Below are 67,071 nucleotides of genomic sequence, written 5' to 3' on the forward strand. Positions count from 1 at the left end.
ACATTGTTGTACCGACGCATCTCTTTTCCCTCTTCATTCACAGAGCCAAGAACAAACCAACCCCACTCCCCAAAGACCGGCACCTCCGTGCTGCGTGGTTGGCGTAGCAGTTACCGCAACACCTTTACAGCGCTGGCCAAGTAAACAGTGCTTTTCTCCAACAGCCTTCAGGCTCTTAAATGTCCCTGAACCACCCTATCCATAAACTACACTGGGACCATCAAAAGTTAGAAGTAGACAAAACAGCACAGCGCAGGTCCTTCAGCTCATGAAGTGCTGCTGACCTAAATAAACCTATGCAACTAACTAAACCATCCCTACCCCACACCCATAACCCTCTATTTTTCATGCATCCATGTCTTTTAAATGTCCGCTATTATTCCAGCACCCATGGCCATGCATTCCAGGCACCCACCCCTCTGTGTAAAAAAAAACACACACACCCCTGACGTCTTCCCTAAACTTTCCTCCCTCGCCTTGTGCAGTCGTCCCTGGTGTTTGCTACTCCCACCCAGGGGAAAAGGGCGCTGGCTGTCCACCTTATCTATGCCTCTCATAATCTTGTCAACCGCTATTGTCACCTCTCATCCTTCACTCCAAAGAAAAAAACCTTAAGTCTGCTTGCCTTGCCTCATGACATGTTCTCGAATCCAAGCACAAGAGAGTCTCCCCAGAGTCATGGATTCGCCTCCAGTGCTCCCGCAGCCACACAGAGTCCGGTCCAAACCACTGGCAGCCCGAGCTCCAGATCCGAACCTCCAGCACAGTCAGGAACTCTTCAGTGCTCTTGGCACCTCCTCGCATCTTGGTTCCGGTACCTGGTCCCCCTCCAGCCAGTTCTCCTCATAACCTTTGATACCCTGACTATTCCAATACAGTGAAACCTCGTTAGAATGCGATTCGTTAATCTGCGGAATCACTTATAGCGCGGGTGTCTGTGGACCTCAAACATTGATTTTAGGAGCCAGGCTAACAGAGGCTAACAGCCACAAACTCAAAAAATTGATTCTTACGACTCATTTACAAGATGTGTATGTTAATATGTGGAGTTTAAAGGTCTTATTATAGGGTTTGAGTCACAGCTTTCTGTTTTCCTGCTTCCTGTATCATGACATATATGCATCTGTTCCACGACTCGGCGGTAACGTGGTATGAAATCTTGGACCCCAACCACCGCGTTCTAACGAGGTTTTACTATAATTATCAATCTCTGCCTTAAATACACCCAAAGATCTGACCTCCACAGCCGCACGTGGTAGCAAATTCCAGAGATTCACCACTCTGGCCAAGGAAATTCTCCTGTTTTAAGTGGGCGCCCTTCAAACCTGACACTGTGTGCCCTGTTGTCCTTGACTCCCCTACCATGGGAAACAACTTTTCTACGTTTACTACATTTACTGTGTCTGGCCTTTCAGCATCTATGAGGTCTCCACTCTTTAATTCTTTTCAAGAGGTGCAGTCCAAGAGCCATCAAACATTCATCATATGCTAATCCCTTCAATCCAGGAAGCACCTTCTGAGGCCTCCCCAATGCCAATACATCCTTTCTTAAATAAGGAGGCCAAAACTGTGTCCGTCTCCCCCACACCCCCCCCCCCCCCCCCCCCCCCCCCCCCCGTCCTCCATGTGGTCTCATCAGGAGCGTATGTAGCTGCAGCAAGTAAGAATCCCGGTGCATCTGTATGTTGTACTTGCATATGTGGCAATTGCCCCTCAGCTAACACTTGAAATGCGAGCTAAACAGGAAAGCCTGTAGGCGCTGTGATTGTAGTGCAGTGTGCAAACATGCTGGAGAAACAGGCCTCCACTTTCTAAAGATTCTGAGGAGGTTTGGCATGTTGTCAAATATTCTATCAAACTACAGGAGCACTGTGGAAAATTTATTGCCTGGTTGCATCGCAGCGCAAGTGTCCCTAGAACATGGCAGACTCCAGAACGGAGAAAATATAGCCAGGTTCCTCACTCACGCTCTCTCCCTCTGTCTCCATTCCCCCAGCTCTGCATTCACAGAGCCAAACCACAACCCTCCCTTTCCCAATCAATTCTCACCTTTCTTCTCTCCTGTCTATTACCTAATTAACATTTTGGTCTGTTCTTCTCCTTGCCTTTTTAATCCAGGCACCTGACTACTTTTTACTCATACTTTTAGGAAGGGCTCAGCCCCGAAACATGGACGCTGGGTGACCTGCTGAGATCCTCCAGCATCTCTTGTATTTTGACTACAATCACAGTGTCTTCTGACTTTCAAGTTTCACTGCTCACAGGCTCCGACTTCCCATCCACTGCAACGAAACACGCTGTGATTGTGGTCAAAACACAGTAAGTGCTGGTGGAACTCAGGCAGTCTCTAATCATCCACAGACTGACGTTTCAGGCCTGTGCCCTTATGGTGTGAGTTGGGGAAAATAAAAGCATGCGTCTGATTTAAAGGCTGGGAGAGAGAGGGGAAAGAACAGTGGGGGGGGGGGGGGGAGAGAGGGGTCCAGACCAACAGACACAAAGTGTTAATTGGATAAGATGAGAGGAAAAGTGGGACATTATTTTGGGTCCGTGAAAAGAGATGAGGGAAAAGGGGGGAGAGAGAGAGAGAGAGACTGAGTTAGGAGGAAAGGTGATGGGGTGGGAGGGGGCTAACAGAAATCAGAGAAGCTGATGTTAATGCCATCCAGTTGAAGGTGCTGTTTCTCCAATTGGCGACAGGTGCCCACAAATTGCTGCCTCTACTGCAAACATCTCTGTGAGGCGATGCCCCAAGAAGGCAGCCAACATCACCGCCCTGGTCACGATTACTTCTCGCTGCTCCCATTGGGCAGAAGGTACAGAAGCCTGAAGACCCGTGCGTCCAGGTTCACGAAGAATTTCCAATGGCTGTCAGACTCTTGAACCTCCCCTTGGTACCATAATGGCGACTGCCTGCATTATTGCAGGTCACTTTTTTGGACTAAGATGGCTGTGAATATTATCTAGGTATCTGGCATTTATTGTCTCCTAATTTAATTAGTTTACTATTATTGATATTTCTTCTTACCTGTTCGGCTGTAACAAGAAAGAATTTTGTGCCATGCTCAAGGCTCCCTGGAGCCCAACAATTCACGGTTTATATAGGTTGGCACAGCATCATGGGCTGAAGGGCCTGTGCACCTCGGGAATGTTCTATGATTTATGTCACATGGCATCTATAGGAAGTAAAGGGTAACTAGCGACTGGTTCATTGCGTTCATTTAACGGATGGCCTATCCTCGACCCCCAACACCTAGTCGTGAGTCAGGAAGGCGCAGCAGTCTCTACGCTTCCTAAGTAAGTTGAGGAGGGCAAGGACACCGGCCGCCATCCTAACCACATTCTACTGAAGCACATTACAGAGCATGCTGCCTGGCTCCACCATAGTGGTGGCTGCAAAGCATCAGTACGCAGGATGAGTAAAACTGCTGAGAAGGTCCCAGGGGTCTCCCCTCCTTCTATCAATGATATCTACAGGGAGCAGTGCTTAAAGAGGTCTCAGAGAATCATCGAGGACCCGCACAATCCAGCCCGCAGCATCTTTGAGACACTACCTTCAAGTAAGAGGTACAGGAGCATAAAAACCAGGACAGCTCTGCTGAAAAACAGCTTCATTCCGCAGGTGAGACAGTTGAACAATCCGAGAAACCTGTAAATTATTTTTAAATATACTTATTTTGGATCGCTATGTGTGTAGGGTGGTGTGTGTGTGGGGGTGCTATGTGTCCGCACTATGGTGTGGAGATATGTAACAACCAACTGAAAAACCTCACAAAGATAAGCATATACAGAGCCGTTGTCATACCCACACTCCTGTTCAGCTCCAAATCATGGGCCCTCTACCGGCATCACCTACGGCTCCTAGAACGCTTCCACCAGCGTTGTCTCCGTTCCATCCTCAACATTCATTGGAGCAACTTCATCCCTAACATCGAAGTACTCGAGATGGCAGAGGCCGACAGCATCGAGTCCACGCTGCTGAAGATCCAGCTGCGCTGGTGGGTCACGTCTCCAGAATGGAGGACCATCGCCTTCCCAAGATCGTGTTCTATGGCGAGCTCTCCACTGGCCACTGGTGCACCAAAGAAGAGGTACAAGGACTGCCTAAAGAAATCTCTTGGTGCCTGCCACATTGACCACCGCCAGTGGCTGATATCGCCTCAAACCGTACATCTTGGTGCCTCACAGTTCGGCGGGCAGCAACCTCCTTTGAAGAAGACCGCAGAGCCCACCTCACTGACAAAAGACAAAGGAGGAAAAACCCAACACCCAACCCCAACCAACAAATTTTCCCCTGCAACCGCTACAACCGTGTCTGCCTGTCCTGCATCGGACTTGTCAGCCAGCAAACGAGCCTGCAGCTGACGTGGACATTTACCCCCTCCATAAATCTTCATCTGCGAAGCCAAGCCAAAGATACTGTATGTGCTCATGTAAAAGTCTAATTTTGAGGACCATGTTTTAACGTTAAATTTATAGTGTCGATGTTCATATCAATACTACCTTAGACCACAGTATGTATCTGCGCTGTCAGGGGTGTCAGGAGCTCCGATGGGCGGGTGACCAGGATCGGGTGGGAAGTCCGTGGTGGAGGGATCGAGAACTCCGATGGGGGGGCAGCTGGGCCAAGGCGTGAGTCCACATTGGAGGCGTTAAAAACTCTGATGATCGGGTGGCCTGGGCCGAGGTGAACTAGGGTCGACCCTTAAACAATATGTATGGAAAATACATGATCGGGTGGCCTGGGCCGAGGTGAACTAGGGTTGACCCTTAAACAATATGTATGGAAAATACATGATCGGGTGGCCTGGGCCGAGGTGAACTAGGGTCGACCCTTAAACAATATGTATGGAAAATACATGATTTTGGGGCCAAAAATGGGGGGGGGGGGGAGGGGGGTGTGATTAACTTTTACATGGTATTGACTTTTACACGAGTATATACGATATGTCGTGAAACACAAAAGTCTGCAGACACCATGGTTGAAGTAAAAACACAATGTTGGAGAAACTCAGCAGGTCAAACTGTGTATGTAGCAAAGATAACGATACATAACCAACATTTCAGGCTTGAGCCCTTCATCAAGGTATGGAAAAATGTTGGCTGGCAGCCGAATAAAAAGGTAATCGAGAGGAGTAAACAGGTGGTTTATGGCTCTGTGAATGGAGAGGGAAGGGGGTGGAGAGCTGGAGGATAGGATGGGGAAGGGAGGGAGAACGGGGGGTGCCATCTGGCTGGAGAGGGCCCAGCCAAAAAAATCAAGTGTTGTCCCTCCAATTTACAGGTGGTCTCAGTGGGACAGTACAGGAGGCCATAGACAGACAATTTGAGTGTGGGAGTAGGGCGCGGATTTCAAGTGGTCGTCCACTGGGAGATCCCTGCCACTAATTTAGACAGAGTGAAGGTGCTCAGCAAAGCAGTCTCCCGGTCTGTGCCCAGCCTATCCGATGTGGAGGAGGCCACAGCGGGAGCGCTGGATGCAGTGGACATCTCCTGTGCATACGCAGGTGAAGTGTTGCTTCACTTGGAAGGTCAGTTTGGGGTCCCAAGTGGTAGTGAAGGAGGAGATATAGGTGCAAGTGTGGCCTTCCCTGCAGCCACAGGGGAAGGTACCAGGGGGAGGGGGAATTGGTGGGCAGGGATGAGTGGAGGGAGCGGTTCCTATGGAAGGCAGAGAGAAGAAGATGGGATCCTGTTGTAGGTGGCAAAAGTTATGGGAGATAACCCCGGTCCGGTCACGATCCCTGGCGCTGTAAAGGCGACCGCTACGCCAACTGTGCCGGCCTTAAGGGTTCTCCATCCCTTCCCTTTCTCCTCTGTCTCCTTTCCTCCAGCTCTCCACCCCCTTCCCTCTCCATTCACAGAGCCATTTCCCACCCCCCCCACTGCTGTGTGCCCTCCTTCCCTCATCCACCTATTACCTCCTACCCATGGGACTGTGCTCCTCCCCTCCACCATTTTGTTCAGGCACCCGCCAACATTTTTCCACACCTTGATGAAGGGCTCAAGCTCGAAACGTCGGTGATGTATCTTTATCTTTATTATATAAAGGACACTGGCCTGCTGAGTTTCTCCTCAGTGTCCGCAGACTTTAGTGTTTTAACTTCTGATTTATTTTTTTGCATTGCTGCAATGCAGTCCAGATAGGAGTGCAGCAGTTGTCAGCAGTATGTCCAGGATAACCACACCAGCATCCATCCTGCCCTCATCTAAGGACCTCTTCCATCACCCTGGAGTTTGTTGCCATGGAGACTGGCTCCACTCTGCCCCTCCCCACTGCCAAACCAATGCCCAGCAGGTTTATCTTAACGTTTGGCAAATCAATCCAGTGCCGAGCATCGTGCAGCCCCTGTTGCAACCGTGGAAACCGATGCGGATCCCCAGCAAATGCAACAAGATCAAGGGTTCCCACGGTGGGGAGAAAAAAAAATCACAGCAAAAGATGCAAAAACACTGCTGGAATCGTGAGTGAACAAAGAAGGTGGGAGGGCTCAGATTTATTTCTTGTGTGCTTGTTAGCTATTTCGGCTGGTTCAGCCGGAAATACAATTCACTCCCTCCAATGGGAACAATTAAAATGAGCTCAGCATCAGAGGTAAGAAAGCTGCTTTAACATTTTACCGTCTTTATCCTTCCTACTTCCTGCAGACAAGGCATTCAGAGGAAGCCATCCTCAGAACCCCTGCTTTTTGTTTGGGTGCCTGCTGGCATTTTCCCGTGCCTTGGTGGTGGTGGGGGGGGCGGGGGGGGGGGGGGGTCGGGCCTGAAACGTTGGTTGTGTTTTTATCTCTGCTGTACGAAGCATGTTGTTTGACCTGCTGAATTTCTCCAGCATTGCGCTTTTTACTGAATTAGAAGCAGTTCATCCAATGGGTGTGACTGCTTCCTGAAAGAGATGTACCAGAATGTGGCCTGGATTAGGGGATGCAGTGTTCAGATGGGGTGCGCAGACAGCATGCTCTTCCCAGGGCAAGAATAGCAGGCACCAGAGGACATCCATGCAAGGGGAAGGGAGGAAAGTTTAGGGGAGACATCAAGGGTAAGTCTTCCCAACCGAATGGAGTGGGTGCCTGCAGTGCATAGCCAGGGTAGTACAATGGGGACATTCTAAAGACAGGCACATGGATGCAAGAGAAGTCGAGGGTTACGGGTGTGAGAAGGGAAGGTTTAGATTGCTGAGTGGGTTTACATGGGTTGGCACAACATCAAGGGCCAAAAGGCCTGTAATGTTCAGAATTTCTTGTCACGAAATTCATTGTTTTGTGGCAGCATCACAGGGCAAACCTTCATATAAACCACCTTACTACAATAAATAAACATAGTGCACGAAAAGTCAAAGTGAGTTTAGTATCTGCTTCGTAAATTCAGGAAACTGATGGCGGAGGGGAAGGAGCTGTCCTGTGCCACCGAGTGCTAGTCCTCGGGCTCCTGGACCTCCTTCTGAAGAGGGCACGTCCTGGGTGGTGAGAGGTCCTTGAGATAGAGGCGGCTTCCTTAAGACACCGCCTCATGTAGACACCCTTGAAGGAGTGAAAGTTGGTGCCCGTGATGTCGCAGGCCGAGTTAACCACCCTCTGTAGCCTTTTCCTGTCCTGAGAGTTGGTGCCTCCGAACCAGACGGTGATGCAACCAGCCAGAATGTTGTTGCTTTAACATTTTAACATCTTTATCTTTCCTATTTCCTGCTGACGATTCAGGCATTCGGAGGAAGCTATCCTCAGTGTCATCGTCAGAATTCATTGACATGACATTTGTTGTTTTGCAGTAACATTACAGTTGCAAATATTGCTATAGAATACATTTAAAAATAAATCAATGAGTGCAAAAAGAAGGGAAAGTGGCAGATGCATACATGGGCCCCTGGGGCTGTTGGACTAACCGGTATTCTAACCGACTTTGCACGTGTCCACGGGTCTGATAAGGGGCAACACGATTAGCGTAATGTTACAGAACCACTGATCGGGTCTGGGGTTCGAAACCCACGCCATCCGTAAGCAGTTCTACCCCGTGTCTGGGTGGGTCTCCTCCAGGGAACCCTTCAAAGTATATCGGGGTTATAGGTCAATTGGGCGGCACGGGCTTGTGGGCCGAAGGGGCCTGTCACCGTGCTGATTGTCTACATTTTTTTAAATTTAAAAATAAACTGCTGAATTCTGACGGATGTGTGATCTCGCGCTTATGAATCTTCTTCCTGAGGTCGTTTAATTTCGGGGTATCTGTTCACCATTGCCGATTTGGGTCTACCATTTGTGTTTTAACCCCATTAATGGGAGCCCTGTGTTGTGCTGTCTAGGACACAACAGAAGGTCTGAAAAAGCTTCAGGACTTCCTTGGAGATTTGATGACCCTGGGATCCCTCCAGGTAACGTGGCTTGGCAATCTCAATGGGCAGAAAGAACCCCTTTCTGGATTCTAGGACTCAGGACAGAGGCGAGATTTTTCCCTGGCGGTTAGAGCACCGCAGTTTCAACAACCCACATTTATTCCTGACTTGTGACACTAAGTGCACACGTTTTCCCCTCTCCCATGACCCCCCCGGGAGAATTTTCCCCAAAGTCGTGCAGGGCCAGTGGGGGGAGGGGGGAGGTGAATGGAGGCATCTGGAGAGAGTTGATGGGTGGAGACACAGAGGTCCAGCATTTGCAGATGGTCTTGCGTGCACGGAATCGGGAGGATTGGGCAAGGCTGGGGTGGCAGAGGCACAAAGGAGGGATACAAGGGGTTAACGATCAGTTCCAGAACAGTGGACAGTGACCCTTCAAATTCCTTGAATGAGCGGCCCTGTGATTCTTGAGAGGTTCAAAGTTCCTTTTATTCTCACGTAATAATACAGGTACTCCCTGACTTGTGACCTACGACTGAAAATTTGTGAAAAAAAAAAATTTACATGGTTTATGTAGTATTTGACAAACTATAACAGGGATACAGGGCATGGAAGAGCCCGCAGAGCGGCACTCCCTCATCAACGTGTGCCCCAGGTGCTCCCTCAGCTCACTGACCTGCATTTCTTGATAGGGGGCTGTCTTGAGTAAACTTATATCTCTCATTTTGTTCGTTTTAGATTGGTCACAGTGTTTGAGCTACCGAAAGAAAATAGACACACACACCGAGAGCTGTTCAGTTTATACAAATGTTTATTACAAATTCAAAAGCTGGTTTCAAACTACAATATGCAAGCCCTTCCCAATTATACTTATCAACGCCTGGTCCCAACTGCCGAAGCGAGGCAACGACTGCACACTTGTAGTAGATTGTCAGGGCGCCGGTAGCAGCTTCTCCACCTCCCCCGACTGGGACGTTGGCTGGACTCTAGAAGTTCTTCTTCTTGCTGAGAGATGTGGCCACCTCTCGGAGAGTCTCAAACTTCAGCAGCAGGACCATGGCTTATATTACCCAAAAACTGCTTACCCAAGCACCTATTCCCAGCACAGCAAGAAAGAAAAGCGAGCAAGCTAGCATGCTAGGCTTCTATCGAATAACATAATTTTTAGCTTATCACTTTGAATACAATGGTTTATTTTAGATCAAGGCTAGGCCTCGGACAGTCTGTGACCAAAACAAGCAGGAAGATTAAATGTTTTTGGTACACAGATGTCCTTTCGTCAGATAAATGCATCTCTGGCCCTCGGTGGCATTTAGCTTATGTCTGCTGATTCTAAAAAACAAGCAGGTTCTCAGCCTTGCAGAAGCAAAGGCTGCAAAAGTAAAAAACACGGTTAGAATCTTCCATTACAGGGGCATGGATCTTGACCCGCCCCCACCGCCCTGCAGGTTTGGTTCTGTGACGCAGGCAGAAACCCGCGGATCGTGAAGTGGTGGGTCGGGAAGCATCTGGGAAGCGTGACGAGTAGGGTTTGCTTTTCAGGTCGGAGATGTAGGGGAGTGGTGTATGTGTCCAGCTAATCATCCTGATTTTCTCCCTCGCCCCTCCCTCCGCCCCCATCCCCATAAGGGTTTCCGATACTTCCAGCCATGGCTCCGTGGACGTGAGGAACTGTTGCTGTCCGTGCAGAACAAGGATCTCGTGAGTGTCAAGTCAAGTTTATTGTCATCAGATTGTACAAATACAACCTGACAAAATATCAATCTCCACTCCTTGGTGCAAAACATGTAGACACTCAACCAGATATAACACACGTACAGACAAACAGTGCATGTACAGGACAAGTGTTCATCTATACAAGTTCATCTATACTCTACTATTTTATGAATAGTAGAGTTTCGGACAGTCAGTGTGAGCGGTTCCTTTGGTCGTTCAGTATTTTCACTGCCCGTGGAAAGAAGCTATTCCTCAGCTTGGTGGTGTTGGCTCTGATCCTCCTGTATCTCTTCCCCAACAGGAGCAGCTGAAAGGTGCCATGTGCAGGGTGGACAGGGTCCTCAGTGAATTTTGCACTCTCTCTTCAGACAATGATCCCGGGAGGACCCAGCCACTTAGTCCCACTCTGTCTGTAAGGAGTTTGTACATTCTCCCCCGTGTCTGCGTGGGTTTTCTCTGGGGGCTCTGGTTTCCTCCCACCATCCATAACATACCAGGGGGTGTACGTTAATGGGGTGTAAATTTGGCGGCTCGGACTCGAGGGCTGGAAGAGCCTGTGACTGTGCAGTATGTCTAAATTTAATCCTGTCCTTGCACCTTTCACCAATACGGGACATCCCAGGCAGGGTATAACATCCAACACAACCCATACAGCCCAGTAACAGGCCCAGAGGCCCGTGCCACCCAATTACACCCAACTGTCTTACAACCCCCGGTCCGTTTTTTAAATAGTGGGAGAAGCTGGAGCCCCCAGAGGAAACGTACAAACTCCTTACAGACAGCGCAGGCTTTGAACCCGGGTTTTTGGTGCTGTAGCAGAGTTGCGCTAACTGCTACTTGCCACCCAGCTATGCTAACCATGTCACCCAACACTCACCGTGACGTTACAACCCATTCAGCCCATCGTTTGCCTGCTAGCTCTTGGCCATTGCATTTTCACATTCATTTCCTCCAATGATTCATTCTCCCAACATCATTGTACCAATCGAAATTTATCAGTGCGGAGACAGGCCCTTCTGCCCAGCCAGCCTGTGCTGACCAGCATCCACCCATTTACACTGATTGCGTTTTCTTCACCCCTATTCCCATTGACTCCCCCAGATTCTTCCCCTTACCCACACACTGGGGCGGGGGGGGTGTTCTACACCGACTGATTAACCCACTGTCACCCTCTCAGATGTGCTCCCTCCTGTCCTGGATAATAGACTCACCCCACCCTGGTCTCAACCACTGAGCCGACCCTTTCAGAAGGAACCGTCCTGGCCCAATGTTTCTCCCAGAGTAACCCACAGATTCACTGCTCTCTGGCTGAACCAGTTCCTCCTCATCTCCATCTTAAACCTTGAGACTAGGTGCCTGAGTTTGTCTCATCTGTCTATGAAAACATGTCTATGTCCTTTGTTCTTCTAAATTCCAGCAAATACAGTTCAGAACAACTCAATATTTTCCCTCATCTGTGGAATCTTCTCGAAAGCCAGTCGATCCTTTCCCCAACAAGGAGACCAGAGCCACCCACAGCTCTTTGGGAGCCTATGCTAAATTCTCTTCCTTTCTTCATGGCAGGGCTGGCAATCGGCTCAGTTTCCCGGGAGTGTGATCGACTCTCCCATCGAGGGCATTGGAGACAGCAAGATGCCACCAGAGCAGCAACCTCTGCTCTTACTGCTGCGATCACAGAAGAGGTAATGCCCAGAAGGGGGGTGGGGGAGGGGGGAAGAAAGAGAGAGTGGGCAAGAGAGAATGAGAGAGAGTGGTGAGATGGAGGGAGGGAGAGAGAGAGGGAAAAAGAGAAAGGAGAGTGGGAGAATGAAGCTGGCAAGAGAGAGGGGGGATTAGGAGAGAGGGGAGAGAAAGTGGGTGGAAAGATAAAGGGAGGGGAGAGAGGGAGAGAGAAGGGATAGTGGGAGAGAAGAGCGATGAGAGAGGGAGGGAGATTGGGAGTGAGGGGAGAGAGAGGGAGGGGAATTAGGAGAGAGGGGAGACAAAGTGGGTGGGGAGACAAAGTGAGGGGAGAGAGAGTGGGGAGAGAATGGAGAGAGAGAGAGAAGGGATAGTGGGAGAGAGGAGCGATGAGAGAGGGAGGGAGATTGGGAGAGAGAAGGTGGGGCGAAAGAGGGAGGGGGATTAAGAGGGAGAGTAAATGGGTGGGGAGACAAAGGGAGGGGAGAGAGTGGGGGAGAGGATGGAGAGAGAAGGGATAGTGGGAGAGAGGGAGGGAGGGAGATTGGAGAGAGTGAGGCAGCGAGAGAAGGTGAGGGACAGCAAAGGTGGGGAGAGCTAGGTGGTGAGGGATAGAGTGGGGAGAGAGAGATGGAGGAGAGGTGGGGTTGGATGAGAAAGAGGGAGGGAGGCAATTTATTGTCATGCAGGTACAATGTACAGATGCACTGAAATTCTTGCTTGCTGCACCCACAAAGATATCAAAAATACACAAGAAAACCATAGATAAACCATACAGCCATATAACAATAACAGCATAGAAACAGGCCAACTTGACCTTTCTCGTCCATGCCAAACACTTTCTCCCACCTCACCCCACTGACATGCACTCAACCCTTAACCCTCCATTCCTTTCCCATCCACGTGCATATCCAACTTCACTTTAAGTGTTAACATTGAGCCTGCCTCCATCACTTCGTCCGGAAGCTCGTTCCGCACACCCACCACCTCTCAATGTTTCCTCTAAACTTTTGCCCCCAACTCTCAGCTCACGTCCTCTTGTTTGTAACTCCCCCTTTCTTAAAGGAAAAAGCTTCTAATCGTCCACTCTATCTCTACCCCTAATTATTTTGAATGCCTCAATCAAATCCCCTCTCAACCTTCTACGCTCCAAAGAATAAAGACTGAACTTATTTAACCTTTTCCTATAACTTATGCAACATTTCTAGTAAATCTTCTCTGCACTCTCTCCAATTTGTTGATATCTTTCCTATACTTTGGTGACCAAAACTGTACACAATACTCCAAGTTTGGCCTCACCAATGGCTTGTACAATTTTAACGTCATATCCCAGCTCCTTGACTCAATGCTCTGATCTATAAAGGTCAGTATTTCATAAGCTTTCTTCACCAATCTATCCACTTGTGACTTCACCTTCAGGGAACAATGTACCATTATTCCTAGATCCCTCTGTTCTACTGCACTCTTCAGTGCCCAACCATTCACCATCTATGTCCTATTTTGATTAGCCCTACCCAAATGTAAACACCTCACTCTTATCTCTATTAAACTCCAACTGCCATCTCTCAGCCCACTCTTCTAACTGGCCTAAATCCCTCTGCAAGCTTTGAAACCTTTCCTCACTATACACAGCTCCGCCCATCTTAGCATCATTCGCATATTTATTAATCCAATTGACCACCCCATCATCCAGATCACTAAATGTATATGACAAACAGTAATGGACCCAATACCGAACCCAGAGACTCTCCACTAGTCATTGGCTTCCAATCTGACAAACATTTACCTACTCTCTGGCATCTTCCATTCAACCATGGCTGAATCCATTTTACTCTTCCAATGTTAATACCTAATGATCGAACTTTCCCTGAAGAACCTTATCAAAGGCCTTACTAAAGTCCATATATATATATATATATATATACAACATCCACTGCCTTTTACTCTCATCAACTTTCCTAGTAACCTCCTCAAAAAATCTGATGTTGGTCAAACATGATCTTCCCCTCACAAATCCTTTGACCGTTCCTAATCAAACCCCGCAGATCCAAATATTTATATATGCCATCTCTAAGAATACTCTGTCTGTCTGTTGCTCTCTCTCCCTCTTCCCTTTTCCCTGTCTCCTTCCCCCAGCTTTGCTTCCATAGAACCTCCCACCCTTAAATCAATTCTCACCTTTCCTTTCCCGTCTTCTTGTCATATTCAATATTCAACACCTTTTGCCTTTTGCTCTGCCCTGCCTTCCCTTCTCCCCAGCCTTTTAATTCAGATGCCTGCCTGCTTTTTATTCATACCTTGAGGAAGGGCTCAGGCCCGAAAAGTTGGTACTATCGCTTTACCTCCTACGGACGCTGAGATCCTCCAGCATTTCTGTGTTTTTCTCTACAATCACAGCATCTGCAGACTTTCGTGTTTCACTTCACATGGATTTCGACACTGAACAGAAGATCAGTGCCCGTGATGGACTTGACGAAGCTCTTGTCTACGCTGAACAGGAAATCGGTGCCTGCGACGGCCTTGACGAAGTTTGCTGCTCTCGGCAGACTTCTGCCTTCCCGGGCACTCGAGATTCCAAGCCAACGTGATGTGTGAGGCGTTTCCCATGATCCCCTGCAAAGCCTTGTGCCACAAATCTGGTGGTCAGTGGTGGGCCTCAGGGATCGGTGCTGGGATCATTGTCTTTTGTCATAATGCGGTAAATTGGATCAGCAAGCTTGCAGATGGCACTAAAATTGGAGGTGTGGTGGACATCGAGGGATCAAAGGTTGAAGAGGGATCTGGACCAGCTGGAAAAATGGGCAGAAAAATGGCAGATGGAGTTTAATGCAGACAAGAGTGAAGTGTTGTATTTTGGAAGGACAAATCAAGAAGGGACATACACAGTAAATATCGGGCACTGAGGAGTGCAGTAGAACAGAGGGATCTGGGAATACAGATACACCATTCCCTGAAAGTGGTGTCATGGGTAGATAGGATCAAAAAGAGAGATTTTGGTATATTGGCCTTTATAAAGTATTGAGTATAAGAGTTGGGATGTTATGGAAAAGTTGTATAAGACATTGGTGGGGCCATATTTGGTGCATTGTGTGGAGTTTTGGTCACCGGACTACAGCAAAGATATCAATAAGATAGAAAGAGTGCAGAGAAGATTTACTGGGATGTTGCTTGGACTTCAGGAACTGAGCTACAGGGAAAGGTTAAACAGGTTAGGACTTCATTCCCTGAAGTGTAGAAGCATGAGGGGAGATTTGATCGAGGTATTTAAAATTATGAGGGGGACAGACAGAATAAATGTAGGTAGCTTTATCCACTGAGGGGCCGTGAGATACAAACTAGAGGACATGGGTGAAGGGTGAAAGGGGAAAAGTTTAGGGGAATATGAGTGGGAACTTCTTCATTCTGAGAGTGGTGAATGTGGGGTGAATGTTAACATTTAAGAGGAATTTGAACATGGTCATGGATGGGAGAGGGATGGAGGGCTATGGACTGAGTGTAGGTCACTGGGACGAGGCAGAATAATAGTTTGGCATAGACTAGAAGGGCCAAAGAGGCCTGTTTCTGTGTTGTAATGTTCTATGATTCCATGGGTCACTGGGAACGTTGGCCAAAACTGCCCAAATATGGCGGCATATCGTGCCAAAGTCTATTTAATGGATGTTTCTTGCACTCAGGATATCGGGGTGTGGACAGGGTGAAGTGCGTATCCCACCGGCCTCACCTTGCGATCGTGAGGTAGCCTTCCCTGTGAGTATCTCCTCCCCCACCACAGTCTGTCCGTGTTTAGCAGTCCCTCCCTCTGTCCCAGCATTTACCCCTTCCCTCTATCCCAGTGTTTACCACCATTGTGATCCAGTGTTCACCCCTTCCCTCTGACCCAGTGTTGACCCCCTCCCTCTGTCCCAGTGTTTACCTCCTCCCTCTGTTCCAATGATTACCCTCTTCTTCTGTCCCCTCTCCCTCTGTCCGTGTTTATCCCTTCTGTCCAAATGTTTATCACCTTCCTCTGTCCCAGTGTTTATCACAACTCTGACCCAGTGTTTACCCCTTCCCTCTGTCCCAATTTACCCCCTCCCTCTGTCCCAGTGTTTACCCTCTCCCTCTGTCCGTGTTGACCCCTTCTGTCCTAATGTTTATCACTTTCGACTGTTCCAGTGTTTACCCACACTTTGATCCAGTGTTTACCCCTTCCATCTGACCCATTGTTTACCCCTTCCCTCTGTTTACCCCTTCCCTCTGTCTGTGTTTATCCCATCCCTCCATCCCAGTATTTACCTCCTACCTCTGTTCCAATGATTACCTCTTCCTCTGTCCCAATGTTTACCCCCTTCCTCTACCCCAGTTTTTACCCCCTCCCTCTGTCCCAGTGTTTACCCCCCTCTCTGTCCCAGTGTTTAACCCCTCCCTCCATCCCAGTACTTACCCCCTCCCCCATCGACCCAGTGCCCCCTGTTTTTGGTGATAGCCACCACACCCCCTGCTTGCTTCCGCAGGGCTGGGACTGCACACTCTTTCTCCTGGCTGGATACGCCAAGTACCGGCGTCCATACGTCTGGCTCCGATCCCACCCCCGGCAGCAGCTCCGGTCCACAGCCGGGCTCTCCACCCCATCCGACTGCCCGCTGAAGCTGGTCTCCACCCAGGACCCACCTCAGGGAGGTAAGTATGCTGCCGGGACCCCTGTGCTTGCTCAGACCCCCTCACACTCATGGCCAGGATGACCTCACACTGGGACCCCTCACACTGGGACCTTTCACACAGAGACCCCCTCATACCGGGACCCCCTCATACTGGGATCCCCTCACATTAGGATCGCCTCTCTGCCCTTGTTTTACTTCATCCTTCTCTCCTGTACATTGGTGACCCCTCTCTTTTTCTCTTCACCTTCCTCTCTCACTCCCCCCATCACCCCCCCTCGCTTATCCCTCATCCCTCTCCCTTCTCTTTCCCTTCCCCCTCTCTCTCCTCTCCCTCACCTCTATCCCTCCCTCTCTCTCCATCACCCTCTCTCTGCTCCTCTCCTCCCCTCTTCTCCCCCTCCCTCCTCTGCAGCCGGACTGATCTGGGAGATCATTGCTGAGTTGGTGAACCTCTGCACCCACCCTCCGCCCCCTAACCCCTTCAGCCTGGACCTGCGCCACTTTGAGTGCCTCCCCCTGACCGAGCGGTTCCTGGCCTCGGGAGCCACAATCAGCTTCCTGCAGAAACTCCTCATCGACGGAGACCGGGAAAAGCCCTATTACAGCAAAGGTGGGTTGGGGTGGAAGCCCCTCCACACCCCTTCTCTCCCATGTGACGCCAGAACATGAGGGAGGAGGAGTCAGTTCAAATAAATCTCTCCAAACTCCAGAGTTTGTAGCGATGGCGTTCCTGTTGTGTAACATGTCGAGCCTTCCCTGTGGTTCATTCTCGCATTGTATGTGGGCTCGTGAGGTAAGATGTTGTATTTTGGAAGGACAAACCAAGAAAGGATATACATGCTGAGGTGTGCGGTAGAACAGAAGGATCTGGGAATACGGATATATAATTCCCTGAACGTGGTGTCACTGGTGGATAGGGTTGTAAAGAGATATATTGACCTTCATAAATCAAAGATTTGAGGACAGGAGTTGGAATGTTATGGTAAAGTTGTCTTAGATTTTGGTGAGGCCAAATTTGGAGCATTGTGTGCAGTTTTGGTCACCAGACTGCAGGAAAGATATCAATTAGATTGCAGAGAAGATTTACTAGGATGAGTGGCGGATTAATGACACCTAAGACCTAGACTGAGCTTTAGTAAGGGCCCCTCCCCCCCAACCTTAACTCCCTGCCCCATGGCCCCCACCCTTGTTTGAATAGAATAAAGTGAAATTGTTCAATTTATTAGCCTTTGGACGCGATGGCCTCACATATCCTAAATTTATCCGCGAGGGATGCGCTGGGAATACATCAGTTGGTGTTGGGTTGGAGGGAAAACTTCATTAAAATCAAACAAAACTTTAACTCACAGAAGCCTTGCGCTAGCCCTGAATGATTTGAAAAGTCTATAAGCTACCAAAGGATAAATAAAATCAGTTCTAAAAAAAAACAATCTCAATATAAAATAACACAGGAGAAGGGAGAATCTTTTTTAAAGAAAAATAAGCCCCCTGTAACCGACCCTCCCTGAGTCGAGCAGGAGGCAGACCTCAGATTCGCATGGGCGTACAAACGCGGGCATTTGCCGGGACCGGTGGGACCCCAAATTGATAGTCGGGACCGAGACCCCGCTGCTGACTGACGGGGAGCCTGGTACTTCCGCAAGACATGATTGACGGGCAGACCCAGGACTAACTCGAGCCCATATTGACAAGTGGTTATGTTGATGAACCAGTGGTTGTGACAGGCCCTCCTTTCCATTCCGGGCCCCTAGTCTTCAGCCTTACTCAACCTAATGGTTAATCCACCACTGACTAGAATGTGGCCCAAATTTCCGGAACTGAGTTACAGGGTAAGGTTCAACAGTGTAGAAGAACAAGGGAAGAGTGCTTCTCAACCTTCCCTTCCCTCCCACACCCTACCTTAAGCAACCCCTTACTAATCACAGAGCCATGATGGCCTTCTTCTTCTTCTTTGGCTTGGCTTCGTGGACGAAGATTTGTGGAGGGGTACGTCCACATCTGCTGCATGCTTGTTGGTGACTGACAAGTCCGATGCGGGACAGGCAGGCACGGTTGCAACGGTTGCAAGGGAAAATTGGTTGGTTGTGGTTGGATGTTGGGTTTTTCCTCCTTTGTCTTTTGTCAGTGAGGTGGGCTCTGCGGTGTTCTTCAAAGGAGGTTGCTGCCCACCGAACTGTGAGGTGCCAAGATGCACGGTTGGAGGCGATATCAGCCCACTGGCGGTGGTCAATGTGGCAGGCACCAAGAGATTTCTTTAAGCCCTGATGGCCTAGGGATGGCTTAAAGTGGGATGTGAGTGGAAAGAGAAAGGTTGAAAACCACTGTTTTAATCGTCCCTCATTGACTCGTTATGTGCACCGTTTTAGAGCTCCAAAGGAAATGGGCCAATGACGAATTTTCACAAGCAAAATAATTCAGTAACAATTGGGTCTAGAGCAGTGGTTCTCAACCTTCCCTTCCCCACTCACATCCCACCTTAAGCAACCCCTTACTAATCACAGAGCACCGATGGCCTCGGGATGACTTAAAGTGAGATGTGAGTGGAAAGAGAAAGGTTGAGAACTGCTGTGATAGATGTATTTAAAATAATAAGGGGTATAGACAGAGTTAATGTAGGTCGGCTTTTTCCACTGAGGGGAGATGAGATACAAACCAGAGGACACAGAGTCAAAGTGAAAGGGGAAAGGTTTAGGGGGAGATTCTTCACACAGAGAGTGGTGGGAGTGTGGAATGAGCTGAAGTGGGCTCAATTTAACACTTAAGAAGAATTTGGACAGGTACATGGATGGGAGTGGTATAGAATGGGTGCAGGTCAGTGGGACTCAGCAAAAGGATGGATCAGCATAGACTAGAAGGGCTGTAATGTTCTATGTTTCTTTCACGAGCAGTTTAGCAAGTCAACCCCAACATTCAAATGGCCGTGCACAGTAGAATAGGAGACTTTATCCCTAAGAGTGCAGTTGGAAAGGATGCAGAGGAGAATGACGAGGATGCTGCCAGAACTTGGGGGGCCTGAGCCACAGGGAGAGGTTGAGCAGGCTGGGGCTTTATTCCTTGAAGCACAGGAGAATGGGGAGGTGTGATTTCCTGGAGATATGAGAGGAATAGATGGGACAAACACTTTTTCCATAGTCAGGGAATCGATTAACCAGAGGACATGGGTTTAAGATGAGAGGGGAGAGATTTAACCTGAGGGGTAAAGCTTTTACCAAGACGGGTGTGTGGAACAGGCTGCCAGAGGAGGTGGTTGAGGCAGGGACTATTGCAATGTTTAAGAAGATATTGGATGGATCCGTGGATAGGACGGGTTTAGAGGGGTGTGGGGCCAAATGCAGGCAGGCAGACCAGTATGGGTGGGACATTTGGATAGATCCATGGATAAGATGGGTTTAGAAGAATGTGGGGTCAAATGCAGACAGGTGGAACCAGCGTGGGTGGGACATGTAGATGGATCCATGGATAGGACAGGTTTAGAGGAGGGATGTGGGGCCAAACACAGGCAGGTGGGACAAGGGCGGGTGGGACATTTGGATGGATCCATGGACAGGATGGGTTTAGAGGAAGGATATGTGGCCAAACGCAGGCAGATAGGGCAAGGGTGGGTGGGGCATTTTGATCAGAGGCCTGACAATGTCCCGGACGCTGCCTTTCAGTGGTGGAAGAGCTGTGGACTCTGACCAGACTGCACGTCAGGGCCCTCCTGGAGGTGCAGAAGCTGAAGCTGAGGGAGAGAGAAGAAGAGGAGCAGAGAGAGCGCGAGGACGACAGCAGTTTATCCTCAAATGAGTGAGCTGACGTTCACACCCCAAACCTCCTCCAGTCTCCTACAAAAAATGAGGAGGTCATGTTGCAGGTTTGCAAAACTGGTGAGGCCACACTTGGTATCATGTTCATTTTACTGATCGCCCCATTGTGGGAAGGATATGGAGGTTTTGCAAAGGTCGCAGAAGAGATTTACTGGGATGAACCACATGTAATGTGCGGCTCGTGGTAAAATGCTGCTTGAGATAGGAATCGTATGAGCCGGTGCTCAGAATGGTAGTTTTAGTGGACATAGCTTGCGATTGAAAATATTTGGTATGTATACTGCATATATACACGAATAATGTAAAAATCAATCCCCCAATTATTGGCTCCGGCTGCCTGCCCATCTGAGGTCCCGATTCCCCGACTGCAAACTTATCACCCGGCCGTCCAACTTAGCTCCCAACGCCACGATCGTGGACTTACCACCCAATTCCGCTGCCCACCCATCCGACGCCCCAATTGTGGGCTTACCACCTGGTTCCGCCTATCCGCCCATCTGAGCTCCTGACGCTCCGATTGATGCAGATACTTACCACGGTCAAAAGTAGAATGCGTGTAATAGTCGATCCCCTAAATTTTACCTTAAAAATTGGTCTCAAAAGTCGACTATTACGCACGTATATATAGTATGTGTACTTTTCGATTATTGAAATTAGCAGTTTAAAATCTACATACATGAAATAAAAATTATTACGTACTTGCATTTCTTTATGTGTGTGTGTATGTATGTATATATATATATATATATATGTTTTGTAACAAAAAAGAACATAGAGCAGTACAGCACAGTACAGGCCCTTCGGCCCTCGATGTTGTGCCGACCCATATATTCCTAAAAAAAGCTACACCCCCCCCCCCCCCACTGCCCCACAACCCTCCATTTTTCTCTGTCTAAGAGTCTCTTAAACACCCCCAATGTTCCAGCCTCCCCGGCAAAGCATTCAAGTCACCTTCAACTCTTTGTGTAAAAAAAAACGCCCCTAATGTCTCCCCTAAATTTCCCTCCCTTCACTTTATACAGACGTCCTCTGGTGTTTGCTGATCCAGCCCTAGGGGAGGGAAACAGGCGCTGACCATCCAACCCTGTCCATGCCTCTCAGAATCTTGTCGACCTTGATCAAGTCTCCTTTCATCCTTCTATGGCCCAAGGAGAAAAGAACCTGCTCTGCTCACCTGGCCTCGTGAGACTTACTTGTTTGAAATGTACGCGTAAGAGAAAATAGCGTGCATGCTATATTTTTGCAGCTGTCAAACATCTGAAGTTTATCGAATGTGGCTCTTGAGTTTGGCCACCCCTGAGTTAGAGGGTACGTGTCGTGGGGAGAGGTCGGGCAAACTTAGGAGTGTTGAATACTGAGGGGGAGACCTGAAAAAAGTTGATAAACTAATGATCAGCATTCAAGATTATTGTCATGCAATAAAACAGGAAATGTAATATTACACCATATTTTCTGTAGTTCCACTGTATGGGCAAAAAAAGATTTGCCATCAGCAGAAATTTCCTGGCGCCCCTTACAGCCAGATCACAAGACAAAGGAACAGAAGGTGGCCACTCGGCCCATCGAGGCTGTTCCGTAAACCTACACTAGTTCCAATTTCTGGCCTTTTCCCCCCGCATCCCTTGATGCCCTCACTAATGAGATACTTGTCTCTTTCTTGTTTGAATCTGGCCTCCACTGCTGGATCCACAGATCCGTGACCCTCTGGCTAAAGAAACAAAAGGGAGTCCGTTCATCCGCCCCCCCACCCCCCAGAGTCACTGAGTGTCTGTGGATTCACCTCTAGCACTCCCGCAGCCACACAGCCCTCCCGCAGCCACACAGCCCTCAGCCCAAACCATCAGCGGCCCGAGCTCCAGATCTGAACCTCACAAGACCAGGATCCCTTCCATGCCCTCGCATCCCAGTTTCAGTACCTTCAGCCAGTCTCCAGCAGCCCGCAGCCCGGTGTGAGCCCCTCGACTGCAGTTGCCAGCAGCCCACAGCCTGCGTGGGCTCCTCGCCTTGAGTCACCTCCTGTGTGTTCGTCAGCCGCAGAGCCCCTCTCTCACAGTCACTGTCCTGTGGGTCGTCTCTTCTGTCTCACCTCAGACTTGGGGGGGGGGGGTCCCTTGCGTCAGTCCCCTGCTTCCCCGGAGTCTGCAACCCTAAGAGGCACTGCCATCTTGTGTGGGATTTTAAAATAAGCCACTGTCACCTCCTTTAACGGGCCATTAAAGCCTGCACAGAGCCGGTGGTGGTGGGGCTAGGTGGTTGGACCCCAGCGGGGGAGCTCTATGTCCCCGGTCTCCGGGGGTCTGCACGAGCGGCAGCGCTGTTGTTACTAGCAGCCCACCATAAGGTGGATAGTCAGAATCTTTGCCCCAGGGGCAAAGCGTCACACACTGGGGGAGGGGGGAGGAAGTTTAAGTGAGATGTGCGGGGAAGAGTGGTGGGTTACTGGAACAGGTTGCCAGAGGTGGTGGGAATGGAGAGGGAGTGGAGGGAGGGGGTTTGAAGCAAGAGGAAGTGGAAGAGGTGGGGGGAGGAGGGAAGGGGGTGGGGACAATGAATGTGAGATGGTTTGGAGAGGGGGAATGGAGTGGGCAGGGAGGAAGGGTGGACAGGTTGATCAGGAGGAAGGGAGATGGAGAGAGAGACAGATGGAGGAAGGGGTGGAGATGGAGGGAGGGGTCAATTTGCAGGGAGGGAAATTGAAGGAGAGGCAGAGATGGAGAGAGGGGTGGTTGGCGAGAGGAAGATGGAATGAGGGAGGGAACAGAGTGGAAATAGAGTGGGGTGGAGAGGAAGGGAGGGTTTGCCCATGTCATCTGCAACTACAGGGCTGCCACATTGAACACCCCCGCTAACATGCGGGCAGGAGAAGGCCATTCATCCCCCTTGGAAGCTGATCCTATCCCCTTCCCTGCCTCATCCGAGAAATAGGCAGTACCCCTCCAGCCTGCAGGATAGAGAACCCCCAGCGAATCCCTCTTATTCCCAATGCTGAGCCATGTCTCCGACCTAAGAAAGCAGCGTAGCCTCCTCCAGCCTTCTCAGCGGGACCAGGCGAGGAGGCCGTGATGTGTACACTGGTCCTCGGACTGTATTGGTTACACCCGTGGTGCCTTCGGTGAAAGAGTCTCTGCCACACGCTCAGACGCACAAGATTTATTTGTAAACTGAGAGTCCAATGGTTTAAATACAGTTAAATCCCTGGTATCTGGCACCTATCAAGATTGGTAGATGCCGGATAAGTGTACTTTCTGGTTTCTTGAGACTCACTCTTACAATGCCTAACACCTGCATTAAGAATAAACAGTTTAAAAGACAAAAATACTGGACTGTACTTACACTGAACAAACTTCACTTACATGAATATATAAACCTTAAAGCATTTTACTTTATTTTCAGTCACATTCTTTGAAATCATTTAACCGGTCGCTGCATCTGCAGGTTCCTCCCCCTCCATGGAGCTGCCGGAAAGACGAGCAATAACATTACAGATAATTAACCCCCCTCCCCCCAGGTTTACAGATAAGCCTCTGACCGGGAGCGACTCTTACTCATCAGGGATAAGGAGACAATTTAAGAGAGTCGCCCCAACAGCGAGCGGCATCGACCAGCTCTTCATCCTGGGCGAGGCCGTTGCTGTTTCACACAACTTTACTCAAACAGTTGCTACGAGCAAAGCCCGACCGAGGCCCTCCCTCCGCTGGCTGAATATTTGCTCCCGTCTTCACCAAAGGTTTATGTGTTACTTCAGAGAACATTTACTTTTACAATTTTAAACACATATTTTTACTTATTTTGTTCTAATTTAAAAAAAAAATATTTTCCACTATTTATTTTTTGCCTTGAGGCTGCCAGTTGCTTGAATTCTGGATACCAGAGGTTTTACTGTAAATGGGTCCATGCGTCTGGATGATGAAAAGTCAAATCCATTTGAAATGCTCGCACTCTCCCCAGTCCAACTTCCTGTGAACATTTTTGTGCGGAATACCGGAGGGTTCAGGAAGGTTGGGGGGCGGCGAGTTGGACCTGCTCTTCCTCCCCCTCCCCTGACAGCTCGACCAGGTCCCGGGAGCCTGCGTCCAGCCGGTGAGGGGCTCGCAGCGAGGCGGCCCTGTGCAGGAATTCCCGGTGCATCCTCAGTTCCAGCTCCTCGTCGCTGTCGGCTTCCGGCTCCTCTTCCCGCGGCCTGCCAGCTGAGACAAGAGGTCGGGGGCGTTACAGGTTGGGCCGGGAGCAGCCCCCTCTCCCTCCCACAAAGTAGACAGCCCCCGCCGGGAAACATTAACTCAGGATCAAACCTCCGGTATATGGGGATGGAAGTTACACATAGACTGGGGGGATGCATGGATGGGAGTTACATATAGGCTGGGTGGGGTGTGGGGTCAGAGTTATCTATAGACTGGGGGGGGTGTGTGGATGGGAGTTACATATAGCCTGAGGGATGTGAGGACAGGAGTTATGTATGGACTGGGGGTGTGGGATGGGAGTTACAGATAGACTGAATTGGGATCACATGTGGTTTGCCATCACTGTTACCACCAGCTGTGAATCCAAGGTTCAACATCCTTTTGAAGATTCTGCTCTTGATTTTTTCCCCCACTTCATTACAATGACTTCCCATCCATCTTCTTCCATCTCTGTGTGAGGTGCTGCTTCCACTTTCACCACTTTAGCTCGTTCCACTCTCTGTGTGAAGAAAATCCCCATAAACATCTCCCCTTTCACCCTTAACCCACGTCCTCTGGTCTGTATCTCACCAACCCTCAGTGGAAAAAGTCAACCTTCATTTACTCTGTCCGTCCCCCTCATAATTTTAAATATCAAATCTCCCCCCATTCTTCAATGCTCCAGGGAATAAAGTCCTCACCTGTTTAATCTTTCCCTGTAACTCAGTTCCTGAATACCCAGAAACATCCTTGTGAATTTTCTCTGCACTCTTTCAATCTTATTGATAGCCTTCCTGTAATTAGGTACCCACACAATACTCCAAATGTGGCCCCACCAATGTCTTAAACAACTTCAACATAACATCCCAACTCAGTACTTTGATTTATAAAGGCTAAGATGCCAGAAGCTTTCTTCACAACCCTGTCCACCTGCGTCCCCACCTTCAGGGAGCAATCTGTGTGCATGTGTTCCCTGATCTCTCTGCTCCTTTGCACTCCTCAGTGCCCAACTTATCTGTATACGTCCTACCTTGGTTTACCCTTCCAAAATCCATCACTTCACACATAAGGTTCCGAAAGCTCTTTTTACGGCCCTATCTTCCTGGGACACCACTTTGAGGGAATTGCGTATCTGTATTGTGATGGAATATTTGGGAATGTTTTTGGGAGATAAATTGGTAAAATTAGAGTAGGTTACATACATACACGCACTTTAAATCAGATCTTATTTGAAATACTGAAGAATTCATATTCAGTGACTTTACAGAACCTATGGAGAATGCTATGTATATTTCACAAGTAGGTGCTAATTGAAATAATGTCATGAAATGAATAGCCTATTGTCTTGGAAGAACAACCAGAGCCAGGTTGTCTCTTTCAGACCTTTTTGCAAGGGTTTTGAGCTCTCTGCAAAGCGCTCACTCAGAGGTCATTGAGAGGTTCTTGTTTACTTAAAACAACAGATTGACCAAAAAGACGATCTCCAATTGTTTGCTGGAGAAGGTCGGGGAGTTTGCAAGTGAGAGAGAGAAGGGTATGCTGCTGGCAGTTTGGATCTCAGATAGTGAGAGAGAGAGAGAGACAGACAGAAGGGAGTCTTGGACTGTGTGTGTGACACAGAAAACTGTAACAAGTCAAGAAAAGCTTGTTGGAACTGAAACAGAAGCTCCAGACATTTCATCAGCAAGACACTGAGGTGACTAATGGTGGTACCTCAGTTGTGGAAATCCTGGAATAACAAACCTCTGCAAACCTACAAGAACCTTCCTGACCGGTAACCATTTACCTTTTGAACACCAAAGCCTGGTGAACTTTATACATGTTAAATTCTGTGCACAGTATAAGAATTGCCTGCAACCAGTAAACTTGGAGGAGTGAGAAGTGAGATTGGACTGTGAACCAAAGAACTTTTCTTAAATTTACACACATATTACATACATGTGCACTTAGAATTAGAAGGGGGTTAAGTTGGGTAGTTAAGTTAATAATGATAAGTTAAAGTTTGATTATGTTTTCATGTTTAAAGATAATTAAAAACAACTTATGTTTAAGTAGCCATTTGTCTTGGTGAATACCTATTGCTGTTGGGTTTTGGGGTCCTCTGGGCTCATAACAGTGTTCCCAGATTCCTCTGTTTTACCACACTCCTCAGTGCCCCCCCATCACAACAAGGTAAACAAAGCTCAGAGCAGCGCATGAACAGGACCTTTTGCCCACGATGGCCGCACCCATCTCGATTTTTAATATTGATGATACCGCACGGTAGGAAGCCCTTCCAGCCCATGGAACCCGTCCTGCCCAAATGCACCCAATTAACCTCCCAACCTACATCTCTGGAACATGGAGGAAACACAGAGAGAACGTACAATCTCCTTGCAGGCAGCGGAAGATTCGAACCTGGGTTGCTGGTGCTGTAACCACTACGTGCTGCCCTCATGCCAAAATTAAGCCTAAATCCCAGGCACCTGTGTGGCCTGGATCGGCCTTCCCTGAGGGGCCTTGTAAACAACATGCACAGCCCCACCCACTTCAGCCACCTTCGGCCCTCCCTGGGTCACAGAGATGAGTATCGTTGGCCCGCGCTCCTCCCCTTGCCCCTTCTTCCCTTCTCCCCCCTCCCCTCACCGCCTCATTACCTATTTTTTTGCCCAGACCTTGTTGAAGGCCTCGAATCATTGCTTATACATGTTGGCCTCCCACGGACACGGTGAAGCCTGCAGAGTTTCTCTAGCACTTTTGTGCGTTAAAGCAACAATCTACAGATTTTCTTGATCCCCCTCCCCCCCCCAAAACCTGCCTCTCCACCGTGCACAAAAAACTATTTGCATTTATCAGTCCCTGCCACAACTAATTCCTTTGCTAGAAAATAAATGGGTCAGGGTGGGGTAGGAGATGCTGAGGGGCTTGAAATCGGTGAGTTCTCTCAGTGTCTAGGTCCAGCTCCCCTACTGAATGTAATGACCTGGAGGGTTCCTTCAATCTTGTTATTAACTTGTAACTGTGTAGGTAAGAGAGCGTCTCAAAATGGCTGACGATATACAGGTCGAGTACCCCTTATCCGAAATGCATGGGACCAGAAGTGTTTTAGCCCTTGGATATTTTTTAATCTTCTTTCAGCAAAATGGCCCTTCCAGCAATATGGGAAGCCTGTATTAAATCCACTCCAAAAATAGCAATTAAGGGGATAGGAGTAATTAGCATTTAAGAACTAATGATAAGGAGCGAAGACATAGTCAAAACATATGATGCAAAGTACCTTCATCAGTTATGAGCCCCTTTCACACTTGCAAGGGGTCCCAGGAATTAATGGCCAATCAGCCTTCAAAGTGCCTGGTGTGAAAGCTAAACCAGCTCAATGCCGGTGTCAGATGACGTCTTCGCACACTGAGGGGGGTGGGGCGGGGTGGTGGGATTGACGGCCTTGACTCCTAGTACAATCCCTGGCGTCTGCGATCAGGCAAGTGTAGAATGGGCAGTTGCGTTCTGGGATAGAAATGACCCAGGGCTTTTGCATGAGCGCAGGAATGTGAAGGAAGGATTAAAATGAAGGTATAATGTGGGAAAGTCGTAGTGGGGATGGGGGAGAGCGAGGAAATAAATGGCGGACAATTTTTTAAACAGTGTGGGAAAGTTGGTAGCGCTACAGCACACAATTTATGAAGACCGTGGGGAAAAGCGATGGTGGATCTGACTTCCCAGAGAAACCCCTCCATAATTGTTCTGTGGTTGCAGCCGGTCATACAGCCCTTTCTCTGCTGCGTGGAATTCTGGGAGGGCAGGTCCACCATCACTTTTCCTCCAATAGTATTTATAAATTGTAAGTGATAGTGCTACCAACTTTCTCACACTGTATAAACTGAGCACATTAGCACCTCGAACTGTTTAAAAATTGTCCGCTATTGCTATTTATTGCTCATATTTTCCCACGGGCCCTTATAAAGGTTTATATAGGTTGTCACAGCAACAACAGGGGGCGAGGGGCTCATATTGTACTTAATTATGCTATAATTAGGCATGATTAATTTTGTTCAAGTATTAGATCATAATACATTGGGCAGGCCCATCATCACTTAATGCGTCATGACATCACTGGTAGAAGGTAGAACAGTCCTAAACCCGGGGATGGCTCCTTGCAAGTCTGAACGTGTTTAGTGTCCCATTTAGGAGTGGTCAAGTGTGAACAGCCAGATCCCCCATTCCTGTCCCAGGACACTGAACGGCTGGTTTGGTGGGATGCAAGTGTGAAAGGGGCATTTATCGCATTTAGAAGTCATATTAGGATCCAATTCAGCTAACTTAACTTTAGAAAAGTGTGCTCGATGGACTACCTTAAATTGTATTAATGAATGACAAGCACAAAGAGAAGGTGAGCAAACACATTTCAAAATGGAATCCCATGTAGTTTCAGCAAATAGTTGTTGAAAGTCTTGTTCCCATAATTTCTTAATACCACCCAGAGAACTATCCCTAGATCTTGAGGGCCGTTCATAAAGGACAGAGACAATCCTTTATGATCAGATTAAAAATTATAGATTTCCCAAATAGGATTAAAATCTAAATCCTGTGGAAGCCTCAACATTAAGGAATTTAAGAGGCTGTCCCTCCCGCTCACACTCGGTGGTTGTCGGATGTGATGGCGTGTCTGTCCCTAGAAACAAATGAGGTTATTCCACTACTGTAATGGATCTTAACTTTCTTTCTTTTTTTAATCCTTTTCTCAATTACTTTCAAAACGTAGATTAATCATCTCTACTTTATTTCACGACCCCAGAGTTATTATTGTTAGTAGTGCACCCCTTAAAATGACCAGCAGCCCTCTTAGGGTGGGGTTTGATTATTGGAACCATTCAGCACAGAAAACAGGCTTTTCGGCCCCTCTAGTCTGAGCTGACCATCCACTGACCTGCTCCCGTTCCAGGCTTCTCCCATCCATGTATCTATCGAATGTATTCTTAAAACACACAATGGAGCATTCACCACTCCAGATCATTCCGCACTCCCACCACTCTCTGAGTGAAAAACATCCCCCCTAATGTTCCCTCTAAACCTTTCCTCCTTCCACTTAAAACTATGAGCTCCCATATTTATCTCCCCCAATCTAAGTGGAAAAAGCCAACTCGCATCCATTCTGTCCATACCTCTCATAATCTTGTAAACCTCAATCAAATCTCCCCTCATTCTTCTTTGCTCCAAGGAATAGATTCCTAACCTGTTCAACCTTTCCCTGTAACACAGTTCACCTGTTTAACCCTTCCCTGTAACTCAGTTCACCTGTTTAACCTTTCCCTATAACTCAGTTCACTTGTTCAACCCTTCCCTGTTACACAGTTCACCTGTTTAACCCTTCCCTGTAAGTCAGTTCACCTGTTTAACCCTTCCCTGTAACTCAGTTCACCTGTTTAACCCTTCCCTGTAACACAGTTCACCTGTTTAACCCTTCCCTGTAACTCAGTTCACCTGTTTAACCTTTCCCTATAACTCAGTTCACTTGTTCAACCTTTCCCTGTAACACAGTTCACCTGTTTAACCCTTCCCTGTAATTCAGTTCACCTGTTTAACCTTTCCCTATAACTCAGTTCACTTGTTCAACCTTTCCCTGTAACACAGTTCACCTGTTTAACCCTTCCCTGTAACTCAGTTCACCTGTTTAACCTTTCCCTATAACTCAGTTCACTTGTTCAACCTTTCCCTGTAACACAGTTCACCTGTTTAACCTTTCCCTGTAACTCAGTTCACTTGTTTAACCCTTCCTTGTAATTCAGTTCACCTGTTTAACCTTTCCCTATAACTCAGTTCACTTGTTCAACCTTTCCCTGTAACACAGTTCACCTGTCTAACCTTTCCCTGTAACTCAGTTCACTTGTTTAACCCTTCCTTGTAATTCAGTTCACCTGTTTAACCTTTCCCTATAACTCAGTTCACTTGTTCAACCTTTCCCTGTAATACTGTTCACCTGTTTAACCCTTCCCTGTAACTCAGTTTACATTTTACAGAGGATGTATTGAGAACATCCTATACAACCGCATCACCACCTGGTTTGGAAGCTGTACCCCCTCAGCCCTGGAGAGAATAGTGAAGTCAACGGAAAATACCATCGGGAACCTCTCCCTAGCGTGGAGGACATCTACTACACGTGATGCAGGCAGAAAGCAATAAGCATTGTGAAAGACTCTGCACGTCCCGCATGCAAACTGGTCTCCCTTCTGCCACCTGCCACTGGGACCCTGAGTGGGAAAAAACTTTATCCCCCAAGCTGTCAGGCTTCCCGAACTCCCAGTACAGTGCTGACGTCTTAATATTTTCATGTGTTAACTTGTATGTAAATCTGCTTCGTGGTCACAGAGAAACATTACCATGCGAGCATGGTGTGAACGGTAAACAAAGGTGACGACAATTCCTGGCAACATACTAATAAACCTTCTCTCCTCTCTCTTAATCTAATTTAGGAATATATGGGTTTTTTTAAACTTTTTTCCAATTTATAGCATGGGTTAATATGTATCTTGTTATCGATAACTTGATTTTTATTACTACATGTACCTATGTGTTTGGGATATATTGAAAAATATAGGCAGGATACCTGTATCAGCCGTTTAAACCATGTGGCTGCACCTACAATGCTGTGTTTTGATCAAGAAGGTTACAGTACACGGGATTTTTTTTCCAACGCCCTACTATTGCTGGTCCATCACCACAGAAGATGAAAGCCCAAAGAGCTGTGGTCAGCCCCATCTCCCCCACACAGGCCTAAACTCTGTACCAACGTCCCATCAAACAGCTGGAGAAATTCCGCATCCTCGGCGACCCATTGGCCAGAGCGTGCCTCCGGCCTGGAAGCCTTGGGGGCGGCACGCCGAGCCAACCGAGTGCCAGTGGGTGGGATGCGCCATCAGGGTGGGTGACCCGCCGTACACCCTATAGTGGCCGGAAGGAGGCCTCATCCACTCGAGCGCCGTAAAGACGCTGTGAATGAAGCCCTCTGCTGCTGTGGCACCCTGCCAAAAGGACTGGAAGCTGCAGCTGCCGGCAGGTCCTGTCGGCGAGCCCTGAAGCCCACGCCAGTTTTGAAGGCGGGCGCTGCCAAAAACTGTGAGCGGCGATGCAGAGCAGCAGCCACGGTTATTACAAAAACGGGCTTCCAAAGCCCCCATTGTCCTAGACTCTGTGCTTCCAGGCTGGGACTGCAGAGTTACCTACGTGTCCATGGATGAACTGCGCAACAACGTGCCTTCTTCAATCCGAAGGATGGCCAATTTAAAAAAAAGTAATCTTACCCTCAAACACAGCATTTTAGGTGGAGAATTCCAGATTTCACATGAAAATAATGTACTTACCAAAAAAAATCCCGCGATCTCTACTTATGGTAAATACAAGAAATTCCCCTGCGCAGCTTTTCAAGTATTTGCCCCAGAGTTCTCATTCAAGTGACGATGGTTGATCACAAACTGGCGCCAACAGAGCGTCAGAGCCCCACGTGGGTGGGCGAGGTCAGGGGTGGAATCTTCCACGTCGGCTCTCAAAATGTTTCGGAGTTTGGAGCTTTTCCATTTTGGGGGGTACTCGACCTGTACTCAGCTGATGGCATGGCAGGGCGATGGTGGGGGGGGGAAACACGAAGCCAAGGCACCCTGCCGGAGGAACTCAGTGGGTCGCGCAGCCCGAGGGCTGATGTAATGCAGGCAGGGTGGGAGGGTTTGCACCTGAGGACAGTATGGATTCCAATCCAGGGTAAGTGTTATGGGTTAGGGTGGAGGTGAAGGCTAATGGCAAGGATTCTTAATGGGTGAAAGAACAGAGGGGCCCAAGTCCATAGATCTCTCAGGGTCGCCACTCAGGTTGATAGGAGAGTTAAGAAGGCACAAAGGAGTAAAACACAAAAGTCTGCAGACACCACAATTGAAGTAAAAACACTGGGTGTTGCGGTGTAGGGCCACATCTTTACAGCACCAGCAATCGGGGCCAGGATTCGAATCCCGCACTGTCTGTAAGGAGTTGGTACATTCTCCCCGTGTCCGTATGGGTTTCCCTGGGGGCTCCAGTCTCCTCCCACCGTTCGAAACGGACTGGGGGGTTGTAGGTTAATTGGGCAGCATGGGGTCGTGGGCCAGAAGGGCCTGTTACCGTGCGGTATGTCTGAATTTAAATTTAAAACACATTGCCGAAAAAACTCATGATCCAGCAAAGATAAAGGTATAAAACCAACGTTTTGGGCTTGAGCCCTTCACCAGTGCCTTCATTAGTCTGGACATTGAGTTCAAGAGTCGAGAGGTCATGTTGCATCTCTACAAATCTCTGGTGAGACCCCACTTGGAGTATTGTGTTCAGTTCTGGTTGCCTCATTACAGGAAGGAGATGGAAGCTACAGAGAGGGGGCAGAAGAGTCTCACCAGGATGTTGCCTGGATTGGGAAACAAGTCTCATGGGGCAAGTGCTGGGACTTTTCTCTTTGGAACGGGGAAGGATGAGAGGAGACTTAATTGAGGTCAACATGATTCTGAGAGGCATAGACAGGGTGGACGGCCAGCGCCTGTTTCCCAGGGAAAACTCCAAAGGACGTCTGCACAAAGTGAAGGGAGGGAGGTTTTTTTTTACACAGAGTTGCGGGGGCCTGGAATGCCTTGCCAGGGTTGATGGTGGAGGCTGAAATTTAGGGGCTCTTAGTCAGGCACATGGGTGGAAGAATAAACGGAGGGTTATGGGTGTGATGCAGGAAAGGATTAGGTTGTTGGGTAGGCCTATATTGGTCGGTACATTGTGGGCTGTGCTGGAATGTTCCATGTTCTATAGAGGGGTACTGGATAAGGATAGCAGTGTCAGGCAAGGGGAGAGAGAGAGATGAGAGGAAAGACCACTTATACCGTCTCGCTGCCATGCCCTGTGCTCACCTTTGTCCAGGGGAGCGGGCCTCCCCTCTGCCAGGGGCTGGCTGCCCGGTGAGAGGGAAGGCAGCGACCCCTGACTGTACGCAGCGTGCCATTGGCTGAAGGCTGCCTCGAAGACCTTGGCCAGGCAGACGGTGACGGCCTGGGCCTTCTCCCGCCGGCCACACCGGAAGACACGGCACTGCAGCTGCCTCTTGCTCTTGCAGACATAGAGGAAGACGTCGGGGTGGGCGCGGTCCGTCATGCAGCAGGCAACGTCGTGGAGGTAGGTCTTGGTGAGCTGCCTCCCACTGGACAGCTCCTTCACCTCCAGGTAGCGAGGCCTGACCACCAGCACATGGTCCCGGCAGCCCTTGCCCAGGTGCGGACTCACCAGCTGCTCGACCACCTGGGACGCCTCCTCCTCCCGCAGCGAGTAGACCTGCTCCGTGCCCACGTACTGCACCCTGAAGGCTGGGTCCCCGTGCGAGAGGGTCTTGGCCTGGTCTCTCTGGAACCGCTGGCGGAAGATGGCTGGTGACTTCTTTATGGTGTGGATGAAAGGCAAGTTGTTCAGCGCCATGACCCTGAGGAATTTCCGGCTGGGTTTTCTGAATGAAAAGGAGAGAAAGAAATAATCGGATCGTAGAAGATCTCAGAGAAATAGAATATGAGCCAGGATGTGAGAGATAGATCAATGAATGTCACAATCATTGTCATCTGATTGTACAAGTACAACCTGACGAAACTGCATTCTCTGGTCCTCGGTGCAAAACACGCAGACACACGGACAAACAACCTTGCACCTAACGTTAGCAAAACTGAAGAAATGATTGTGGACTTTAGGAGGGGGGGTATTCAGAAGAACTTGACCCAGTCCTCAGCGAGGGCTCAGCAGTGGAGAGGGACAAGAACTCCAAATTCCTGGCTGTCAGCGTCTCCAAGGATCTGTCTTGGGGCCCCAGTCCCGACCGCTGTAAAGGTGTGTCAGCCAGCCAATAGCCAGGACATCGAGGGTTACGGGGAGAAGGCCAGGGAGCAGCAGTGAGCGGGAGAATGGATCAGCTAATGATGGAATGGCAGAGCAGACTCGATGGGCCGAATGGTCCTGATTCTTACGGTGGTATGGATCGTTGCAGCAGAGAAAATGGGCCCTTCAACCACAGACAATCAGCACCCAGCAGGCCCTTCAGCCCGCCTTGTCCGTGATGACCCAGTTGACATTCTGGTCCAGTCCCATTTGTGTGCATTTGTCCCCTTACCCTTCCTGTCCATAGATCTGTCCGTAGGTCCTTTGAATCGTGTAATTGTATCTACTTGTGTAACTTTCTCTGTGAACTGAAAAGGCTGCTCAGATCCCTCTTAAAGCTCCACCCACCCCCCACCCCCACTTTAAACCCATGCCCTCCAGCTCTAGAATCATCTAGCGCAATGGAATCCTTGGCGTCATGGTCTGGTACGGGGCACACCAATAACCATGAGCGCAAAGCCCTGCAAAAGGTAGCAGACACAGCCCAGGACCATCACATGCAAAAATCTCCCCCGCCATCAAGAACATCTACGAGGGTGGGGGGGAAGAGCACTGCCGTCAGAGGGTAGCAGCAATCGTCAAGGATCCCACACCGCCAAGCACCCACTCTGTTCTCACTGCTGCCATCAGGAAAGAGGTGTTGGTGCCACAAGACTTGCCCCACCAGGTTCAGGAACAGCCGCTCCCCCTCCACCTCAATGACAAACTCAATCAAGGTCTCGTTTCAGGACTCTTGTGCACTTTATTGATTTTCTTTGATCTCTTGTTGCCATGGCCTGTGCTCACCTTCGACCAGGGGAGCGGGCCAAACTTTTTTGGTTAGACCACACCTGGAGAACCGCATCCAGTTCTGGTCGCCTCATTACAGGAAAGACGCGTAACTGTTGGGAAGGGTGCAGACGAGATTTACCAGGATGCTACCTGGTTCAGAGACTATAGGCAGAGATTAAGAGAGCTGGGGCTTTACTCTTTGGAGAGAGGGAGGGTGAGAGTAGACATGATGGAAGAGTACAAGATAGTAAGAGGAACAGATAAAGCGGACTTCCCAGGGAACCCCTGCTCAATACAAGGGGGCAAGGCTTTAAGGTAATGAGTGGGAGGTATAAGAAGAATGTATTTTTCACCCAGAGAGGGGTAGGTGTGTGGAATACACTCCCTGGGTCAGTGGCGGAGGCAGGTACACTAGTGAATTTCAAGAGACGACTAGACAAACAAATGGGGGTACTTAAAGTAGAGGGTGAGGTGGGAGGCAGGGTCTAGAGGTCAACACAACATTGTGGGCCAAAGGCCCTGTACTGAGCTATGGTTATGGGCCAAATGCGGGAAAGAAAATAGTCACAAGCCAAACAACATTAAGCCTGGCTGCGGTCCCCTGCAAGAAAAATAGAGTTTTTAGACCAGAAAACCCGTGGGCCGTTGAAAATTCATCTCCGATCAAAATAAGTTTCAGTTCTGGTCATCCCATTACAGAAAGGATGTGGAAGCTATGGAGAGGGGGCAGAGGAGATTCACCAGGACGTTGCCTGGATTGGAAAATACGTCTTATGAGGCAAGGTTAGCAGGGGTGGGGCTTTTCTCTCTGGAGTGAAGAAGGATGAGAGGAGACTTGATCGAGGTTGACAAGATTATAAGAGGGAGGACGGCTGGCGCCTGTTTCTCAGGGCAGGAGTAGCAAACACCAGAGGACGACTGTACAAAGGGAAGGGAGCATAATTTAGGGGAGACGTTAGGAGTAAGTTTTTCCAACAGAGAGTTGTGGAGGCCTAGAATGCCGGGGATGGTGTTGGAGGCTGGAATATTGGGGGCATTTAAGAGTCTCTTAGGCGCACAGATGAAAGAAAAATAGAGGGTTACGGGGTAGGGAGGATTTAGTACTTTTAGGAATATCTGGGTTGGCACAGCTGAACACTTTCACTATTGACATTACAGTAGTTTATTGATGTACTCACAGCATTTCAGTATCTACTGCTCTTAAATTCATTTTAAACAAATACAATAAAATTCTTTAAAGCTCATTAACAAAGCAGTGCAAGATAAGAACAGGAGAAAAGATCAAGAAAGGGACGGGGCGGTCTCCAACAATCCTCCACAGCTCTCAGTGGCCCAAGCGTCAACCATAATGGTTAGGATGCAGTGTGTAAGTCAGATGCTCCAGTAGTGGTTAGAGCACTGGCCTTGTCAACCAGGGATTCATCCCTTGCTGGGGCCTCATTTCTGTAGTGGGGGGGGGGGGTTAAAGAACTTCATGTACGTTACATTCTAAATGCAGTATTATGTGACAATAATGGAACCTTTACACCTTTAACAGATTCCTTGCAAATCAAACAAACACACTTCCACCTGACTTCTGAGAATAAGTATTCATTTCCCCACCTGGTGTGAAATTCTTGGCACCCCCCTTTGCTATTTTTTACCTCAGTTTAATTAACTGGGTTAAGCGGTTTTTTAAAAAAAACACCGAGCTAAATGTTTTCATCAATGAGTAATATTGCGTTGGTCGGTCTAGTAGTTATTCAAAGCAGCAATGCCCTCTAGTGTTGAAACTAAGAAGTGCGGTGTACGTCCTGTGCAATTTATTGTTAAAGGCTCTGTTCACCCTGAGCCACTTAGAAATGGGTATAGTCGGCCCACAGGCTCTGGTTTGTCCACCCCTGTGGTTTAGAGGGAGGGGGAGGTGGAGGCCACGGAGGCTTGGAGGACCTGCTCAATGGAGATATCCAGTGTTAAAGGTTGATCCCAGTGGAACATTAGAAGCAGCTGGCTACCTAATTAAAATCTGAATTATTAACTTGCTTTCCACTCATCCACTGACGCCAATCAATCTTTCCCGAGCAACCGCACAGTCAATGGGGGTGGACCCTGGGGGTCATGGACAGCATCAACATCCCCCACCCCCAGGGATTTTTTTTTAAGGGGGAGAAAAACCCTGTCATCTCTCAGTGACCTGTCTGACTGGAATAGTCCCCTTTTATTTGTTCATCCATAGGACAGTAAAAGCAGCAGAGAGGATCACTGCGGTTCCCCACTTCCCATCGATGGGATTGCAAAAGTACACCCCACGTTCTCTGATCCTCGGTGCAAAAACGCGCAGACACACAACCAGACATAACACACATATAAACAATACAGTAGGTTGGCACAGTTGGCATGGTGGTTAGCACATCGCTGTTACAGCGCCAGCGACCCGGGACCGGGGTTCAAATTCCACGCTGTCTGTAAGGAGTTTGTATGGAGATGATCATGGACTTCAGGAGGCCCAGGAATTGCACATCAACAACCCTGTAGTGGAGAGCACTAAGATCCTTGGAGTTCACTTCACTAGAGACCTATCGCGGAAGCTCAACGTCTCCTCTGAAAGGCGCAACAGCGACTGCACTTCCTGAGAAGACTAACACGGGCAAGGCTACCGGCCACCATCACGTCAATCTTCTACAGGATCTCTGAGAGTCCAGAGCGTCCTGGCCGGCTGCACCATAGTGGGGTACAGTTACTGCAGAGAAATGGATCAGAGGACCAAAAGAGCGGCAGAGAGGATCACTGGAGTCTTCCTCCCCATCCCATCGACGTGAAGAGGGGGCAAAATCATCAAGGATCCCCTTCCACCCCCCGCACACAGCATCTTTCAGCTGCTCCCTTCGGTGGGGAGGGGGGAGAGATCCAGGAGGATCAGAGCCAGCACCACCAGGCTGAGGAACAGCTTCTTCCCACGGGCAGTGAGAATGGTGAATAACCAAAAGAATCGCTCATGCTGACCGCTTGAGACTCTCAAATTCATGAAACAATGTTTATTTATTTATTTGTGGAGATTAATTGCTCCTTGTATCTGCATGGCTTTTCCCCGGGTGGGGTGGGGGGGGGGGCATTTACTCTCACCATTCAAAACATAGAGGGAGTTGAAGGTCAATTGATTTTAACTGGGCAGCACGGACTCGTGGGCCGAAAGGGCCTATTAGCGTATTGTCCGTCTAAACACATATGCATGACAAGCAGAGGAGATTCACCAATATGTTGCCTGGATTGGAGAACGTGTCTTGCTTGGCAGGATTAGCAGAGCCAAGGCTTTTGTCATTGGAGCGAAGAAGGATGAGAGGTGTCTGAAGATTATGAGAGGCATAGATAAGCCGGGCGAGAGTAGCAAACACCAGAAGACATCTGCACATGGCGAGGGGAGGGAGGTTTAGGGGAGACGTCAGGGGTAACGCAGAGAGTTGTGGATGCCTGGAATGCCTTGTGGAAGCTGGGACGTTTAAAAGTTCATCGATCCTCCAGAAACTCCTGAAGAAGTAGAGGTGCTGATGTACGGTGCAGACGTCAGGGAGAATTGTAACGAACAGGAAGCAGTTGGAACAAATGATTTAAGTCCGCGCTGGCAAAGAGGGGTTCACTCGTTTGTCCAGGATCAGAGATAAGGAGACCATATAACCATATAACCATATAACCGTTTACAGCACGGAAACAGGCCATGTCGGCCCTTCAAGTCCGTACCGGTTCACTTGAACAACTCCACTAGCTCCTCCGCAAACTCCTGAGGAAGTAGAGGCTTTCTTCATGATGCCATTGTGTGTGTGAACCTACATTCTGAAACCATACTGTCCAATTTTAGATTCTGCTGCAGAAACAAAGCCTGCACCAACCAGGAAGCCAAATTAAATTAAATCTTTTCTTTTAAATGTTTTAGACCTACAGCATGGTAGATGGCAATTTTGGCTCATGAGTCCATGCCGTCCAATTACACGCAAGCAACCTACAACCCCAGTATGTTTCGAATGATGGGAGGAAACTGGAGCCCCCGGGGAAAACCAAAACCCACACAGACATGGGGAGAACTTACAGACTCCTTACAGTGCGAGATTCAAACCCCATTCCCGATTGCTGGTTCTGTGAAGGCTATGTGCTAACCATGCCACCCGTTCTGCCTGCACATGACCCACATCCCTGCCCTCCCTGTATATTCAGGTGTCTTAAATGCCGCCACTGGATCTGGTTCCACCACTAGCCCTGGCAGTCCATTCAAAGCAGATCATTTGATTGATGAATCGGAAGAGCAGCCATCTGTCCGAGTTCATATCTCCCTGATCAGTCACTGCAGCACACCCATGGAGTTGCCCTGGTTTAATGTTTCCCCACAAGGCGGAGCTCCCTCACCACCCATTCCACAGTGCAGAGCTCCCTCCTCACCACCCCTCCCATCATGTGGAGCTCCCTCGCCACCCCTCCCACAGCGTGGAGTTCCTCCACCAAATTTCTACAGGTGTACCACGGAGAGCATTCTGGCTGGATGCATCTCTGCTTGGCACACAGGACAGGGAAAAAAAGAACTCCAGAGGGTTGTGAACTCGGCCAACACCCTCACAGCCTCCACTCCATCGAGGACATCTATAAGAGGCGGTGTCTCAAGAAAGCAGCCTCTATCCTCAAGGACCCCCACCTCCCCACCCAGACCAGGCCCTCTGCATTCTGCTACCATCGGGAAGGAGGTCCAGGAGCCTGAAGACAAGCACAAGGACGGCTTCTTCCCCTCCGCCATCTGATCCCTGAACAGTCAATGAACCACGGATGCGGCCCCACTTGATTCTGTTCTTTTGCACTAATTTATTTAATATTAAAAATGTAATTTTTGCACATGTAATGCTGTCGCAAAACAACAAATTTTGTGACATGTTCAAAAGTTCTGATTCTAAGATTTAATTCCGGCCCACGAACCCCTGCCGCCCAGATAACCTACAAACCCTATATGTTGTAATGTGAGAGGAAGCCCACCCAGATACATGGGAGAACATACAGAGAGATTCCAACCCAGGTTACTGGTGCTGAAACAACGGTGCACTAACCACTCCACCGACTGAGCCTGGAGGTCAATGGGGTGTGAATTTGGCAGCGCAGGCTCGTGGGTGGAAATGGCCTGTTATTGTGCTGTAGGTCCAAAAAGAGTCTGGAGCACACATGTCAAACTCAGGCCCGCAGGCCAAATTTGGCCCGTGATATAATTATATTTGGTCCGCAAGATCATATCAAATATGTATTAGAGCTGGCCCGCTGGCCGGTGCGCCAATATAGCGCATGCACAGCTAATACTACAAATCCCAGAATGCTTTGCAAATGCATTGGCGCCGGCCCGTCAGCCCGCTAATCGCCCCCACCTCCTCTCTTTACTTTCATTAACATCTGCGACCTGTCGCCCAACTCACATGTAATAAACCCCTTACGAAAAATGGCCAAACGAAAGACTGAAAACAGGACCTTTCAAGACAGGTGGGAGGCAGACTATATGTTCATCATTTTAAAAGACAAACCTGTTTGTCTTGTGTGTGGAGCCAGCGTGTCTGTAGCTAAAGAATATAACATACGACGACACTATGAAATGAAACACCAAGACAGGTATAAGGATCTGAACGAGAAGCAAAAACTCCAGAAGGTGGAGGAGATGAGCCCAATCCCACTGACAGTGATTCTATGTCCTAACGGTTTAACATTACATATGTTGAAAGAAGAGAAAACATGCAGATGTTGTTGAAAATTTTCAATAAATATTTAGTTTGGCCCACGACTTAGTCCAAGTTTTTAATTTTGGCCCTCTGTGAATTTGAGTTTGACACCCCTGGTCTAGACGGTCATGTCACAATTCAACAAATCTCTGGTGAGACCACGCTCATTGTGTTCAGGTCGCCCCATTACAGGAAGGGCGTGGAAGTTGCGGAGAGGGTGCAGAGGGGATTCGCCTGGATTGGAGAACATGTCTCGTGAGGCCCAGGTGGGCAGAGCCGGGACTTTTCTCTTTGGAGTGTAGAAGGATGAGAGGAGACTTGATAGAGGTCGATGAGATTCCGAGGGCAGCGGACCACGAGGGGTTGCAGACTCTGGGGGAGCAGCGGACCAGCGCAGGCCACCAGAAACTAGGAGACCACCCCCCCCACAACTGTTGAGAAAAAGAAGTAGAGGAGACAACCCTACGGGGACCAACAAGTGGCTCAGCAACTGAAGGGCACTCACACAAGCTGTGGGCTCTCTCTCCCTCTTTCTCTCTCCCTCTTTCTCTTTCTTTCTCTCTCTCTCTCTCTCTCCCCCTTCAGTCTCTCCCTCCCTATCCCTTTTTCCCTCTGTCTCTCCTCCCTCTCCTCTCTCTCTCTCTAGTCCCTTTCACTCTCTCCCTCCCTAGCCTTTTTTCCTCTCTTTCCTCCCTCTCCCTCCCCCTCTCTTTCTCCCACTCATTTTCCCTCCCTCCCTCTCTCTCTCCATCCCTAACCCTTTTCCCCTCTTTATCCCCTCTCTCTCTAGTCACTCACTCTCTCCCTCCCTCTCTCTATCTCCCTCTCTAGCCCTTTCCATACGTCCCTCCTACTTCTCCCTCCCTCTCTCTCTCCCACTCATTTTCCTTCCCACCCTCCCTATCCCTTTTCCATCTTTCCCTCCCTCTCCCTCCCACTCTAGTCCCTCTCACTTTCTCTGCCACTCATTTCCCTCCCTCTCTCCCTATCCCTTTTTTCCCTCTGCCCCCTCTCCCTCCCTCCCTATCCCTTTTCCCCTGTCTCCCCTCCCTCTCCCTCCTTTCCTCTCTAGCCCCTCACTCTCTCTCTTTCTCTCTTCCTCCCTCCCTATGCCTTTTCCCTCTGTTTCTCCTCCCTCTCTAGTCCTCTCACTTTTTCTCCCTCATTCTCCCTCCCTCCTTCCCCCTCTAGTCCCTCTCACTCTCTCTCTCTCTGCCACTCATTTTCCCACCCTCTCCCTCCCTCCCTATCCCTTTTCCCTCTCCCTCCCCTCTCCCTCCCTCTCTCTCCAGCCCCTGTCACTTTCTCTCTCCCTCCCTAGCCCTTTTCCCTCTGTCTCTCCTCCCTCTCTAGTCCCTCTCTCACTTCCACTCATTTTCCCTCCCTCCTTCCCCTCTCCCTCTCCCTCTCTCTCTCTCTCTCTCTCTCTCTCTCTTTCTCCCCCTCTCCCTCCCTCCCTCCCGGCCTTATGCACACCTGCCAGCCGCACCCTGCCTCACAAGGTGAGCATCACCACCAGGCGCCATTTTATAGACCAGGCCAGCCTCCCCAGCCCGCCTATCCCTGCAGCCACACAGAGTTACGTGGGTCGGACTGACCCACTGAGAGCTGGAGGAAGAAATTCAACCCATTGCTCAGAGAAGGGCAATTTCCAACACTTCCCCTGATCCGGTGGGAGGGGGCTGCAACAGGCAAGGGTCCTTCCTCTGACACCAACTCCCCACAGAGGCCCCTCCCTCCACAACCTACAGTCTACAAGCTCATATCTCTCTTCCCTCCTCCGTCTGTCTCTCTCCAGCCCTCTCTCCCCCTTTTCTCTCTCTCTTGCTCTCTCCCTCCTCACTCTCTAGCCTTCCACTCTATCCACCTCTCTTTCCCCTATCCCCTTCTCTTTATCTAGCTCCCTCTCTCTACACACCTCTCTCCCCCTTTCTCCCCTTTCTGTCTCTCCCTAATCTACCGTTCCCTGTCTCTCTCTTTCTCCCTCCCTCTCTCTCTCTCGTCCCTATCCCTTTCTCTCTTTCCCTCCCTTCTCTCCCCTTTCCCTCTCTAGTTCCTCACCCTTTCCCTCCCTCTCTCCCCTTTCCCTCTCTCTTTCTCTCTCTATCCACCTCTCCCAATTTCTCCCCTTCCCGTTTCTCCTTAGCCTATCTCTCCCTTTTTCTCCCTCCCTCTCTCTCTCCTCCCCTCCTTCTCTCATTTCTCTCTCTCTAGTCCCTCCTCCCTTTCTCTCTCTCCCCCTCCCTATCCCTCTCCTCTCTCCCTCTTTCTTTCTCCTTCTCTTTCTCTCTCTATTCACCTCTCTCCCCCGTTCTCCCCTTCCCCTGTCTCTCCCTAGCCCATCTCTTCCTTTCTCTCTATCTCTTTTTCTCCCTCCCTCTTTCCTCCCCTCCTCTCGTCCCTCTCTCCTTCCTTTCTCTCTCTCTCCCCTCCCTATCTCTCTCAGTCCCTCTCCCTCTTTCCCCCTCTCCCTCTCTCTTTCCCTCCCTCTCTCCCCCTCCCTCTCTTTCCCTCCTCTTCCCCTCTCCCTTTCTGTTTCCCTCCCTCTCTCCCCCTCTCCCTCTCTCTCATTCCATCCCTCTTTCCCCCTCCCCCCTGCCTGTCTCTTTCCCTCTCCCCGTCTCTCTCCCTTTCCCCATCTCTCTCCCCTCCCATACACCAAAACTCCACAGATAAACTGAAACCCTTCCAGTCACATTCCACTCACCTCCAGATAACGCCTCACTGCGCCAGATCAACCTGAGTTGTTCCAGCAGCTGATCTCACGTAGCTCAGGTTAATCAGAGTCAGTTAACTCCGCAGAGATCAGGATGATCCCAGTACTTCACACAGGATGCCACTAGTTCAGCTCACAGTTGTCGAGACCACAGATTGACCCACAGGCACCCTGGTAAATGCATGAAACCCCCCCCCCACTGTCCTTTCCTTGGGTCGTTCTGCTCACCCTGTGTTCTCTGGTGATCCTCGGGTAAGGCTGCCCCCCAACCCCCGTCTTCACCACCCCCGATTGTCTACCTACTTTCCACGCCTTGCACTCAGGGAAGGTGTCCGGCCGCTACATTTGTGGGTGGGGGGGGCGGGGAATCCCCCCCACTCCGTGAGATCCCTCTCTCTGCACTTGAACTTGATGACGCGGGCGGTGACTCTGAAGAGAAACGACACCCTCTCTCTGCATTAACCCTTCCCTCACCTCAGCACTCCCACTTCCCTCCAAACCAAGCTTCACGCCCGCCCCTTCCTGGGGCTGACTGGAGAGCGAGAGCACAGGACTTTCTGGCGCAACTCACAGGCCCTTTGGCCCAAGATGTTGCACTGGCCTAACAAACAAAGGGGCGGCACGGTTGGCGCAATGCTTTTGCCGCCACCAGCGATGGGGACTGGGGGTTTGAATCCCGCCGCTGTCTGCAAGGAGTTTGTACACTCTACGCGGGTTTCCTACGGGGGCTCTGGTTTTCTCCCACCCTTCAAAACGTTCAGGGGTTGTAGGTCAATTGGGCTCCTGGACTGAAAGACCCTGTGCTGTATGTCTGCATTTAAATTAAATTAAACCTTCCCTGCCTCAGAATCAGGATTTATTGTCAAGATCGTGTCACGGAATTCGTTGTTTTGTGACAGCATCACAGCCCAAACCATCAGGGAAAAGGTACAGGGACCCCGAGGGGAGCACAAGGACAGCTTTTTCCGCCCTGCCATCAGATTCCTGAATGATCCATGAACCAAAGACACGGCCTCACTTTACTCTGACGGTGGGGAGGGGAGAAAATTTAAGTTCTTGGGAGTCCCTATCTTGGAGAATCTTTCCTGGACCCAACACACCAATTGTATCGTGAAGAAAGCACGTCAGCGTTTCTACTTCTTCGGGAGTTTGTGGTGGTTCAGTAGGACACCAGAAACCCTGGCAAATTTCTACAGAGGTGTGGTGGAAAGTGTGCTGACCGGCTGCATCACGATCTGGTACGGGGACACCAATACCCCCTGAGCGTAAAGCCCTGAAACAGGTAGTGGATGCACCCCAGAACATCACGGGGAAAACCCTCCCCCACTGTCGAGAACATCTGTGGGGAGCGCTGCCATCGGAGAGCAGCAGCGATCATCAAGGATCCCACCAACCGCCACCCCCCCCCACCAGCACATGCTCTGTTCTCGCTGCTGCTGTCAGGAAAGAGGTCTCGGTGCCAAAAGACCCACACCCCAGGTTCAGGAACAGCCGCTACCCCTCCACCGTCAGACTCCCCAACCACAAACTCAGTCAAGAAGAATCTCGGGGTTGTATCTTATGTCAGGTGTGTCATCATCCAGGTGCCTGGCCACTCGGTGCAGGCGATCGCGTCCCTCCATCCGAATCGGAGTTGCTGCCTCTCTTGCCCTCCTTTGGCGAAGGCTCCGGCTTTTGAACTGAGACCGTTGTCGACATTGGGCTCATGATTGTACAAGGGGAAAATACTGAAGGGGTTTTCCATTGGCCGTCTTCAGTTGCAGGGTCCCCTGGAAATCGATTGGCAGATTCATCTGCCCCAGTGTTTTTAGATTCACAACTATAAATTCCAATTTTTCAAATCTGCTTGTAAAAAACCACCCGCCAGCTGCAATCCATAGCTTCATGTGACCCTGATTGGGAGGATAAACAGGTCCTACACCCTGCCATTGGCCGGAGGGTGTGCCTTTTTGCTGAGTGATTGCACAGCCCCGTCACCGTGTGCGCGCGCATGTGTGTGTGACGTACATATGTGGAAAATAAATCTGTACTACCCTGAGGTAGTGGGTGAGGATGATGGACACCACTTGACGTTCTCCCCCCCCCACCCCCATTCTTGTTAACGTGAGCTCCCACCCAGGACAGAGGGTGAGGGGAGGTAGGGACTGGAGGAAGGAGAGGGCGAGGAGGTGTAGGGACTGGAGGAAGTGCTGCCCTCGACGTCCTTCCTGCTAGATGCTGACTCCAGACCACTGAGGGCCAGAGCTGGCTAGAGGCAGACGATCCGAGAAGGCTGTGGGATTATCCAGCGCACTGTGAGGTTAACGGAGATGACTGAGCAGGTATCTAGGGTACCCAAGGGCTTCTGACCCACTTTGGAGCCCAGCCAGGCATCATCCACAGTGCGGGGGGGAGGGTTAGGAGACACCTGTATCCCTGGAGTGAAACAGGAATGGCTGCGGACCCCGTGATTGTTGGGCCGGAGAGACTCAGCCAGGGTCCACAGGGTCTACAGGAAGCAAAGGGTATACAACGTGTCAGGCTTGAGCCTTTCGTCAAGGTCATTCTGCCCTAAACCTGCCCTGACAAAGGGCCCAGGTTGATTTCCTTCAAACAGGGTCGTAAACAGGGGAGGGGGGGGCGGAGTGAGGGGAGGTTGTGACCAGGGTGATGCGCGATTTGATCAAATCATTATATCCAGTAGGGGAAGAGGACGTGGAATATAACCTGATCTAGGGTGGGGGCGTGTGGTTGTGTGGGGAGGTGTCTGTGTGTGTGTGTGTGTGTGTGTGTGTAGGAGTGTGTGTGTGGGGAGGTGTCTGTGTGTGTGTGTGTAGGAGTGTGTGTGTGGGGATGTGTGTGTGTGTGTGTGTGTGTGTGTGTGTGGGGATGTTTGTGTCTGTGTGTGTAGGAGTTTGTGTGTGGAGATGTGTATGTGTGGGTATGTGTCTGTGTGTGTGGGGATGTGTGTGTGTGTGGGGAGGTGTGTGTGTATGTGTGGGTGTGTGAGTGAGTAGGCGGGTGTGTGAGTCTGTGTATTTGTTTGTGGGTGCGTGTATGTATGTTTGTGTGGGGATGTATCTGTGTGTGTGGGGATGTGTGTGTGTCTGTGTGTGTATGTCTTTGTGTGTGGGGATGTGTGTGTCTGTGTGTGTATGTCTGTGTGTGGGGATGGTCTATGTGTGTATGTGTGTGACTGTGTGTGTGGGGATGTGTCTGTGTCTGTGAGTGTGTGTGTGGGGAGGTGTGTGTGTGTATGTGTGGGTGTGTGAGTGAGTAGGCGGGTGTGTGAGTCTGTGTATGTGGGTGTGTGTATGTATGTGTATGTGGGGATGTGTCTGTGTGTGTGGGGATGTGTGTGTATGTATGTGGGTGTCTGTGTGTGTATGTGTGGGTGTGTGTGTGGGGATGTGTCTGTGCGTGTGCGTGTGTGTGGGGATGTGTGTGTCTGTGTGTGTATGTCTGTGATGTGTGTGTGGGTTTGTGTGTGGGAATGTATGTGTGGTGATGTGTGTGTGGGTGTGCCAGTGTGTGTGCATGTGTGTGTGTCTGTGTGTTGGTGTGTGTGTTTGTGCGTGTATGTGTGTGTGTGTATGTACGTGTGTGTGTGTGTGTGTGTGTGTGTGTGTGTGTGTATATATATATATATGTGTGTGTATATATATATATATATATATATGTGTGTGTGTGTGTGTGCGAGGAGCTCCCTCTCTCCCCTGCCCCTATGAAGAGTTCCCTCTCTCCTCTCTCCCGCTGAGAGGAGCTCCCTCTCCCCCTCCCCACTACAAGTAGCTCCCTCACTCCCTTCCCCTCATCAAGGAGCTCCCTCACTCCCCTCCCCTCTACAAGGAGCTCCCTCCCACTGCGTGGAGCTCCCTCTCCCCCTCCCCACTATGAGTAGCTCCCTCACTCCCTTCCCCTCATCAAGGAGCTCCCTCACTCCCCTCCCCTCTGCAAGGAGCTCCCTCCCACTGTATGGAGCTCCGTCTCTCCCTTCCCCCACTGTGAAGTGCTCCCTCTCTGCACTAGTTCAGGGTCTGATCTCTTCCCCGGGATTTGGCCCTCTGACCTGCTGATCTTTGAACCCAGTGACGAGATGCACAGTTCCAGAGGCCACTGTGGGGGAACGCCGTTGGGGAATGAGTGGAGGTGGGGTGGAGAGCTATAACAATCCTTCCTGAGGAGATTGTCATCAGGAAGTCCTGACAAATTGCCATCCCCACAGGAAGCTCCCATTGTTCCTTGCCTGCCTGCAGTGGTTAGCACGACTCTATCACAGTGTCACCGCTTCAGTGGTCACCCCTTTCAATTCCCCACCCTACGCCCTTGCCGACATGCCTGTTCAAGGTCTCAGGCACTGCCAGAATGAGATATCGATCGGGTTCCCTTAAACCCTCACCTCTCAATTTGTCTTCCTCCCATCACCTCTCCCTCTCTCTCTCTCTCTCTTCTCTCTCTCTCTCTCTCTCTCTCTCTGCCTCTCCTCCTCTCTCCCCCCCTCTCTCTCTCTGTTTCTCCATCTCTGTCTCTCTCTGACTCTGTCTCTCTATCTCTGTCTCTCTCTCTCTCTCCCCCTCTCTCTCTCTCTGTCTTTCTCTCTCTCTGTCTCTCCCTCTCTGACTCTCCCTCTCTGTCTCTCTCTCTCTGTCTCTCCCTCTCTGTCTCTGTCTCTCTCTCATCTCCCTCTCTCTCTCTGTCTCTCCCTCTCTGTCTCTCTCTGTCTCTCTCTCTGTTTCTCTCTCTGTCTCTCTCTCATCTCCCTCTCTCTCTGTCTCTCCCTCTCTGTCTCTCTCTGTCTCTGTCTCTCTCTCTGTTTCTCTCTCTGTCTCTCTCATCTCCCTCTCTCTCTGTCTCTCTCTCATCTCCTACTCTCTCTCCCTCTCTGTCTCTGTCTCTCTCTGTCTCTGTTTCTCCCTCTCTCTGTCTCTCTCTGCCTCTCTCTCTGCCTCTCTCTCTCTCTCTCTCTCTCTCCCTCTCTCTGTTTCTCCCTCTCTCTGTCTCTCTGTCTCTCTGATCTCCCTCTCTCTCTCTGGCTCTCCCTCTCTGTCTCTCTCTGTCTGTTTCTCTCTCTGTTTCTCCCTCTCTCTCTCTCTGTTTCTCCCTCTCTCTCTCTCTCTCTGTTTCTCCCTCTCATCCTCTCTCTCTCTCTCTCTGTCTCTCCTTCTCTCTCTCTCTGTTTCTGTTTCTCCCTCTCTCTGTCTCTCTTTGTCTCTGTGTGTCTCTCTCTCTGCTTCTCCCCCTCTCTCTCTCTCTCTGTCTCTCTCTCTGTTTCTCCCTCTCTCTGTCTCTGTCACTCTCTCTCTCCCTCTCTCTCTCTGTGTCTCCCTCTCTCTGTCTCTCTCCCTCTCTCTCTCTCTCTGTTTCTCCCTCTCATCCTCTGTTTCTCCTTCTCTCTCTCTCTCTCTGTTTCTCCCTCTCTCTGTCTCTGTCACTCTCTCTCTCCCTCTCTCTCTCTCTGTCTCCCTCTCTCTGTCTCTCTCCCTCTCTCTCTCTGTTTCTCCCTCTCTGTGTGTGTCTCTGTCTGTCTGTCTTGTCTGTCTGTCTCTCTCTCTCTCTCTCCCTCTCCCTCCTCTTCCCTCTACCTCATTTTACAGTTCCAAATTCACAAAGGATAATGAGCAGCAGAATGGCGCAGCGGAAGCGTGCTGGGCCCATAACCCAGAGGTCAATGGATTGAAACCATCCTCTGTTAATTCTTTTGTTGACAACATTTATTTTCGGGGCGGCGCAGTTGGCCTAGCGTCACATCCGTGGTCGGGACTGGGGTTCGAATCCCTGCGGTGCCTGTGAGGAGTTTGCAGGTTCTCCCTGTGACTGTGCAGGTTCTCCCCAGGGGGGCGCCGGTTTCCTCCCACCGTTCAAGATGTAGGTTAATGGGGTGTAAATTGGGCAGCTCGGACCCGTGGGCCGAAATGGCTTGTGAGTCTAAATTTAAATTTAGGGTGGTTTATAAGTGCAGCAGAATCTTGACCTTTGTTGCTGGAGGGATTGGATTGAGGAGCAGGGAGGTTTTGCTGCAACTGTACAAGATACTGGTGAGGCTGCATCTGGAGAATTGCTTGCCCTTCTCAAGTCAACTCAAGTTTATCGTCATCCAATTGTACAAGTACAACCCAGCGAAACAGAATTCTCCGGTCCTCGGTGCAGAACACGCAGAAGCACAACTAGACATAACACATGGACAGTCAAACACTACACACGCAGGTCAGGTATTCACATATATAAATATCGTTTCATGAATAGGAGAGTCTCAGACGGTCAGTGTGAGCAGTTCCTTTGGTCGTTCAGCGTTCTCACTGCCTGGTGGTGCTGGCTCTGATCCTCCTGGATCTCTTCTCCCGACAAAAGCAGTTGAAAGATGCTGCATGCAAGTATGGAAGGGGGTCCTCGATGATTTTGCGCGCCCTCTTCAGTCAACGATCCCGGTAGATCACGTCAATGTGGGGAGGAATCCTCTCTGCCACTCTTCTGGTTCTGTGGATTGACCTCCAATCCATTTCTCTGCAGCAACAGGACCCACACTGTGATGCAGCCCAGCCAGGACGCTCTGGATAGAGCTCCTGTAGAAGGTTGACGTGACGGTGGCCGGTGGCCTTGCCCACTTCAATCTTCTCAGGAAGTGCTGTTACTGTTGCACTTTCCTGACAAGTGAGAAGATGTTGAGTGTCCATGATGGGTCACTAGTTCAGTGAACTGCTCTGCTCTCCTTACTTGAGGAAGGACGGACTGGCTTTGGAGACGGTGCAGAGGAGGTTCACCAAGTTGATTCCAGGGATGAGGGGCTTGGCCGATGAGGAGAGATTGAGTAGTCTGGGACTGCGCTCGCTGGAATTCAGAAGAACAAGAGGGGATCCTATAGAAAGGTATAAAATTATGAAAGGCATCAATAAGGTAGAAGCCGTCAAGTTGTTCCCAAGGGAGGGGGGAGACCATAACTAGGGGACGTGGCCTCGAGATCCAGGGGAGTAGATTTAAGATGGAGATGCGGAGGCTTTTCCCCAGAGGGCGGGGAATCTGTGGAATTTGCTGCCCGTGGAAGCAGTGGAGGCGACCTCAGTAAATATATTGAAGACTAAGTTGGATGGATCAGACGAAAGATGGTGACGTGTTCACATCGCGTCCGACAGGAAATAGTAACAAAGTGTTGAATTTGATTTCCGTGTGTGTGTGTGTGTGTGTGTGTGTGTGTGTCACAGATTAAACAGAGCGAGTTACGGCCGCAGTAGACAGACACTTTTGGAAGACTACCCACGCTGAAGTGATGTGGGCCTGGCCTATTCAGGGAGCACTTTTAAATTGGTTTAAACCCCACCTCCTCCCCATCCAGAGCGGGAACGGACACCACCGTCTTTCCCCCAACCTACCCTGACTGGCAGGTATCGGGGTCAGGAAAGTGCCTTAAACTGCTCAGGCTCAGGCATTTCCCCTTGTGAGCGCTCGCTCTCTGGTCAGCAAGACGAACGCGTTGAAAGGCCCGGCTCCTCGGCCCAGGAGAGGGCTCGCAAGCCGCAGCGTGATTTTTTTTAACGGAGGCGCGGCTCACAGAAGAATTGGAAGGCCGGACGTTTTCCAGGGCTGGCAGCAACGTGAAGAAGTGAGGAACTGCATCTGTAAACCAACCAGTTCTGGAGTGTCTGGTTAACGAGAGCAGGACTTTTTAATCCTGTACCTCCACTGCTGGAGTTTATATACGTCCAGATGTGAAAGTCAAAGCCGTCTTGAAAGTCCTTCGAGCTGCTATTGGCAAATTTCAGATATTACATCCAGGTGGGGCCTTTATAAAGCCTGGAGACATTAATCACCGTGATTTACGCTCTGTATGCAGTTCACGGTGTGTGTTTTCATTGTATTGTGTTCTGTTTTATATTCCGGTCGATGCAAATCACGTTTCACTTGGCTGGTCGACCAGCATAATGGACAATGAAGAGTATTCTCATTATCATTTTTACGTCGTAGAAGAAATTAGGGGCTCTGGGGACCGGGCAGGTCAGTGGAGACGAGTGTCAGCTCAGCTGATTGGCGGAGCAGGGCTCGACAGGCCGACCCCTGCCCCTGGAGGAACAGTACCTTGCACTCCGTCCGCTCAGCGTCAGCTTATCCTGATTCCGTTAGGAAACCCCCTCCCCCCCACCCCGTAACCCGACTAATGGAGACGTGAGGAGTACAAACACGCTTTTTAACGGCCGATGGACAAAATAGTCCTCGGGTGAATCTGAGGTAAGGCGGGAAAACCAGGGTTTATACTGGGGTAGGTGGGGGGGGGGGGCGGGGGGCAGGCATCAGAACAACACACAGACAGTGAATTCCAGTTCACTGCACCACTACGTTGCTCTCTCTCTCTCCCCCCCCCCCGATCAATTCTCACCTTTGAGAATTCCTGTCCACATTATTTCCAATTCACACATTTTGCCTCTACTCCTCCCCAGCCCATTTTTTATATAAAGCCCCCCTCCCCCCACCGCCTGTTTTTCTCACTCATATACTTGAGGAAGGCCTCAGGCTCGAAACGTCGACCATATCCCTCCTGTGGATGCTGTGAGGCCGGCTGGATTGCTTTCAGTGTCACCGTTGGCTTACTGGAATCCCCGCGCTGTCTTTAAGGAGTTTGAATGCTCTCCCTGTGTCTGCATGAGTTTCCGAAGAGTGCTCTAGTTCCCACCCACCCTTCAAAACGTGCAGAGCCAGTAGTTTAATTGGGGGTAATAGAGCTGGAAGGGTCTTCTCCCATGTACCATGTTCACAGGGGGTCCCAAGAAGGGTTTCAGTGTTTACAGGGGGTCCCGGGTTGCAGGTTAGTGTTTACAGGGGGTCCCAGGGAGAGTGACGGTGTTCACAGGGGGTCCCGAGTAGTGTGTGGTTGTTTACAGGGCGTCCCGGGTTGTGGGTTAGTGTTTACAGGGGGTCCCAGGGAGAGTGACAGTGTTCACAGGGGGTCCCAGGGAGGTATCAGTGTTTACAGAGGGTTCCAGAGTGTCAGTGTTTACAGGGGGTCCCGGGGAGAGTGACGGTGTTCACAGGGGATCCCAGGGAGTGTGTCATGTTTATGGGGGGACCCGGGGTGGGGGGGGGGTTGGTGTTTATAGCGAGTCCCGGAAAGGGTGTCGGTGTTTACAGGCGGTCCCGGGGTGGGTGTCGGTGTTTACAGGGGATCCCAGGGAGTGTGTCATGTTTATGGGGGGACCCGGGGTGGGGGGGGGGGTTGGTGTTTATAGCGAGTCCCGGAAAGGGTGTCGGTGTTTACAGGCGGTCCCGGGGTGGGTGTCGGTGTTTACAGAGGGTCCTGCGGAGAGTGACGATGTTACAGGGTGTCTCAGAGAGGGCGACGGTGTTTACAGGAGGGTCCCGGGGAGAGTGTTGGTGTTCACAGGGGGTCCCAGGGAGTGTGTTAGTATTTACAGGGGATCACAGGGAGTGTGACAATGTTTACAGGGGGTCTATTGGAGTGTGTTAGTTTTTACAGGGGGTCCTGGGGAGAGTGTCGGTGTTTACAGGGGGGTTACGGGGTGTGTGTCAATGTTTACAGGGGATCCAGGGTGGGTATTGGTGTTTACAGCGGTTCCCAGGGAGAGTGTCCGAATTTACAGGCGGTCCAGGATTAAACCGAACCATCCCTGTGATGCCCTGGAGCCGTGTATCTTCCAGCTACAATGCCGTTACCGACCTGGGGGTGGCAATGCTGAGCTGCCATCAGCCATTCTGCTTGGAATATTTGGACAGTTCAGCATTAATCTGCCCAATTTGTTCTCCTTCATCAACCCTGAGACACATTCTCTGCTCGTGCTGCATTGTTTGATATTAGTGGATGGCGATCTGTGGGAGGGGTGGTGAGGGAGCTCCGCACTGTGAGAGGGGCAGTGAGGGAGCTCCACACTGTGGGAAGGGCGGTGAGGGATCTCCGCACTGTGGGAGGGGCAGTGAGGGAGCTCTGCACTGTGGGAGGGGCAGTGAGGGAGCTCCACTGTCATAAGGGCGATGAAGGAGTTCTGCACTGTGGGAGGGGCCGTGAGAGAGCTCCACACTGAGGCCATGAGGGAGCTCCACACTGAGGGGTGGTGAGGGAGCTTCACACTGGGAGGGACGGTGAGGGAGCTCCACACTGTGGATGGGGCAGTGAGGGAGCTCCGCACTGTGGGAGGGGCAGGGAAGACTGAGTGTCTCATTGCCAGATAATTGGCCCCTTTCTCATATGAAAAGCAAGTATCCAGAGTCGGCCTTCAGCCCCTCTTCAAATATATCATGGGCGACTCACGTTCTCTCTCTTCCAAGCCTTGAGCAATTCGTGCCTCCTACAATCGTCAAACTAGAGTTTTCTAGAGAGGGTATAAGGTTGAAGTTTATTCAAGAAGGTTCAGATAGTGGTGAGATTGGACATTGGTTGTACGGGAGAAGAAGTGGATGGTCACTTCTCAGACTGGAGGCCTGTGACTAGTGGTGTGCCTCGGGGATTGGCGCTGTTGTCGATATCAATGATCTGGATAATAACACAGTCAATCGGATCAGCAAATTGGCAGATGACATTAAAGCCGCTTTCAGGTGCATTCTCCGCCAAGAATACAGCCCTGTGGATTGGTCGTCAGGTGACAGCCCTGAAATCGCTGCGCCGTCCACCTGAAAAGGGCGGCTACAGGAGAGGCGCCTTGGAGCGCACTCTGGCTCCTGTCAGTGTGGGACATTGGGGCAGGGGTGCCCGGTGCGGGACGTCGGGATGGGGCAGCAGGGAGGCGGGCTGTCAGGCGCAGGGAGGGGGGCTGTCAGGCAGCGAGGTTTTGGGTCACCAGCTGAATGTCGTCAGCCCGACCCATAGCTGCCACTTTCAGGCAGCTGCATCCAGGTGCCTCGGGGGACTGCTCAGATGTGGAGATTTTACCTCCCGGAGGAGGGTTGGTGAGTTCTCCTCCTAGCCGTGTCAGGCTCTTTCAGGTGGCCTCCCGACAGCCGCATTTGGGTAGAATATGCGGCTTTACATCGGGGTATTTTGGCCTCCTGAAAGAGGCTTAAGATCGGAGGCATTGTGGACAGCGAGGAAGGTTTTCAAAGCTCACAGAGGGATCTGGACCAGCTGGAAAAATGGCCGATGGAATTTAATGCAGACAAGTGTGGGGTGTTGCATTTTGCAAGGGCAAACCAAGAACGGATGTACACTGTGAATAGTCGGGCACTGAGGAGTGCGGAAGGACAGAGGGATTTGGGAACAGATACAGAATTCCCTGAAAGTGGTGTCACAGGTGGACAGGATTGTAAAGAGAACCTTTGGCACATTGGCCTTCATCAATCAGAATATTGAGTACAGGAGTTGGGATATTATGGTAAAGTTGTGTAAGACATTGGTGAGGCCAGTTTTGGAGCATTGTGTGCAGTTTTGGTCTCCGAACTACAGAAAAGATATCAATAAGATAGAGAAGATTTATTAGGATATTGCCTGGACTTCAGGAATTGAGTTACAGGGAAAGGTCAAACAGGTTAGGACTTTATTCCCTGGAGCATAGAAGAATGAGGGGAGATTTGATCGAGGTATTTAAAATTATGAGGGGGACGGACAGAGTCAATGTAGGTCCACTTTTTCCACTGAGGGCGGGTGAAATACAAACCAGAGGACATGGGTTAAAGGTGAAAGGGGAAAAGTTTAGGGGCAACTTCTTCTCACAGAAAGCAGTGGGGGTGTGGAATGAGCTGAAGTGGTGAGTGCGGGCTCGATTTTAAGAAGAATTTGAGGCTCCTGTTCGTTCAGTGGTTAGAGCACTGGTCTTGTAAACTGGAGATCGTGAGTTCGATCCTTGCTGGGGCTGGACAAAGCAGCAACTCTGTCTTCCTTATGGTGGACAAAGTTAAAGAAGAAACACTCTAAATGTAGGGACAAAAGCTTTACCTTTCAGGACATGAGGGGTATGGATGGCTGTGGGGCGAGACCAGAATGGGCTGAAGGGCCTGTGTACTGTGCTGTAATCTTCCATGGTCCGGAGGACTAAGCAGAGCCAACCTCCCCACTCGCTGGCTCGTCTCCGAAGGAATTTTCCATACCCTGTGGAATGCCAGGACGTTGTGTGGGGGGGGGGGGGGGGAGGGAGGGGGGGAGATTTCAGCTTCTGGTTCCAACCACAGCGAGAATCCAAGGGAGTGTCATCCTGACCCACCACTGCTGAAATCGACGGTCAGAGGAGGCAGGCAACAGGGGGGCTGAGGAGGTTTCGCTGGCGGACATTTACCATGGCAGGAACAAAGCCAACAAGTCTGGGCTATTTGCTTTGGAACGAGGTGGACCTTGGAGCTTCTATCGAGGTGGTTGGAATTATGAAAGGCGGGCAGCCAGGAAAGATCTATTTCCCTTGGCAGGACATTGGCCGCCTGGGGCAGGGGAAGGATTTGATGCAGGTTCATGTTTCTGCCCTTGTCACTGCCGGGGGTCTGGGTATCTCCCCTCCACAGGAGCAACTCTCAGTCAACAGGACAGTAGCAGGCCTTTCAGCCCATTGGGTCTGTATCAACCCTAGGGCCAGATTAAACCAGACCCCTCTGCCTGCACCTCTCTGCCCGTTCGTGGGTCTGTCTAAATGTTGCTGTTGTGCCCTCCCTGGCAGTACATTCCAGTTATTTATCACTCTCTGGAATAAAACCAATACCTTAAACTTTCCCTTTCTTAAACCCTGACATCCCCACTCCCCCGCAGTGTGGATTGTGGAGGGTCATGTGACCTCTCCGCCTGGAACCTGCCCAATCAAGATTAGACTCCACCCACCCATTAGTGCACCATTGGCCCCCTTTAATCTCCGGGTGATTACCTAGGCCGGATCCTCCATCTTACTTCACATTGAAGTCCACCACATGGCGTATCTCTCTCTCTCTCTCTTTTGCTCTTTGGTCCTGAGACGAGCTCTGCTCCACGCCGGGTCGCGAGCGGTGGACATCGCTGGAGGAGTCATCAGTAAGGTATGCACTACACAGGGATCGGGGCTGTTAGCACTGTAGCCACGCCCACGTCAGACAAGGGACGGCGGGTAGTTATACATCTGTATTGATCGTGTTACATCTGGCGTGACTGGTTGCACTGTGATGTGTATTCCCTGTTACGATCCCCTACACGTGTTCAGCCTGCGTCCAGACTCGTTGGCACGGTTGACGTAGTGGTTAGCTCTATGCCTTCACAGCACTGGTGGTGGGGACCGGGATTCGAATCCTGCGCTGTCTATAAGGAGTTTCCACGCTCTCCCCGTGTCTGCGTGGGTTTTCCCCATGGGGGGGCTCTGGTTTTCTCCCACCATTCAAAATGTACCAGGGATGATGTAGGCTAATTGGGTGTAAATCGGGCAGCATGGGCTCATGGGCCAGAATGGCATGCCTAAATTTTTTTATAAATTAAAAATTTAAATGTTCTATCTACCTTGTCTAAGCCCCTCGTAATTTAATGTAAGAAGAATGAGAGGGAATCTTATAGAAGGGTATAAAATTCTGAAAGGCATCGATAAGGGAGAGGTAGGCAAGTTGTTCCCATGGGTGAAGGAGACTAGAACTAGGGGACATGGCCTCGAGATCCAGGATGGAGATGAGGAGGAACTGCTTTCCCCACTGGGTGGAATTCGCTGCCCAATGAAGCAGTGGAGACGGCCTCAGTGAATATATTTAAGACGAGGTTGGGTAGATTTTTACATCATTGGGAATTAAGTGTTATGGGGAAAAGGCAGGTGGATGGAGATGAGCCCATCATCAGATCAGCCACAATCTTATTGAATGGCTCAACGGGCCGAATGGCCAGCTCCTGTTACTATTTCTCATCTTCTTATGGATGACACAGCACGTCTGACAATCAAAATATCCCCTATTCAGCTGGTCCCTCGCCCGCTATCGAATGGGCCCTTTAATAGGTTTCCTAATGTATAGCACAGTAACAGGCCCTTCCAGCCCTCGAGCACGTACCCTCTCAAGTAACCTGTGACCAATTCCCCCCCCGCCCCCCGGAAGTGTTTGGTGCACCCGGAGGAAACCCACACAGACATGGGGAGAATGGAGGTCAATGTTAACGCTGTCTGGTTGGAGGGGGCCCAGAAGGAAGACGAGGTTTGTGTTGTTCCTCTAGTTTGCAGGGTGGTCTCAGTCTGGCCGCGCACAAGGGGAGGGGAAGGAGATGGGGGGATTTGAAAAGGGGCAGCCACTGGGGGATCCCGGCTATTGGGGCAGCCGGAGCCAAGGTGCTTGGCGAAGGGGTTCTCCTAGTCGGTGCCCACGATGGGAGCCTCACATGCAGTCGATGACCACCCCCCTTCCCCTGCAGATTCACAGGTGAAGTGTGGCTTCATTTGGGAGGACGGACTGGGGGCCCCACTCAATCACAGAAAGACCCCACAGGATGGAGACAACAGACCAGCAAGGGAGCTCAGCGGATGTCCTGTGGTCAGGATTGGGTGGGGGCTACTGGAGACTGGCTCGTGGGAACCAGGCATCAAGAGGACACTGAGTGCGAGAGGAGGGGCTCCCTTCAGGCGCTGGAGGCTTTCCAATCGTGCCAGGAGGTCCAGATCCAGAGTTCGGGTGGCCGATGAATAGGACGGGAGTCTGTGTGGCCATAGGAGAGCCGGAGGTGAATCCACGGACTCTTGGTGACTCTGAAGGGACTCTCCTTTGCTTCTCTGGTTAGGGGCAGTCGGGCGATGCTCACTGAAACTCTTTGGCTGCCTTCCAACAGACAAAAGATACATTTTTAATGTATTGTTATGCGACAATAAAGAAACCTGGAACCTTGAACGATGGCTGGACCAATGTGGATGGTCAACATAACCAGGATGGGCTGAAAAGCCTGATTCCATGCTCTCCGACTCTATGACACCATCTACAAATTCATTGACAATGCCACGGCAGTGGGGTGCATTAAGAGGGGTTATGAGTCAGCGTTCAGGAGGGAGATTGGAAACTCAGCTGAACGGTGCACCAACAACAACCTCGCACTCAATATCACCAAAACCAAGGAGCTGATTGTTGACTTCAGGAAGGGAAAGCCAGGGGCGGCGTAGGAAGATGGCGTAGAGGGAAGACATGCAGTTCCACCTTTCCCCATTTAGACTTATAAATGCCCGATTTAAAAACTTATAAAAGTTGTTAAAAATAGTATTTACAGACTTTGGAATAGTGAAGGATTGAAATGGCTACAAACGTGAAAAAAATCAAAAACTCAGTTACAGAAGAAATTACCCTACAAAAGTGTTGAAGAATTGAGGCCTACCTACCAAGTCGAATCCACAGAGTCATCGACTGGAGTTCCCAAGCCTCAAAGGACCCCTGCTCGGCTGAGTATTACACCAGCACCGATTGTGCGTCCACAAGATGGTGCCGGTTCTGTGTTGAGCTCGGTCAGCCCTGACTCATGCCCCCGAGAGCCCGGGTGTGCGGGCAGATCGGCCGAGCGAGGACAGACACAGGAGCCCGCAGTAATACCTGGTGGTCTAGGAGCGGGCAGTGTAGCGTCGGAGGACGCACCTGCGCGATTGGTGACTCTTCTGGGCATGCGCAGTGCATCGCGAGTTCGGGATTTATTAGAGAAGGTCTGGGCTGTGGGGGAACCTGAAAGACGGCGGGCTGATGAGGTCCACATGCTGTCGACGGGTATCCAGCCCGCAGCCGCACTGGAAGAGGAACTACTGTGTCAGAGGAGGAGGAGAGCCCAGCGCTAATGGAATCAACACAGGAAGAATATATGGGGACTGAGACCAGAGAAGGTAGGCCTTCCCCTTAAGTGATGGAACCTGGACTGGATTCTGTGTGTACAATATTGGAAGGGATTGCTTATCAAATCGAAAATATGTCAATGCAGATGTCTACTCAGATAAATCGAGGATTTATGGAAGTGAAAACTAAAATGAACAATATGTGTGTGAAGAGATGACCTCTAAGAAGAAAGATATGACTGTAGTTAAAAGTGATGTTAGTAGATGTATAAAAACAGTGGACACTGTACAGGATAATTTTTAAAAAATTGAAGAAGCTTTTTTTGAATGTAAGAACCAAGTGGACCGTAATAGAGAAAAAATGGAACAAGTGGAGGATTCTTTCGTGGATTGGGGGATTCAGAAGAAGGAAATTACTGAAGAAGATTGATTCATTAGAGAATCAAGGTCGAAGAAATAATGTAAAAATGTAGGTCTTCCAGAAGATATGGAAGGTTCGGATCCGGTAAACTTTTTTAAGAAATGGATTCCTGAGGTACTGGGCAAGGAATTTTTTCTGGATGGTCTAGAGTTGGATCGAGCGCATAGAGGTATTGAGGCATTGAGGAAAAAACCATTTCCAGGTCAACCACCGAGAGCAGTTTTGATTCGTTGTCTGAAATATGAAGATAGAGAAATGATACTACGCATTGCAGTGCAGAAGACGCGGCAAAATCAGACTCCAATGATGGTTCAAAATAACAGAGTATTCTTCTATGCAGATTTGAGTCAAGAAATTATTAGAAGGCGCCAAGAATTTAATTCAGCTAAAGAAGTGCTGTGGCGAAAGGGTTACAAGTTTGCCTTTCGTTACCCAGCTGTATTTAGTTTTTAATGGAAATTTTCAGTCTCAATTTTTTGAAAATGACCATGATGCATTAATTTTTGCTAATTTGTTGCCAGATTTGCGAGGAAGTGGACGGTCACCATTATTGTCGCCTAAAAGGAGGGGAAGTGGAAAGAACGGGAAACATGGAAAGAATGGAAAGAAGGTTGACGCAAAGTCTTCTTGATATTGAAGACCCGGAACAATCATTGGGACTGGAATCGTTGGGTTGAATTTGTCTGTATAAATACTTTGTGAAAGTCTGATTGGGGGGGTGGACGACAATGAGACCTGATAGTCGTCTGCCACTAATGGGTTTTACCACACCCAGATTTTTAGGGAGTTACTACTTTTTAGTAGTTTACTGAGGGGAAATTTATATATTTTTTTTTGTTTTTGTGGTATTTTCATATGGGGGGGGTTTAGCATATTTAGGGAATTAGAAGGGGAGTAATATTTTACAGTAAACTTTTTACTGAAATGTCTCACTTGAATTTTGCAACTTTTAATGTCCAGGGATTGAATGATTCTATTAAGCGTAAATGAGTATTGGCTGATATTAAAAAAAATAAAAGTCGATATTGCTTTTTTGCAAGAGACACATTTGATCGAAAAAGAACACATGAAATTAAAGAGAGATTGGGTTGGTCATGTATTTTCTTCTTCCCTCAATTCCAAGGCGAGAGGTTTAGCAATCTTAATTCATAAGAAATTACTGTTTGAATTAGCATCCTTTGAAGGTAATGGAAGGAGGGTTTTGAGGTTGAATTGTAAAATTTTTGCTGAATCATGGACTTTGTTCAATATCTATGCACCTACTGTGGGTGATGAAAGGTTTATGTCGGAGGCTTTTTCCTTGTTAAATCAGGCCAAGGAAAATATTTTGGTTGGGGGAGAATTTAACTGTGTATTAGATCCTTTGTTGGATAGGTCTCCGAAAAATATAAGGAAATCAAAGACAGCAATACAAATAGGGGCCTTGATGAAAGATTTGAATTTAATTGATATTTGGAGGAGAGTAAATCCTATACAGAAAGATTTCTCCTTTCATTCATTTAGACATGATTAATTTTCTAGAATAGATTTTTTTTGGTATCGGTACATTTACAAGGCAGAGTACTCCAAGCCGAATATAAAAGCCGGGTCATATCAGATCATTCCATGTTGTTTTTTCTCTTGTGCAAGTCCAGAAGTGGTGCAATTGTCTTATAGATGGCAGCTTAATATAATGCTATTAAAGAAACCAGAATTTGTTACTTTTGTTAAGGAACAGATTGCTTTATTTCTGGCTGAGAATATTAATACAGTAAGTAGTACTTTTGTATTATGGGATGCTTTGAAAGCATATTTGCATGGGCAAATTATTAGTTATATTACAAAAGTTAAAAAAACAATATGTGGCGGAAAGCTTAACATTGGAGAAACAAATTACTGAGTTGGAAAAGGAATTTCAGAAAAATGTTACAGAAGATAAAAAGGCAGCTTTAGCGAAGTTGAAACTACGTTATAATACACTACAAACCTATCAGTACGAGCGTTTAATTAATCGATCTAAGCAACGTTACTATGAATTAGGTGAGAGGGCTCATGAGGTATTAGCATGGCAATTAAAAATAGAACAGACATCGCAAATTATTAATGCTGTTAGAAAGAATTCAATAGTTACCTTTAACCTCAGGAAATTAATGACCAGTTTTACTCATTTTATCAATTTATCTTTTCATCATTTTACTCATTTATACTTCTGAGGGAAAGCAGGAAGCTGGTTCTATTGATTCTTATTTATCTAAATTAAATTTGCATGTTGTAGGAGAGGAGGAGGTTAGGGAATTAGAAGCTCCATTTACAGATTTGGAGATTAAAGAAGCTATACAAGAGATGACAAATGGGAAGTCACTGGGGAAGGAGGTTGGGTAGACCTTTTCTGCTGAATTTTATAAAATATTTTATGAAGATTTATCCTCGGTATTTGGAGATGTTCTACAGCAAATAACTGAGGATCAGATGTTACCGGAATCTTGTTCGAGTCCTTTTGTGATTTTAAAGAAAGATTGGGATCCATTGAAAGTATCTTCGTATCGGCCTATTTCTTCACTAAATGTAGATTATAAAATTATGGCTAAAGTATTAGTGAATAGACATGCTAAATATTTACCCCAGTTGATACATGTAGATCAAACAGGTTTTATTAAGAATAGAAATGCATCTGATAACATTCTTAGATTGATTACATTGGTCAATGCATCTAGACAGCAACCCAACCATCCAATGGTGGTTGCACTGAATGCGGAAAAAGCTTTTGACAGGGTTGAATGGAATTTTTTATTTAAGGTGTTATCTGTAGCATGAAAATGTGTAGCTAGTACTTGGAAAGATACTAATATAGTATGATGGCATAATGAATTAAGAGCTTGTATTTCATTGGAAAAATTACATGTAACTTGGATGATAATTATTCTTTCTTTGTTAATATATGGTCTTCTTATTTGGAGTATATGAATTTGAAAATACTTTGAAATATTCTATATATTCTATATTCTGTTTTGTTTTTGTATTTGGCTCCCCTTAAGGGAGCTAGCTGAAGGGTTGGGAGGGTTTTTTTTAATGTATCTAAAAATTTCTTGCTGTTATTTGATTGCATTTTGTTTTAAAAAAATGTTTTAAATAAAATTTGAAAAAAAAATGGAAGGGAAAGCCAGAGGTGGACAATCCTGTGATCACTGGGGGATCAGAGGGGGAGAGGGTGAGCACATTTAAGTTCTTGAAAGTCACTATCTCGGAGGATCTTTCCTGGACCCAACACACTAATGGAATTGTGAAGAAAGCACATCAATGCCCCTATGACACCAGAAATTTCTACAGAGGTGTGGTGAAAAGTGCATTGACCGGCTTTATCACTGTCTGGGACAGGGACACCAACACCCCCCCCCCCCAAGCGCAATTCCCTGCAAAAGGTAGTGGACACAGAACATCTATGGGAAACGCTGCCGTTGGAGAGCAGCAGCGATCACCACTGAGAACACGCTCTGTTCTCACTGCTGCGATCAGGAAAGAGATCTCGGGGCCACAAAATTCGCATCCCCAGATTCAGGAACAGCCACTCCCCCTCTCTCTGTATTGCACAGTCAGTTTGTTTACACTTTGTTATTTGTTTACACATACATGCTGTGTACAGTTTTTTTTTTGCACTACCAATTAGTGGTAATTCTGCTGCGCCCACAGGTAAAAGGAGTCTCAGGGTTGTATGTGATGTATGCACTCTGACAATAAATCTGAAATATGAAAATTCACGGGGATTGCTAGATGCTGGTTAAGTGCATTTTCCAGTTGCTTGAGATTGAGTGTTGCGTGAATCAGCGAACAGCCACTCGGGGTGCCAATTTTGTACTTTTTAACCAATTTTTTTTAATGCTTGATGCAGTTGGTGGCTTGAATTCTGGATAACAGGGATTTTACCATAATATGCTTGATTACATACAAGATGGACTTAATTGCATTATAATGATCTGGCCGTCACCACCATTCGGGGCCAGGGAATCCCAGAGATTCACCTCCCTCTGAAGGAAGGCATCTGCACGCACCTCTTCTAAATATGTTCCCTTGTCCCTCATTCTGCCACCAGTGGAAACAGCCCCAGCTCTGCCCAGCCAAAGCCTCCTTCAAATCACATGTTTTGAATGAGGTCAACCTCTCATTCTTCTGAACTCCAAGAAATACAGGCCCACGCTCCCTCTGGAAAGGAAACCCTCTCGCTCCAGGAAGCATCAGTGGTGAAGACGCCAGAGAAGATGCAGAGTGCAATCTAGTAATAACATTCCATTGAGACACATAATGGCAAGGTCCCTGTAGATATGCCCAGGGCAGTGTTAGGACAATGGTCAAACAAATGGATGCAGGACGGCTGGATAAAACACACAACACCCCAGTCGCAGGCCATAAAATAAAGTTTACTATGAATGTGTGTGTGTGAGGGAGAGGGAGATAGAGGGGGGAGGAGAGGGAGTGAGAGAGAGGGAGAAGGAGAGGGAATGAGAGAGGGGAGGAGGGAGGGTGTGAGTGACAAAGAGAGGGGAGGGAAGGAGTGAGAGAGGGAGGGAAGGAAGGAGGGGGAGAGGAAGAGAGTGAGAGAGACTAAATGAGTGTGAGAAAGAGGGGAGGAGGGAGGGTGAGATGTAGAGAGAGAGGAGGAGGGAGGGTGCGATGGAGAGATAGAGAGGGAGAGAGGAGGAGGGAGGGTGTGATGGAGAGATAGAGAGGGAGAGAGGAGGAGGGAGGGTGGGATGGAGAGATAGAAAGAGAGGAGGAGGGAGGGTGGGATGGAGCAAGAGGGAGAGAGAGGGGTACACTGCCGCACAGTTCGAAATCCTTTCCGAATGTTCCTTCCTTCTACATTCTGGGCTCTGTGCCAAGTTTAAACCAATAAGCAGTCAGGAACACTTGCATCCTCTCTCCAAACCACACGCTCCACGCCCCCACATGTTTTTCAAAGTACAATTTTCTGAAATCTCAGCGTTCCATTAATTCCAGCCTCTGGGTCAACCCCCCCACCTCCCTTCCCATTCCTGCCACTGGCTGCTCAACCCTATGTTCCAGTATTCTCTCCTTCTCTCTCTCCCTCTCCCTCTCTCACTCTCTCTCTCTCCCTCTTTCTCTCCCTCTCCCTCTCTCTCTCCCTCCCTCCCCCTCTCCCCTATCTCCCTCTCTCCCTCCCTCTCCCTCTTCTTCTCTCTCCCTCTCCTCTTCCTCTCCCTCTCTCTCTTCCTCTCCCTCTTCCTGTCTCTCTCCCTCCCTCCCTCTGTGTGTGTGAGACATAGGAGCAGAAATAGACCATTCAGCCCATCGAGTCTTCCTCACCATTCAATCATGAGCTGCCATTCTCCCACTCAACCCCTCTGCCTGGCCTTCTCCCCGTAACCTTTGACACCCTAGCTAATCAAGAACCCGTCGATCTCTGCCTTAAATCCACCCAATGACCCAACCTCCACTCCCGCCCGTGGCAACAAATTCCACAGACTCACTCTGGCTAAAGAAATTCCTCTGCGTCTCCGCTCTAAGCGGACGCCCTTCAATCAAGTTGGAGAGTTAAGATGCGAGATTAAGTTCTGGGGGTTAAAGGGTAGTGAGTTTTTCATTTGGGTACAGGTTAGACCATTTTTTCCCCACTCAATTACCACCTTAAATAACCCCTTACTAACCACAGAACCACTGCTTCTAGACCCAACTGTTACTGAAATATTTTGCTCGAGAAAAATTGTCATTGGCCCATTTCCTTAGGAGCTCTGAAACAGTACACATAACAAGTCAATGAGGGACAATTTAAACCTTTTTCTTTCCACTCACATCCCGCCCCTTACTGATCACAGAGCCTCGATGGCATAGGGATTACTGCAAGTGGGATGTGAGTGGAAAGAAAAAGGTTGAGAATCACTGGTTTAATCACCCCTCATTGACTTGTTACGTGCACCGTTTCAGAGCTCCAAAGAAAATGGGTGAGGGTTCACGTTTGGGGGCAGTTCAGCTGTAGGGCCATGGACTGGATGAGCTCTGCAGGCCTGGACGAGTGTGAGTGGAGAGCAGTGGTTGGGTGGAGGGGATGTGGACAGGGTGGGGATGTGGGTGTTTGTAAGAAGGATCGGGGGGGGGTAGAATGGCTTGGGGCTGGGAAGCAGCAGTGTTACTGGGGATAGAGCCCACATTTTGAGTATGGGCTGAACCAAAGGCTGGTGTTAGAACTATGAAGCAATCCAGATGTTTCAAGAGCTGCCTCAAAGGGAAAGAGAGAGAGTGAGAGGTGGGGAGGGAGAGAGGGAGGAAAGGGGAAGGGAGAGGGAGAGAGAGCGAGGGAGAAAGAGAGGGAGTGAATGAGAGAGGGAGAGGGAGGGAGAGTGAGAGAGGGAGTGAGAGGGGAGTGAGGGAGATGGAGAGAGGGAGGGAGAGGGAGTGAATGAGAGGAGAGGGAGGGAGAGAGGGGGGAGTGAAGGAGAGAGGGGGAGAGTGAGAGGGAGTGAGAGGGAGGGAGAGAGAAGCAGATTCTCCTCTTCTCTGTCCTAAGCCTACTCCCCTTGAATCTCAGGGCTGTGTCCTTAGGGTTGAGCCTTTCATCAGTACCTGCCATCCACTCATCAATTCCCCACAGCTCAGTCTGAGTCACATTGTGGGTGAGAACCTGTTGACAGAGACTTGTGGGGCCATTGGTCCCCTGGCCACATCCGTCACTGAGTCTTTTCTTAGCCAGTGTGAAACTTAACACTACGGTGAATCTTCACACTATTATATTTAGGAGGTGGCACTGCCACTAGCCCACTGACTGGCTGGCACCTAACTTTGCTCGAGCACCAGCTTTCAAATTCCAGCCTCTTGTGTTTCCCACACCCTCTCAGGTTCCAGTAGCAGCCCCCCCCCCCCCCCCCCACACCCCCTCTGCCTTCCCAGATATCACCTGTTCCACAAGGATCAAGTGGCAGAGGCAGGGCCATCTCCTGAGATGGCCATTCTCCTTGCCAACTGTATCAGGCCACTCAGCCCATCGAGACTGCTTCCCCCCATTCAGTGATCTCGACTGCTCCACCTGCCCATTACCCATAATTTTCCAGATTTGCAGAAATCCGTCTGTGTTTCAAAATATGTTCGACGAGGCGGCCTTGGGCAGAGGATCCCACAGAGTCACCACTCTCTGGGAAAAGCAGATCCTCCTCATCTCCATCTTAAATCTACTCCCCTTGAACGATGGGGGCTGTGCCTATTATCGGCTCCCGACATCCACCCACCCAATCGGCCAGTGCTCAGTTTGGATGGCATTGGGCAGACTCTCTCTGCACCTTATCACGGGGCCAGTCCAAACGGATGTAATGGCAGCTCTGCCGCTGGTATGGACCCCAGAGAGCGGGGAGCGGAGACATTGCACTGCTATGCAGGGTCCTAACACCCGGCTCTGGCACTGCTAGCTCCTTACGGGTTTCGAAGACCCTGTTAAAGGAGCCGACGCTGGGTAGTAGATTTAAGGGGGAGCAGTGAACCGGCCCAGGGCGCCAGAAACGGGCAACGCACTCAGCCACTCTTACAGCCGGCAGAAATTAAAATGCATCATTTATGCCGCATTTTTGTGTGCTATTGCGCAAGAGTAAAAAAGAACTTTGATCCAAAGGGCTCGAAGCCAAGGT

The 67,071-nt window shown here is 49.4% G+C and overlaps 2 protein-coding genes and 1 long non-coding RNA gene across 3 annotated transcripts; 1 reads left to right on the top strand and 2 right to left on the bottom strand.

Moving 5' to 3' along the window:
• Window positions 1–15,172: 15,172 nt before the first annotated feature.
• On the top strand, window positions 15,173–20,769 carry LOC138753056 (uncharacterized). The gene is made up of 4 exons (XM_069915647.1): window positions 15,173–15,214; window positions 16,213–16,378; window positions 16,772–16,969; window positions 20,013–20,769. Exons 1-4 carry the CDS (start codon window positions 15,173–15,175, stop codon window positions 20,147–20,149), a joined length of 543 nt encoding a protein of 180 aa, XP_069771748.1. The 3' UTR covers window positions 20,150–20,769.
• A 3,298-nt stretch (window positions 20,770–24,067) lies between these two features.
• On the bottom strand, window positions 24,068–43,436 carry LOC138754932 (low density lipoprotein receptor adapter protein 1-A). The gene is made up of 4 exons (XM_069919960.1): window positions 43,409–43,436; window positions 40,510–40,570; window positions 33,211–33,797; window positions 24,068–24,352 (listed from the first exon to the last, which is right to left on the bottom strand). The coding sequence occupies exons 3-4, from the start codon at window positions 33,767–33,769 to the stop codon at window positions 24,156–24,158; spliced, it is 756 nt and encodes a 251-aa protein (XP_069776061.1). The 5' UTR covers window positions 33,770–33,797; window positions 40,510–40,570; window positions 43,409–43,436; the 3' UTR covers window positions 24,068–24,155.
• Window positions 43,437–49,085: 5,649 nt separating this feature from the next.
• LOC138752580 (uncharacterized) lies at window positions 49,086–52,436 on the bottom strand. Its single transcript, XR_011350746.1, has 2 exons — window positions 51,872–52,436; window positions 49,086–50,249 (listed from the first exon to the last, which is right to left on the bottom strand). It is a non-coding gene; the product is annotated as an uncharacterized lncRNA (long non-coding RNA).
• Between the last annotated feature and the right edge of the window lie 14,635 nt (window positions 52,437–67,071).

Source organism: Narcine bancroftii, chromosome 2 (assembly GCF_036971445.1).
Source record: "Narcine bancroftii isolate sNarBan1 chromosome 2, sNarBan1.hap1, whole genome shotgun sequence".
In the NCBI taxonomy this organism is placed as follows: Eukaryota; Metazoa; Chordata; class Chondrichthyes; order Torpediniformes; family Narcinidae; genus Narcine; species Narcine bancroftii.

What these genes read in the sequence shown, in the direction of transcription:
- LOC138753056 (XM_069915647.1), top strand. Translation starts at nt 15,173, where the DNA reads ATGGTCATGGATGGGAGAGGGATGGAGGGCTATGGACTGAGT. An exon ending in TGGAGGGCTATGGACTGAGT is followed by an intron (nt 15,215 to 16,212) that starts GTAGGTCACTGG and finishes TTGCTTCCGCAG; the next exon opens with GGCTGGGACTGCACACTCTT. An exon ending in AAAGCCCTATTACAGCAAAG is followed by an intron (nt 16,970 to 20,012) that starts GTGGGTTGGGGT and finishes GCTGCCTTTCAG; the next exon opens with TGGTGGAAGAGCTGTGGACT.
- LOC138754932 (XM_069919960.1), bottom strand. Translation starts at nt 33,769, where the DNA reads ATGGCGCTGAACAACTTGCCTTTCATCCACACCATAAAGAAGTCACCA. An exon ending in GCCCGCTCCCCTGGACAAAG is followed by an intron (nt 24,353 to 33,210) that starts GTGAGCACAGGG and finishes CTCTTGTCTCAG; the next exon opens with CTGGCAGGCCGCGGGAAGAG.